At 47.4% G+C, this 70656-nt stretch overlaps 2 protein-coding genes and 2 non-coding genes across 4 annotated transcripts in view; 2 read left to right on the forward strand and 2 right to left on the reverse strand.

Moving 5' to 3' along the window:
- Window positions 1-3790: 3790 nt before the first annotated feature.
- Window positions 3791-10493, reverse strand: LOC123934733 (rhox homeobox family member 2B-like). Its single transcript, XM_045994818.1, has 5 exons — window positions 10482-10493; window positions 10216-10372; window positions 9546-10050; window positions 8107-8152; window positions 3791-4105 (listed from the first exon to the last, which is right to left on the reverse strand). Exons 1-5 carry the CDS (start codon window positions 10491-10493, stop codon window positions 3791-3793), a joined length of 1035 nt encoding a protein of 344 aa, XP_045850774.1.
- A 19773-nt stretch (window positions 10494-30266) lies between these two features.
- Window positions 30267-30397, reverse strand: LOC123935717. The gene has a single exon (XR_006816990.1). It is a non-coding gene; the product is annotated as a small nucleolar RNA SNORA3/SNORA45 family (small nucleolar RNA).
- Window positions 30398-32121: 1724 nt separating this feature from the next.
- Window positions 32122-32225, forward strand: LOC123935670. The gene has a single exon (XR_006816957.1). It is a non-coding gene; the product is annotated as a U6 spliceosomal RNA (small nuclear RNA).
- A 32689-nt stretch (window positions 32226-64914) lies between these two features.
- LOC123934734 (rhox homeobox family member 2B-like) overlaps window positions 64915-70656 on the forward strand; it is a 6751-nt gene continuing 1009 nt past the window's right edge. Inside the window, exons 1-4 of the mRNA XM_045994819.1 lie at window positions 64915-65003; window positions 65095-65267; window positions 65433-65937; window positions 67336-67381. Of these exons, the coding sequence (XP_045850775.1) occupies window positions 64915-65003; window positions 65095-65267; window positions 65433-65937; window positions 67336-67381 (813 nt within the window). The remainder of the gene's footprint in view (window positions 65004-65094; window positions 65268-65432; window positions 65938-67335; window positions 67382-70656) is intronic.

Below are 70656 nucleotides of genomic sequence, written 5' to 3' on the forward strand. Positions count from 1 at the left end.
CGGGGCTCGATCCCAGGACCCTGGGATCATGACCCGAGCCGAAGGCAGAGGCTTTAACCCACTGAGCCACCCATAAATAAAATCTTTTTTAAAAATGGGTATTCAAACAAATAATTGTACATAAATGTAAATGGAAGCACTATTCAAAACAGCCAAAAGATAGAAATAACCTAAATTTCCATCAGCTGAGAAATGGATCAACAAAATGTGGCATATTCACATAAGGGAATATCATTCAATTCAAAAAAGGAATGAAGTACTAATGGTTGTTACAAAGTGGATGAACCTGGAAAACATGGTGCTAAGTGAAAGAAGACAGACACCAAAGGCCACATGTTGTATGATTCCATAAATATGAAAAATCCAGAAGAGGCAAATCCATAGAGACAGAAAGCACATTAGTAGTTGCCAAGGGAGGGATGGGGAGTGACTGCTAAATGAATGAGGGGTTTCATTTTGAGGTGATGAATATGCTTTGAAAGTAGAGGGGGGTGATCATGGAGAACATTATGAATGTATTAAATGTCACTGAATTGTATACATTCAAATGGATAATTTTATGATGCTTGAATTTTACCACAATTTAAAAAAATGATATAAGGGAAAAACAATCAGTATGGAAAGACTGTGATAAAGGGCACAAGTGGAGTAAGAATCTGGACAACACATCAGTTTGAGTGTCCTCAGACTCTTATAGGTACTGTGTTCCGCCAATCCAATCCTACTGCCATTAAATCTAGATTGTTTCAGTTTTGGCACATATTGATGAAGTTGGCAATAACAGAATAAATATTGAGACGAGAAGCCTTAGGGTATAAAGGAGCTAAATCTAAAAATTGATAATTAGTCCTTTTATACTTTTCATTTTTCCTAAAATTTGTTTCAAATTTTGAATTGTGGAAGGCTTGTAGATATTTTTTTCCCTGTAGAAAATTAAGATCTAATACCCAGATTTCAAGATCAGGTAGAGCCTAAAACCATATGTTACGTTTGGCCTTAAGCTTTTTATACCGAAATTAATGCAGATGTTGTAAGTGAGGCTTTTAAAGATTTTTTTTTTATTTGACAGAGAGAGAGAGAGATGGCAAGTAGGCAGAGAAGCAGGGAGAGAGAGAGAGGGAAGCAGGCTCCCCGCTGAGCAGAGAGCCGGATGCAGGACTCAATCCCAGGACCCTGAGATCATGTCCTGAGCGGAAAGCAGAGGCTTAACCTACCAAGCCACCCAGGCGTCCCAAGATTTTTAATGAGCAATAAAAACATGACGTTATCAAGTCACCATTCCATCTGAGGTCATCTGGTAGTTAAATTTCTTAGGATAGTGATGACACAATCAAGGAAAGAGGACCCATGAATAGAGATATTACAATTAAAAACAGCCAATTTCTCTGCACAGTATCTATAATTACCCAATCTCTATATTGTGCACAGGAAACTAATATAACATTGTATATCAACTATATTTTGAGAATAATTTTTAAAATTAAATTAAATTTAAAATACCCAGTTCAGGGGTGCCTGGGTGGCTCAGTGGGTTGGGGCCTCTGCCTTTAGCTCAGGTCATGGTCCCGGGGTCCTGGGATCGAGCCCCACGTTGGGCTCTCTGCTCCGTGGAGAGCCTGCTTCCTCCTCTCTCTGCCTGTCTCTCTGCCTATTTGTGATCTCTGTCTGTCAAATAAATAAATAAAACCTTAAAAAAATAAATAAAATACCCAGTTTAACTCTAGCATCTGACACTATTAAAATACAGGAAGAAAAAGAATACGTTAATCTCCATCAACACACCAATAAATGGTTTCAAAATAGCTATTTGGGCTACAGATCTAGACAAAGCGTCTCCAATTTGAGGAGATGGCTAACCTTTGGCAGGAATGTAGGGATTATGCAGTAACCTTAGCAAGGCAGGCTGGAGAGCTGGTTCTTGAAGCTCTAAAAAATGAAATGAATGTTATGGTTAAAAATTTTCAATTGATTTGCTAACTGAAACTGACCAAAAAGAAAAAAAGTAATGCCTATCTGTTTCTTACCAAATTCCCTATTTAATTACATAGCCACTGGCTTATATTCAGTTTCTCATTAATCCTCGATAGACTTTGGCTTATCAACCTCAAAAAGGAAATTTTTCTGATTTGATATATTGAAAAATATTAATTTACAGCTTAGCCTTGTCCCTTGGCACATGACAGATTATTAAATCTAATTATACTCTCATGCTAACCTTGTATTTGATGACATGAAAAGTGAATCCAAATTTTTTCAAGTTAGGGTATTATTTTATTGTGTATATTATATATATGATACAGAGATTTGGCTATTGTAATTACTGATATGTACTACTAGTCAAGTGTGGTAAAAATATTTCATGCTGTTAAAAAATTTTGCTATTTACAGCAAAGGTCCTGGGAAAAGCGACACAAAGATGATCTTCACCAATGAGAAGATGGTGTCCGACTGCTCCTGAGAACACACCTTGAAAGGGAGATGAAGGATGGGGTCCCGGGCCCTCAGCTGAAAGCTGCGGCCACACAGGTCTCTGCAGGGAGGAAGGAGGTGAGTCACAGCGGCAGCTACGCAGAGCCCGCAGCGTCGCCCGCCGGGGGGAAGGGGGCTTCGAAGAAACGCTACGCTTTCCCCATCCCGAGGCAACACCCCGGAACCACAACTAGCCCGGGAGGGGGGCCACGCGGGAGATCGCGGACACCTCGGCTCACAGAAGCCGCTGCGGCGCCACAAGACAAAACTGGGGGACCGGGGGAGACATTTTGGGTGCACCGGCAAAACTCGTCCCCGGGCAGGGGTCGTACTGGCAACAAGGAGGGTGGTGTGTGCCAGGGTAAATAACCCGATCGGGCAACAGGTACACGCCCTCGGTTCCGCAGGAGCCCCTCTCCCTGCCCGAGTCCCAGGGGACAAAAAGCCCTGTCCTTGCATAGCCGTGGGCTTGCATCGCCCGCACCCAAGGACCGCGGGCCACGGGCAGCATCTCGCGGAAAGGGGCCGGACGGCTGGGAGCTGGCGACCGAGCGATGCCTGCCCTCGGCACTCTGGGGAGTGGGGGGAAAGGGAGGACAAAGAGCCCCTCGCTGGCCTTAGAGGGGGCCCCTCTCGTGTTACCCTTGCGGACGCAGGACGCAGGACCCTCCCGCCCAGTGCCTTCTCCGCGTCACCTTCACGCAGAGTGGGGGGCAGCGGATACCACTTGCGGAGCTCCAGTACCGCGCCCAGCTGCCCTTCCTCCGCAATCCCCGTGAGTAGCCCCTTAGAAGTGTCCCTTCCAGATCTCGGGTGGGCCTCAGCTCCTCACCGCGACTGGGGCTCAGCACAGCCTGGAAGCACACTCTTCTCTCCCTTAGAAGCTGACGCCACCCGGTCTTGCACCGCGGCGCGGTTCCGCTGGGGCGGGGGCAGGGGCGGTGTGGAGGGCGGGGGAAGACGGGGTGCTGGAGGACACGGTGGGTCCTTGTAAGCCGGCCGAGGGCACTTGGGGGAACTTGAGATGGCCATGGCCTCCCGATGGTGGCTCAGGCACGCGGGTGCGTGAAAGCAGCCCACCCCATGCACCGACCGCACGGCGCACACGAAACAAATACACAGAGAATGAATTCATAACTTTATTGAAAAGACAACAAGTGCCCCCAGATAGAGGGTCCGTGACTTTGCACTTCTCTCGAATACATTTAGCGGGCATTTAGTGAACTGCTCTTTCCGGTGAGCTCCACAGAACGGGAATCGGCTGCAAATGTTGCCCCGTGGGAAAAAAACGGTCACGGAGGCCATTCCCTGGGAAAAGAGCTTACAAGAAAACCATGGACGGGGGATGCCCGGGAGCGACCACGGGAGGGCAGCCGCAGGGCGGGTAAGGCGGAGGACGCCAGGGCGGAGGAGGCAAGAAGACAAGAGGAAAGGGTGGTATGGGCGGCGGGGGGGGGCCCAGCAGCACTGGCTCGCGAAGAACCCACATGTATTCCGGCTCCTGAATGAGGATGGAACGGCGGGGTCCACCCACGTTAACGACGACGGGGGGGACCATGGCCACGGGGGGCATGTTTCTGAGCCTCAGTGCCCTCTGATGTCTCCTCCACTTGGCCCTCCTATTCTTAAACCAAACCTTCAGAGAGAAAAAGGGATCGTTTTAGTACATTGAGCACTGAACGTCATCCATGAAAAAACAGCAGGCTACTCTCTCTGCCCTTAAGCTTTGCAACTGCATGGGGGAAGCTACTTCCTCCTTGCTAAAACAGCTTGGGAAAGGTAGGGCCAGGGACTCCCCTGCAGCTCCCCCCCACCCCCACAGGGCATCCAGCATGTGCCAGGCTCTGGCTCAGCTCCCTGCTTTGACTGGCCTCCCACCTTGCATGTGACTTCTCCCCATTCTCAGCAGCAGGTGCAGCTGAGGAACTGCTCTCCGTCCCTGCTGTGACTTTTACCCCTGGGATGCCTGTGTCCTCCCAGCTAACCGACAGCTGTGCAGTGGCCACTACTCCCTAGTCACTAGGCAGGTGTCACCCTGCTTCTGGGGGAAGCTCAGATCATTTAAAGGCCCTGCTGAGGAGAACAACCCCCATTTTGAAAAGCCCATCTTCAACACAGACTAAGCAAAAAATCCAGAGGAACGTGCTGGGTTTTGCAACAACAGCTTTCCTTTAAGGATGACAAAAGGGTCATTCCTCTTCTGAAACCTCTTCCCAGTGAGAAAGAGGGCATTGTGAGTGAGGCTTTGGGCATGGAGGGCCCAAGAGCCTGTGGATGGTCTTGCTGGGACAGAAGGAAGCTGGACACTATCTGAATATTATAGATGTTGGGGACAATGTCTGTTACATGAACTAGGACCAGACTGACAAAATTCTTATACCCTTGCCCAGCCAACAGCCTGGGGGCAGAGAGGCCTGCCGCCCTTACTGTGCCCCATTCGGCCTCATCCAACCTGCCCCTCCCTCCAGGCTTTCCTGGGCTCAGCAGCCTGCCAGCTCCCTCTGCTCTGGCTGCGCCTCCAGGACCCTGGACAGGACCCCTGCTCTCTTGCTCTAGCTCTCTCTCAATAAATAAATAAATAAAATCTTTAAAAAAAAAAAGGCAAATTCAAAGTGCTGTAGAGTTTGGAAACAGAGGAGAATATTATGTGTTTCTCCTCACTTGTGTCTTGTGACTCCTTTTCCCTTCAGACCCGACTGAGAGAGCAGGGTGCCAGCCCAAGCTGAGGAACATCAACTCACCCAAACTTAAGGGTACCTGTTCCTCTGAGCTTGCTTTGCCTGCTCTACAAAGCAGAGAGGCATGGGTCTCTCCAGGTCTGGGCACAGCTGACTGGGAGCCCAGCCCCTGGTCCTGGGGGCCTGCTTTGTAGGCTGCCTGTGTGGCCTCCCTACCTCTGGTCCGCAACACCTCTCCATCACAGATTACACTCTGTGCGGGCAGCGAAGCGAATACACCCACCCTGACTTTTCTATTCCATTTTCCCCTTCTACTTCTCTTTTTCCCCCCACATTATCCTTTGATTCCACTTAGGCGAGAGATGGCCTCGATCACCCCCTGATCCATGGACCCACAAATTAGCCATCACCCACTGAGCCAATGAAAAAGTCTTTCCAATCAGCACATGCCAGAATCCAGCCTAACTAAGAGCCAGTCCCCACTAGTGACAAATGCCACACAATCTCTTTGTAAAAGGGCCACAAAAGGAAGACCAAGATCTCAGGTGTCAGACATTCCTCTCCAGAAATTACTTTCAGGATTGGTGGCTTGGTGGTTTCAGAAATTAGAATGTGAGTCCTATCCCGAAGGCATCATCCTTGCCTGCCGCTCTCCCTGTGCTGCCATCCCACGACAGCCACCTGGCTGGACCGGCCTCCACCTTTGCTAGCTTGGTGGGACCTCACTGGAAAGTGTTGTTTCCGTCTATTTTCTCTATGAGACCGATTTCAAAGGTGGCACCTCCCCCCTCCCATCTCCACCATGATACACCATCTACTATTTAAGAAGGTTTTCAGGCTGACGGATCTTTCCTCGCTCAGGCTGAAGGAGTTCCAGAAAATGAAGACGTAGGCCCGCCACTCTCCACACCTGTTTGCCAAATACTTAAAAGCAACAGCTCTAAATATAAATTAATGAAATTTAAGATTTTTTAAGTAAAACAAAATATTTTCTTCAATTGAAAAGTGAAATTGCCTTCGTCTGAATCCTACAGCAAGAAATCGTATTATATTAGGGCGCCTGAGTGGTTCACTGGGTTCAACGTCTGCCTTCAGCTTGGGTCAAGATCCTAGAGTCCCAGGATGCAGCCCTATGAGGGGCAGCTCCCTGCTCAGCAGGAAGCCTGCTTCTCCCTCTGCCCCTCCAGGCTGGTGGGCTTGGGTTGGCTCTGTGGTGTGCTCACTCACTCTCTCAAACAAATAAAACCTTTAAACAACAACAAAAAAGTAATCATATAGATTTGAAAAAAAAAACCATCAACAGACCTAGACACTTCCACTAAAAACAGTTAAGAGTAAAATAACTGTTTGAACTTTTAAAATTAAAAAAAATTTTATACTGACAGAATAAAGTTGTTTCATCTGAATCCTAGAGAAATAAAATCATAATATTAAGAGGGAAAAGCATAGCAGGAGCCCCAGGCGGTTGTACTTGACGCCCTACCCTCCGCCTAAGTCTCAGCTTCACTGGACAGAAGGTTGTTGCTTATCTGCTGTGTCATATGTGTGAAATCTTCCCTCAAGCCTACGCCAAAATCTTTGTAAATTCGCTCCTTATGCAACGAGCTTATGCTTGTTTTCAAAAAATTAGTGTAATTCAGCTCCTTAGTGCATTAATTTGAATGATTTCCACTTCAGACTCCCTCCCGACGTGACCCGATGATGAAGAGGGGCCCGCATGATAACCCTCTCAGGAGTGGAGCTGTACGTGAGTCGGTGCGCTCGCGGCTATCCTTTCCCTTCTATGTGTATAAAATGTCTATGTTTCTGTCGCTACTATTATAAAATAACATTACATATTATATATATAAACATATATATATTACAAAATAAAACCCATTATAAAATGGGGTACAATTAAATGTATTATATATATAATATATACAAGTCACATGAGTAATTATACAGGAATGTATATGAATTACATAAATATATCCTTATACTATAATACTTAAATAATACATGATGATGCTGTTGTAGAAAAACATTACTACTATATAATGATATTGCTGTATCAACATATGACCATACCAATCAAGAACTAGTATCACTTAATAATAAATATTAATCTGTAATTGATACAATAAAGAACACACTACTGGCTCTAGTATATGGCAATTATATACTACATAAGACTATAATACTAGTTTCATGGATAATACTTATGTTAATTATCTGTGAATTATATAAGTATATTTTATATTAGCTATAACAATTAGATCACACTGATATATATAGAGTACTCATCTGATACTGAAAATACTTAAAAAAAGAATATACTTCTGATATACTGCATATTCCTTATATATACGTTCAACATATCAAATATATGTTCTGTCTTAGGTAAAGATATACGCATCTATTCTATGAATTAATGTACTTCATCCAGTATATAATTGATATGCATACTTAACTCCACTCGATGTATTTCTATCTTACATATTGGTATTAGATCTAAATACGTAGGTAGGTTCGTATATAGATAACTATTACTTATAAAAATAGTGCACATACTATATGTATGATTTGTAATTCTGCTTACATTTCTATTTACACTATATTTAAAAATTTCTATAAATACGAGTATTCTATGTCTAATTCAGTGACACCTAAAAGTATATATGCGTACAGTATATACAAACATATATGTGTATTTTATACAAGGGATACTATACTATACTGATTTTTCCATTCCTTTAGGAAATTGTGTTCCCTCTGGAAATGGGCAATTTCCCTAGCCTGGGCTTTCTTTCTCCCATTCCCCCCCCCACCGGGTCTCAGAAGTTCAACACTTATTTCCCGAAGCTAGCAAAGGCAACAAGACCCCGGAAGGTGAGAAGGTCTAGGACAGAGGTGTCCAAATCCTGAAGCCGGTTGTAGAACCGCTCCCAACCAAATGGTTTTTTTCTGGTTTACTAACCTGCACTCTGGCTTCAGGTACATCCATGAATCTTGCAAGCTCCTGGCTGAGGGGAGAAAATCCCAAGTACTCACGATTGGGAATTGGGGGTGAGTTAAAATAGAGGATTTTTCCTTCCTCTTCCTAAAATTTTTCCTCGGGGAGGCATCCGTGACATCTGAGGGACCAATCTCTACATTAGGAAAAGTCACACCATTTCGGGATTTACAGTGAGATTCAGGTGACCAAGAATGGAAGGAAAGCCAGGTCTCCCGGTGGAAGGAGGCAAAGTCCCCAAGAGCACAGGACATTCTAATTCAGTTTCTTCTCGTGTTAGCAATTTCAAAATGAAGAAAAGTCTCTGAGGATCTCTCTCTCTATAGACTTTCCCTCTTTTCTCTTACCCATTTTATGGATTAACTTAGAGCCCTCCCATAAGGTGCTGTCCATCCATCTCTCTCTCTCTCTCTCTCCGACTTTCCCCCCCTTCATCTCTCTGTGTGTGTGTGTGTGTGATGATCAAGTTTGAGTACATTCCCACTGGGTGCTAAGGGAGGGCACCAATTGCTGTTCATTCCTTGGTGGTGTTATTTTCAAGTTTTGGTCTCACTGACTTCCCTCCTCCTCCCCCGACACCCCCCCCCCAAAACACACACCGGCAGAAGCCACGCCCCCACCACTCTTCTGGACTCTCTAGGTTGAACTTTCCCCCAAGAAACATTTCCCCTCCACCGCAGGCAACATTTAATTGTACTTTTTTTACTTCAGATTTTCCTTTTAAATAATCTCTAGGACTGGCATGGGGCTCGAATTTAAGACCCCAAAGTCAAGAGTTGCTGGCTCTACCAAATGAGCCAGCTTTTTCTTCTGTTTTGTTTTTAACTTTTAAGGTTTTTCAAGACGTCTAGCAAAATCTAAGGGAAGGGAGAACATTCAGGAATCCAGATAGTTTCCGACTGTAGTCTTAAAAATGTAAAAACGGGTGCAGGGGCGTCACGGTGGGGGTAGAGATTCCTTAAAATGAACAATTTGTACAAAAGTGACGACGAGTAAGTTTCTGATGACGTTAAACAGAGGTAGGCTCCTAAGCCATTCGCTCCCGCGTCTCAGACCTGCGGCCCTTGTCCCCGCCAGCCTGCTTCCAGCAGGACCTTCCTCTACTCAGGGCGGCAACACTTTGCCGGCTGGACGCGTTCAAATGGGCGTGAACGTCCGCCTTCAGCCCCCGCCCCCGCCCGCGTGCCCGGCAGCCTGGAGGCCGCTGGCCTTTCCGTAGGCCGGCCGCGAGGACCCACACGCTGAGAGCCCGCCCCCGCCCCCCCCCAAGGCCGCCCCCGCCCCCCTCCCCGGGCCGCCCCGCCTGACCCGCCGCCCGCTCCCCCCTCCAGGGACCGCGCCCCCCCCGCCGCCCCTGGACCCGCGCCTCCCGGGGCCCGCGCCCTGCGCCGCAGGCCGCTTACCGCGTCAGCGCGTTGGGATACTGGTTGCGCTGGAACAAGCTCTCCAGCTCGCGCAGCTGCAGCCGGCTGAACAGGATGCGCTGGGCCGCCGGCTGCCCCGCCACCGGTGCCCGGCCTGGGGCGGCGGCCTGGGGCGGCGGGCCCTCCGGCAGCGGAGGCCCCTCGGCGCCCTGTGGCCCCTCCGGCTTGGGCTGGCCCTCCTGCCCCTCATGCTTCTCCTGCTCCGGCTGCCCTGGCGCAGGCGGTGGAAATTCTGCGGCCTTGCGGCCGTCCGCCTGCTTGTCGACGCCGTCGCCATCACTGTCGCTGACGCCATCGCTGTCGACGACGCCATCGGTGTCGCTGACGCCATCGCTGTCCGCCTCCTCCTGGCCTTCAGCGGCTCCAGGGCCCCGCTGAGGTGCGAACTCGGCCCGCGCTTCCGCCGCCGCTCCCTCTCCCGTGTCTCCGGGAGCCCCGGTGTCTCCGGGCTCTCCGGTTAGCGACATCGCCTCAGGCTGGGTTTCTACAAAGGACGAGATCCACACAGAAAGATCAGGGCGTCGGAGCCCGGGGCTGTGGGAAGCAGGGGGTGAGGGCCTGCCTCTGCGGGGTGACCGGACCGCTCCCCTGGCCCGGGGACCTTGGTCTCTGGGGCTTGACGCCGGCGCCTGTCCCAACGGGCACGGACCTTGCGGCTCTTTCCGCTCCTCGTCGACGCCCAAGCTGAGGAAGCCGGTTCCCCCGCCCTGGTCTGGGCCCGGAGACTCCATATCCCTGGTGCCGTCTGGCACAGATTCCCCGTCAGACCCTGCGGGATCCGCACAGAGCGGTGGCCTGCCAACGGGCTTCAGCCAAGCGCTTCTGGCGTTGTCAGGTTCCGGGAGAGTCTGAGTAGCCGCCCTCCCTATATATACTGCCCCCCCCCCCCCGCGCTGCGGCAGGGGGTGGGCCCACCGAGGTGCGCATGCGGTTCGGGCTAGGGCCCCAAGCCTGCGTGTGCACTTGCGAGGGTGCTCCGGGAGGGAGCACTTGGCCGAGGGCATCCGAGCCGTTGGGGCCTAGCTAGAGAGGCTGAGTCTTCCAGTCGGCGCTGGGCTCACGCGCCCCAGACTGGTGGCCTGTGCCCCCCAGGGGAAGGCGCCGCGCTGGATCGTGCCAGCCCGTGTGGGCAGGGGAAGACGCAGAGCCCACCCTAGCTCTGGAGACCCCGCCAATGGCTTGGGAGAAGGTCCCTGGCCAGCCCTGCGAATCCAGCCGCCACCACTAGGCAGGGAATAGTCATCCGAGGAATGTGATGGGCTCTGAGGTGGCGCCCTCTGAGGCTTTTCGGGGAGGCGGCCCAAGTCAGAGCCCGCCACACCCCCGGGTCCCCGGGAACAGGAGCTGGCGCTGGGGTCTTCTGAGCACGCCTGATGCCCAGATGCACTGTGCAGATGAAAGCACGCTTGCCCCTTCACAGGGGCCTGGGCCTCCGGGATTTAGTCCCGAAACCACACCTCAGGACAGGGCTGCGAACCTGCACGGGGCTTAGCGCGTTCCAAGTCGCCTCAAACTGGACAGCCCTCCCAGGGGTTGGGTTGGGGTTTTTTTGTTGTTGGTGGTTTTTTTTTTTTTTTTTTTTCCGTTTTCCTCATTCAAACTTTGCTCTTCTTCTTTTTTTTTTTTTAAATATTTTATTTATTTGACAGACAGAGATCACAAGCAAGCAGAGAGGCAGGCAGAGAGAGAGGGAGCAGGCTTCCTGCTGAGCAGAGAGCCCGATGCGGGGCTCGATCCCAGGACCCTGAGATCATGACCTGAGCCGAAGGCAGAGGCTTTAACCCACTGAGCCACCTAGGTGCCCCTCAAACTTTGCTCTTCTCATTGCCACCATGGATTCCGAAACCCCTTCGTGCTCAGCGTCTATACCTCCGCCTCGAGACTCTCTCTACAAGCATGCGTGTCCCTTATGGTGGGACCCTTTGGATCTGGGTCATTACCCTCTTTCTGGCCTTTGTTTCTCCCCCTACTCCCCACCCCCCCACACACAGACACCCTCCTCCCCTGGGTTTTCCAAGAAATATCTTCTTGAGCCCTTCCTGAGGAATAGATGAATTTTATTTCTTATTTGTTGTTTTTCTTTTCCTTTCTTGTTTTCGTTTCTTATAGGAGGATACATCCTTATTGGTTGGAGAGTTGAGTTGAGCACGTTTTTGCTTTCTCCAAGTGAGTCCAATAAAGGGACAGGGCCCAGAGGTTTGGGATAGTATAGAAGGAATCGACCATAGTGACTATACAGTTTGTCCCAATTCAGTGAATGCCAGGTGTCCTGCATTCCTTCAGAAGTGAATTTTACTTCCAAAGAAGCAAACCCTAAGCAAATACTGAGCTCAGCCTGATAGTAGGCATGATTTCTTTTTTTCAAATGAAAGAGAGCAGGCCCGATTGAGGGCTCTGTGGTTTTCCCTTCCGGAACTGTTTTATAGATGCTCCAACACCTGTTGGTATCCTAACTATTGGAAATAGCTCCTAGGCCCAGGTTCTGTGCTGGACAATGTCCCTGACGGACCCCGCGATCACCGCACAGCCGAGCTCACCACTCTAGTTGAACTCCGAAGCTACAGCATTCCCACGGGCTCCCGAGGTCATCGTGGGCCCAAGGTACCTCAGCCACCGTGCCTGAGGGGGCGAAGTGCCCCTGCCTCGTGGTCCTGGAGGATGGCTCAGACACCCACCACAGGTTTGGGGACCAGTTCCTTTTCACAGAGGTGGCAAGGGATGGAGACTGGATTACCCCCTCCTGACTCGAACCAAAGGTCTCCTCCTGGGCTTTGGTCTTGTTGAGTGCCTCCGGCCCCTGCCCGGCACCCCCTGGCCAGGTACCCTGGGCACAATTTTGACCCGTGGTTACTTACTGCGTGAGAGACCTCAAGGGCTTCCGTTCTATGCCTGTTGGCCTCCCTGCGGTCTCCGCGTGTCCTTTCCTGTCTCCGTCTCCACGGAGCGGTCCTGTTTGCTGCCCTTCAGTTTGGCGCGGGACCCTCGGCCTCTCTCGCCCTACCTGGGCATCAGATCTGCTGGCATTTACTTACACCGTTTCCTTCCATCACTTCACCCTTGGCACACCTTAGAAAGCAAATGAAACCTCGTCCTCAGCAAAAATAGCCCCGAGTCACGGTTCCTTGGGCCCCGCTCATCGGAGGGGGGCTCTGGAGCCAAAGGGATGCCGGCGGCCGGCGGCTCGCTCATCCCTTGCGAGCTGGCGGAGCAGCCGATCTGCTTGGTCTCACGCTGCCCTGGTTTCCTCGTCTCTAAGAGGAGAGCAACGACCTCGGCAGCGCGCTGCCAGAGTGACTGAGATGACACACAGGAACTATGGCCGATGGCCCTGCCCTGCCTTCCCCCATGTGGACTGCAGCCCGTCTTGTGTTTCCTTACTCCCAGTCGCCGTGAGAGCAGAGAGCCGCTGGTTCGTCTAAGGTCTCTAGCCTTACCTGTCCCGTGGGGCTCTCTTTCGGTTTTTTGTTTTCTTGTTTTATTTTTCTTAAGGAATCTCTCTACCCAGTGTGGGGCTGTGACCCCCGACTCCAAGATCCAGAGCCACGGGCTCCCCCACCTGAGCCAGCCAGGCTTCCCCCACCGTGTCCCCTGGTACCTACGACGGGCTTCGGGCAATAAACCTGTGTTGTCCGCTGTGTTTCCAGGGCCCTCGGCCAGGCAGTGCGGGGAAGGTGTCCGGCCCAGACCCAGCCGTCCTGGCGCCCTGGTTCTCCCAGCCCACGGGAGAGACAGAAGCTGGAAGTGATGGAGTCCCAGCCCCACTAAAGGGCTCCGTGACCCAGGTAAGTCAGCTGACCTGTCTGGGCCTCCCAGGCCCCCTCTGCGAGATGGGGATCACGATGGCCCCTGCTCTCCCGAAGGGAGCTGTGGCTCTTACTCGAGGTGATGCAAGTAAGGCCCAGGGGGAGGGCTCCGTCCGCTGGAGCCCACGCCGGGGTGAAGGGGTGAGGACTGAGTGGGGTCAGGCTGGACGTGGGCCCTCCCTGTGGTCAAAGGAGCCGGCCAGGGCGTCTCAGCCCTGCTCCCGAGCGGAGCGATCGGACCTGTGCTTGCTCGTGCTGGTGACCTCCCGGGAGTGCTCCCTGCACACTGCAGCCTGGCTGTGGACCTCACCGCTGTCCCTTGAGGAGGGTGGGCACTGGGTGCCGGGGGTGGTAGAAGCATCGCGGGTTTTTCCTTTTCGCCTTAACCAAGGCGATGCAGGCTGAGAGAGGTTTGGTGACTTTGGCAAGGTGACACAGCTTGGTGGAGGGGGCCCAGGAGCCAAACCTCTGCAGTGACTGGTCCCAGCAGCCCCTGGTCCAAGCCGATCTGGCTTCTGGGGAGTCGTGGGGCTTCCCTTCCACCTCAGAGGGCGTCAGAGTCCGGTCCGTGGCAAGCAGGCTGTGCCTTGAGCTTCGGGGCAAGGGGGTAGTGTGAGCGGCCCCAGCAGGGAGGGGAGAAGACGTCTGAAGTTGTCTCGGGGCACCCGGACATGGCCGACGGGCTCTGGAGTGTGAGCTGCAGAGGAAGCTAGGGAGAAGTCTGCAGGGAACTCTGTACTGAGGGGCCAAAACGTTGCAATGTCAGGTGGGGGCTTGAGTTCGAGGAGGGCGTTGAAATGTGTGCCTTTGGGTTGATGGAAGCTGACAGTGGTTGGGCATGAGGGTGCCCTCATGAAAGCGCGGTTGTAGGATGAGTTTCCGGGGCGGGGGGAGCCTCCGCTGGCCCCCGGTTCCGTTCACTGCAGTTAGTGGGGGTGGCGATCAAGGTCCGGAGCCAGAGCCCTTACTTGGAGGCCACCGGTGTCCTATGGGTACGTCGGGAGTCCCCTGGAATTGGAGTGGAAAATTCCGTGTGTGGTGGCATTGCAGTAATGTGTACCTTTCATCAGCTAGAGGGGGGACAGTGCCCCTAACCACCCCCTCCCACCTCAGGAAACATCCGAGGAAAGACCAGGGACTTGAGTAGAGTAAGCAGCTGTGGACTTGGGGCACACGCTTCTGGTTTCAGGGCACAGCCTCGTTCGTCTTCCTTCCTGCTCTCTCTCTGCTCGCTGCATGGCAGGGGCAAGGCTGACTGTCTCTCTGCCTCCGTTTCCCCAATGGGAAATGGGACAACGATCCCTGTCACTACCACTGCCACTGGAATAATGACAATCCTCCCACGGACTTCTTACGAAGTCAGAATGAAGTATGGAAAGATGGCTGCCTTTTCTCTCTCCTTCCTCCCTCTCCCTCTTTCTGCCCTCCCTCTCTCTTTTCCTCCCCCATCACTTCATCTTTTCTTCCCTTCTTTCTTCCTTCCCTCCCTGCCTCTCTCCCTCATCTCCCCTTCCGGTTCCCTCCTTCCTCCTCTCTCCCTCCTCCCTCCCTCTCTATGCCTCCTCCCTTCCTTTCCCTACCTCCTTCCTTCTTCCATCTTCTCACTCCCTCCTCTTTACTCCACTCCTCTTTGTCTCCTTCTTGCCCTCCCTGCCTTTCCTCCCTCCTCCTTCCCTCCTTCTCACCCTTCCTTCTGCATCTTCCCTTCTCTCCCTCTTCCCTCCATTCCTCTGTTTCTTTTTTCTTCCCTATCACGTGTGTTCGTGCACATGTGTATTTAATTGTGTCAGTCTGTGTCTTTGTACCATGAACAAGCTTCAAAGATATAAGCAAGTCATCAAAAAAAAGATAATACATGATTTGAAATCACATATCATCTAGAACAAGGGAAATGCCATACCTAAGTAACAAAGCAATATGTGGGAGTTCAGTAAAGGTAGAATTTATATTCAGTACAATTCTGGAAACACAGTCTAAAGAGGTAGACTTTAAGATGACTCTTGAAGCGTGGATAGAAGTTCTTACTGGACTTCCTCAGATAAACTCTTCCTCCTCAACAACAAAAGTAACATATCATGGAGTGCCTGGCTGGCTCAGTCAGTAGAATCTGGGGCTCTTTTTTTTTTCTTTAAGATTTTATTTATTTATTTAGAGAGCAAGAGGAAGAGAGTAGCACAAGAAGGGGGAGCTGGAGAGGGAGAGAGAGAAGAAGCAGTCTCCTTGCTGAGCAAGGGATTCTGGGATCGTGACCTGAGCCAAAGGCAGAGGCTTAACAGACTGAGCCACCCAGGCACCCCAGAGAGGGAAAGAATTTTTTATTATTTTTTTAAGATTTTATTTATTTATTTGGCAGAGAGATCACAAGCAGACAGAGAGGCAGAGCAGAGATAGAGGGGAAGCAGGCTCCCTGCCGAGCAGAGAGCCCGATGCGGGACTCGATCCCAGGACCCTGGGATCATGACCTGAGCCGAAGGCAGAGGCTTAACCCACTGAGGCGCCCAGGCGCCCAAGAGGGAAAGAATCTTAACCAGACTGTGCTCTGAGTGTCCCATGGGCAGATCCCACCCTCCCAGATCAGGATCTGAGCCTGAATCAACAATCAGCTGATTAACTGACTTAACCGCAGGGGTGCCCCATCATAATCTAATTCTAAATAAAAAGTTAAAATCACAATAATAACAATGAAATAAACCTACTAATTACTATCTATTCCCATGTGAAAGATACCCTCCCTGTACCAGGAGGTTAAAAAGTCCTGAGGACTCGGGGCGCCTGGGTGACTCAGGTCATGGTCTCAGGGTCCTGGGATCAAGCCCCACATCAGGCTCTCTGCTCGTTCCCAGGACCCTGAGATCATGACCTGAGCCGAAGGCAGAGGCTTAACCCCCTGAGCCACCCAGCTGTCCCTCATCACTTTTTCTACGAGTTTTGTTTTTTTTCTTTTAAGATTCCACATGTATAAGAGATCATACAATATTCGACCAAAGAAAATGTTAGTGGAGCCCTCCATCTACTTTGCAAACATGGTAAGAGTTGTTTTATGAAACCAGTATTGGAAATAGGCAACTAGCGTCAGCCTATACCTTAGTTGGCCCACTTTGTGCTTTGGCTGTATTGATGCAGATTTGACCTCCAGTAGACCTGGGTCTCCCCAAAATGAGCTCCAAGACACTGGCTTCTTTAGCCGACATGCTCATGCAGCGGAAGGAGCAAATGCTAAGATGGGGAGGGGAAATGAGGCAACAGACAGGGAGAGGCTTCCGCCAAGGCTCTCCATTGAGGCTGCCTGGGTCAGCATAAGGCCTGCTGTCTGTTGGGCCGCCCTGCACACCAGAACACCCCTGTCACCAAGGTCAGTAGGGACCAGGGTAAAGCCTCATCGGGGGAGAATTCCTTCTTCCCACGCTAACTGTGAGGGATCCCGCCAGTTGTCTCAGTTCGGCCCCCAGTAAGTGGAGATAACTCCCCATTCCATGGAGCCAGGCAGCCCCCTTTCCACTTGGCACCTGGATGAGGTCCTCAGGGACAACCTGGGCCTGGGTGTGTGTGTGTGTGCGCGCGCACGTGAGTGCATTGGGAGGGAATGGCCGGGCCATCCTCAGCACTGCCATTTCACCTTCTCTGCCTTTAGCATTGTGCGGGTGGTTACAGGCAAAACGGACCGGAGCTCATCCTCCTCACTGTCAGGGTCATTGTGCTGCCTTCCCCTGGAGCACAGCGGTCCTCCTCCTCCACGGATCTTCTCTGATTTGTCTCCCCCAGAGGTCGAAGCTTCTGCATTTCCAGGCAGTGTCCTTACCAGGTAGTCTGCCTGGAGAGAAGCGGCCAGGGGCCAAGCCCCGTGCGTCTGGTGGTTTGAAGCACCTGTTCGGGAGGACAGCAGCCTCATTCCTGGGAGGGACAGGAATGTCAACCTCCCTGCCTTTAGTCACTTCAAGTGACATTAGCCAGCTCGGCGTAAGGGCTGGGGACTCCATGGCCCTCTGGGATAAGGCTAGAATGACGTTGTCTTCCCCAGCGGATTCAAGCATGCCAGCAGCAGAGGCAAGCCTGCTATTGACTGAGGTGATGGCTCCAGGCACGCTTGGGTTTTGGCCTCAGCAGCCATCTCTGCCTTTGTGGCTCCTTTACCTGCCACGGGGGCCCACAGGGAAAAGGACATGCTCTTGACTCAAAGTACTGTAGTGAAGGAAAAAGAACTTTCCCTTCACCCTTCTAGGTTGGGCTGTGCAGGGGAGCAATATTTGCCCCCCTCCATATGTCTCCTTGGTATGTGAATTCGTTTTGGTAATTTTTAAAAAAATTTTATTTATTGGGACACCTGGGTGGCTCAGTCATTAAGTGTCTGCCTTCAGCTCAGGTCATGATCCCAGGACCCTGGGATCGAGCTCTGCATTGGGCGCTCTGCTCAGCGAGGGGCCTGCTTCTCTCTCTCCTGCTCCCACTGCTTATGTTCCGTCTCGCTGTCTGTGTGTGTGTGTGTGTGTGTGTGTGTGTCTCAAAAAAAATCTTTTTTAAAGATTTTATTTATTTATTTGAGAGGGAGAGAGAGAGCACAAGCAGGGAGCTGGGGCGAAGAGGGTGAGGGAGAAGCAGGCTCCTGGCTGAGCAGGAATGGGACATGGGGCTCTATCCCAGGACCCTGAGATCATGACCCCAGCCAAAAGCAGCCTTAACTGACTGAGCCACGTAGGGACCCCTTGGTAATTATTTTTGAAAAATAGAAGACTCAATTTTTTTTTTTTGGCCTCCCCTCTCATTGCCCAAAAGAATTTATTTTTTAAAGATTTTATTTTAGTCCCAAGATTTTATCTCTAGTCCCAACGTGGGGCTCGAACTCACAAAGCTGACATCTAGAGTCGCACACTCCATTGACAACCAGCCGAGCACCCCTAACTGCCTGAAAGAATTTAGATTGAGCACCTGTTCCAGAAAGAGAGCTATCAGCATAGGTAGTGACAGTATTGTATAAACTCGGTGAGGTTGTCCCTCTGGCAACCACCAGTGTGTGTTTCTGTTCCTGTTTTGGTTTGTTTGTCTTCTACAGCCCACCAGTCCCCTGGGATATCAGCCGGCTATGCTAGGGAGTCAAGCTGAGTGCCGGGAAGCTGGTCCTCAGGATCTGGAAAGGACTGAGAATGAGGACGCTATAAACCTCAGCCAGCAGCCCCGATCCCAGAGCACAGCCGATGGCTCCCGGTGTCACAGATTCCAGAGAAACTGAGTAACTGTCAAATCATGTCTTTATGTGAAGGGAGAAAGGCGGTGATGTTTGGTGAGCAAGAGGGCACACCAGGACTCCATGCCCTAAGTGAGGGATGGCTGCGTGCTGGGACGGAGGGAGAAACCTTGACTGAAGAGCCCTTTGAAGGAGAGCTCTGTGCGCAAAGGTGGGGTGAGTGCTGAAGCTTTCAACCTGGGTGAGCGCTGCTCCCTTCTGGGCAGCTCCGGGCCCATGGCAGGACATGGCTGCTTAGAGGCCGGACTTTAGTGGGATGAACTCTGCACGCTCTCTCTCACGGGTCACCCACTGCTCTGCGCTTGTGTTCCGTCCTCTGTCATATGAAGGGAATGGACTGGGATGCCGGCTCAAGTCCCTTACGGAACAGAGTGACGACGGTGATTTCTTCCTTTAACCCGGCTGTCCCCCGGAAGACACAGAGGTACTTTGTTTGGAAGAGCAGCACAAGATGGTGAGGCTGGTTCTCTGTTGTTGCTGACCTTTTCCTACAGGGCCTGTGAACATTTGTCTCACTTGCCCCATGCAAGTGAGCTCGTGTGAGAGTCGCACCAAGGAAAATGAGTACCCGTTTGCCAAGAGGAGGTGGCTGAGGCAAGGACTGTCTCTCTCTGGGACACTTTGCTGCCTTGGCTTAATGGGAGCAGACAGAAGTCTCAAAGGAATCCCCAAACAAAAGTAATGGCACGCGGCATTCCTAGGACCACATTCCTAGGACCAGGGGTGTGTTACCATAGCAACTGACTTCCGAGGTGTCCACTCAAGGTTTTGAGAACTCCAGTCCCCATCCTGGGCTACAGCAAGTCATATGAGACCAAGTCCGCCTTACCTACCAGGAAAGGCTGCGAAGGACTCTCTTTTCGCTCCATTATTCCACGTTCAGGACTCCAACCCTCCCTAGAGATGTCACATCGTCACCAATAACTACATCTGGGTCAGCCCATGCATAGGGTACTCAGAGCAAGCCCAGTGATAAGCACAGCGCCCCACGATCAGAACTCTGGCAAATGTATTTCTGTTCTTGTGAAGACAACTCGGAACAGATTTCATTCCTCTGTTTTGTATACATTTAGAGTAATATTTTTATTTAAAAAGTCACTTCTCATATCTGTTTGGAAGGACCACTTTTTCTTTTTTATCGAGAGTCACAGGCTCTACCAATTGAGCCAGCCCGGTGTCCCTGAGAGACCACACTCTTGTGCTGAATTTTTTTTTTAGGTAATTTTTATGCCCAACATGGGGCTTGAACTCAGGATCCAGAGAGGAAGAGTTGCATGCTCTACTGACTGAGTCAGTCAGGCACCCCCACACTCTTGTACTGATATACAAAGAACTGTTTCTGGTCCCTTCCTTTGCTCCTGGCCCTTTGTTGCTAAGTACTTATAGTTAAAATAGTTGTCTGGAATTTTGATCATCAGGTACTTCCAAGTGAAATCTCCAAGGTTCTGATCATAGTTGTTTAAATCAAGATCTAGGTTACGTAAATCTAATTTTAGTCAAAAAACATTTCCCCCCAAACAGTTCATGCCTTCTTCCGACTTAATTTGACCGTCAACTTTACCATTTGAAAGTCAGCTGGCATGTGTTGTTTATTATGGAAAACTGTAGAACGCAAGACTACATCGAGAACTATTAGATTACTGTAAAATGCTGAATCTGCTGAACTCCTTAAAGATTATACTTACAACTTTACAGCAAAAACCAACATCTATAGGAGCACCTGGCTGCCTCAGTTGGTAGGGCATGCAACTCTTGATCTTGGGGTTGTAAATTTGAACGCTTTGTTGGGTGTAGAGATTACTTTAAAAAAAAAAGTCTTTAAAAAAACTAACATCTACAAAGACAACCCATTTCAAGTCGATGAAGTTGTTGGTTGCTAGTTTCTTTTTCCTTTTTTTAAGAAAAAAGATTTTATTTTTGGGGTGCCTGGGTGGCTAAGTCTGTTACGCATCTGCCTTCAGCTTAGGTCACAATCCCATGGTCCTGGGATCCAGCCCCATGTCACTCCATCTCCCTCTGCCTGCAGCTCCCCCTGCTTGTGCTCTCGCGCTCTCTCTCTCTCTCTCTCTCTGTCAAAGGAATAAATAAAATATTAAAAAATATATTTTATTTTTAAGTGATCTCTACATCCAACAGGGGGCTCAAACTTATAACTCGAGATCAAGACTCAAATGCTCCACCAACTGAGCCAGCCATGCGCCCCACTGGTAACCAGTTTCTAAAGATTTTTTTAATAAATCAAAGTTATTTCCTTATATTAGAATAATTAATTCCTGAGCTATGCTTTCAGGATGTTTGAAATGTATGTTAAGAGAAATTTTCTTGGAGCTCCTGGGTGGCTCAGTCAGTTATGCGCCTGCCTTCAGCTCGGGTGGTGATCCTGGGCTCCTGGGATTGAGCCCCATGTGGGCTCCATGCCCAGTGGAGAGTCTGTTTCTCCCTCCCCCTTCACTCATGGTCTTGCTTTAGCTTGCTTTCTCTCTCAAGTACATAAATAAAATCTTTTAAAAAAGGAATTCCCTTTGGAGCATTCATTAATGTGGGGGATTAATGAAGACCTTTCTTTGTAAACCTAGACTAAGTGTAAATTTTTATCTGCAGCCCAATTCTGTGTATTGCTTATGCTTCAAGCCACCACTCTGCCTTAATACATCTGGGATCTGAAAGGAAAGACAAGTTTAAAAACACGTGTGACAAAAATGCCATGCACTTACAGGAAAGGTATCCTTTCTTGTCATTGTTTGTTTCTTCCTGACAGCCTGAGCTTCAAAAAAGAATGTTCTTTGCTAGCGTGAGTCAGACTGGATGTGAGGGTTAACTGAGGGATTTGTGCTGAATGGTCTCCAGCTTTCAGTCTCAGGGTAGGAAAGCTGCATGTGGTTTTTCCGGCTGTGACTAGAGCAGAGAAGGGATCAGGACTGGGTGTGACAGTACCTGGAGCATACTGGTACAGACCCCGTAGTTCTGAAGGTGCTTAAAGCATTGAGAAACTCGATATTAAAAAAAAAAAAAAAAGACATGGGGCATCTGGGTGGCTCACTGGGTTAAAGCCTTTGCCTTCGGCTCAGGTCATGGTCTCAGGGTCCTGGGATTGAGCCCCACATTGGGCTCTCTGCTCAGCGTGGAGCCTGCTTCTCTTCCTCTCTCTGTGCTTGCTTCTCTGTCTACTTGTGATCTCTGTCTGTCAAATAAATAAATAAAATCTTTAAAAAAAGAAAAAAGAAAGACAGTGGTCAATGATGAAGTTCTAGAACCTAGGTGAGGTTCGACGGGGTGAGATCCGGAGCCGATGGCTAAGAGAGAATTCTTAAGACGTCTCTGGTGCAAAAAGATGGTTTATTAAAGCACGGGAACAGGACCTGTGGGCAGGAGAGATGCTGCCCCGCTATCCTGAGGAGTGGCTGATTATGTACACAGGAGTTGGGTAGGTGAGGACAAAGGGGAGGGCTGTCCCTGTAAAGAAGACTGTCAGGATATTGGAGGCCTGATTATTATCAAGCCAAGGCTGTTTTTCTCTCTAATGAGGCACTAACATGAAGACAATTGGGAGTTTCCTGGTGGAATGTCACATTCCTCCTATCAAACATCCTTGTTAGTGAGATTTAGGTTTAGAAGAAATTTAACTTTATTTACATTTCCTTTTACCTCAGCCTCCTTCAGTTTTTATGGTGGGGAGGGCAACATTAGGGCTTGAGGAACTGAGTTATTTGCCTCTGGAAATTGGGCTATTGATAAGACAGCTTCTTTGTTGTAAATCACTAAGACATTTGTAGACGGAGGGAGACTCTTGTCTTGCAGGATTGTGATCTCTGCAAGTTAACTATTTGTTTTTCTTTTAGGGCAGTCAGGGGTGCCTGAGGATTGTCACACATATTACTGAGGGGAGTGGGTGGAGAGGGGTTGCAAGGTGCCAGCTTTTGCTTTGTCCTCAGCCAGCCTTCTGCTCCCTCATCATCCCCCCCTGAACAATTTTGACCCTTAAATCTTTAAGGTAGTTGAAGGTGGAAGGTCTCATCTTCTGTAACTTCTTCCTGCTGAATAGGGGCGTAGAGCTGTCCCTACGTACTCGGGTCAACATTGATCAGTGGAGGAACTTATAGGGGAGTTACAAAAGGCGGAGGCCGCTGAATCCAGCGCTGACAGTGAAGAAGTGTCTTTGTGCGTGATAAGGATCATCTGTCGTGGTGAAGTCATTGCAGCAATGGAGTCTCGGCACCAAGTAGAGAAACATTGAACAAGGCAACACATTAAGATTAATAAGGCTGTAAGAATGAGGAGTCCAGGGTGCCTGGGTAGCTCAGTGGGTTAAGCCTCTGCCTTCGGCTCAGGTCATGATCTCAGGGTCCTGGGATCGAGCCCCGCATCAGGCTCTCTGCTCAGCAGAGGGCCTTCTTCCCCCTCTCTCTCTGCCTGCCTCTCTGCCTACTTGTAATCTCTCTCTCTCTCTCTGTCAAATAAATAAATAAAATTAAAAAAAAAAAAGAATGAGGAGTCCAAAAAGGAGATTTTTAATTGTTGGCCATAGTCCTCCCTCAAACCAGGAAGCTAACCAATCACTGAGAGAGAGAGAAGGATCTTGTAGAGCCTTAATCTGGGTATTCATATCTTTTATTAGTCCTGTGACATTTCTGTGATAGTCTGGGATGTACACACAACATTCTGCTTTGATAATTGCACACGTGCCACCCTGTGCTGCTGTCAGGACATCTAAGGCCATCCTAAATTAGGGAGACTAGCTGGAGTGGTGATGGTTTTGGTAATGTGCCCATGAATCCAGGAAAATCCTAAAGTACAGCAACCTACCCACCCTGGAGGAAGGCAGGGCCACAGGTTAGTTCCACATATCCAGTGGGTTCCTTTTGGAGCTGGCCATCTAATGCCAGGTCGCCTTACCTAATCAGTAGCAAACCAATCAGTAGCCTGGAGTACTATTATTTGGGAACACATTTCTAATGATAGCCATCCTAGATGTCGTGTGTTATTTGTCCAAGTATCATACATATGATTTCTTTGTTCCCAGCATAAAACTGCCTTTTGACTGAGCTGTCCAATCGTGGGCGTGAGCCACAAATATGTATCGCAGATTTGATATAGGCCATCCTCAGTATAGTGATAAGGAGGGTTTTGTAACTTGGGCCCTAGTCGGTGGGTATTAATTTGTGGGCTTGTAAGGTCAATTAGGATTTTAATAGTTTGAGAATATGAAAAAGTTTGGTTATGTCCTGGTGAATTCCATGTTTTACTGATCATGGGCCAGGAAGAAACATCTTGATTAGTGATAGATTTATCCCAGTATGTACTGTCTCCATCTATTATATCTGAAATATAATCCTGCAGAGAATGCCAATCAGTACCCTGTAAAGGGGAAACCCACCAGGGTAACCCAAACGTACTTGAAATAGGCAAAATTCCACATATCCAACAATCTGTTTGATTTTGTGGTTCAGCATAATGCTGTGCCCACTGTAGAAAGGAATTGTCAGCTAAGATAGATGAAAGGAAGATAAAGAGAATATATACAACCTTTGTTTTTGTTTGAAGAGAAGTTTGAGGTCTTCTATGGGCTCACAGGAGTAAGAAGTCATGTTAGTTTGTTCACTGGGTTCCTGTGAAGGAGGTACAAGTTTTATTCTAGATATATGGACCCATGAAGAGTGTCCTTCTAGCTTTACCGCAGTGGGAGTACATAGTATGACCCGATATGGACCTTTCCATTTTGGATGTAGGTTTTTTGTTGTATCTGATTTCCAATTTTTTAAATAAACCATGTCTCCAGGATTTACATGGGGCAGGTTTTCAGTTATAGTTAAATCACGTTTGGGGAGTATACGATTAGTATACTCATAGAGTAATTTATGAATTAAACCAGCTTCCAGTGAATAATTTAGTAGGGCATTATAATCTTCATCTAATAGCAGATCTACAGAAAGAAATGGTTTTCCATATAATAACTCAAAAGGGCTGAGTCCTAGAGGTTGTTTTGGAGCAGTTCTCATCCTGAGAAGTTGTATTGGTAGGAGAGTAACCCAATTTTCCTGGGTTTCTAGACTAAGTTTAGTAAGATGACGTTTTAAAGTATGATTAGTTTTTTCTACCTTTCCAGAGGATTGTGGATGCCAGGCTGAATCTAAGAAATATTTAATTTTTAAGGCTTGGGCTATTTGTTGAGTTATTTGGGCAGTGAAAGAAGGACCATTGTCACTTTGAAGAGATCGAGGAAGAGATCGAGATCTAGGGATAATTTCTCGCAACAAAATCTTAGTTACTTCTACGGCTCTTTCGGTTTTACATGGAAAGGCCTCGACCCATCCAGTGAAGGTATCAACAAATACTAATAGATACTTATAGCCTTTGCAAGGTGGCATTTGTGTGAAATCAAGTTGCCAGTCCTCTCCTGGATAGGATCCATGCCTTTGGACTGGTTTTAAGGGATTGGGGGGCAAGCTGCACCTTCCGGATTTACTTGGGCACAGATAATACAGGATTGGCAAACCTGTTTTATTGTGGCTGTCAAATTTACTCCATCAAATATATTTTTGATTAAATGTTTTAAAGCGTCTTTACCCAAATGAGTAGCCTGGTGCAAGCCCTGTATTATTTTCCATTGACTACTTTTAGGCATAAAAAATTTTCCTCATTGTTAACAAGCCAGTCTTGTGTACTTTTAGTATATCCTCGCTCTTGAGCAATATGAGTTTCTTGGTCTGAATAGATTGGAGTTATGGACTCCACTGGAGTTAAGACTGGTATAAGGCTTAATATTTGTTTACCTTTTGCTGTTTCTTTAGCTGTATGGTCTGCTAAATTGTTTCCTTTAGATTCTAAGGTCATATCCTTTTGATGTCCTTTGATGTGAATCACCGCTCCTCCTTGGGCAGGTGTACAGCCTCAAGAAGGGTTATGATCTCAGGCCCTATCTGATTGGGGAGTTATGGCTTGATAGCAATCCCCTTTCCTTCCAAATAGCTCCATGGGCATGTAGTACCAGGAAGACATATTTGGAGTCAGTATTAATGTTAATTCTTAGGCCTTTTGCCAGTTGAAGAGCACGAGTAAGTGCTATTATTTCAGCTTTTGGGGCAGAAGTATTTATTGGAAGGGGTTTTGCCTCAATTGTTTTAATCAAATTAACTATAGCATATCCAGCCCTTTTTCCTCCCTTATCCCTGAAGCTGCTGCCCTCAGTAAACCAGTTATCATCCGCATTTTCAATAGGGGAGTCCTTTAAATCTGGCCTGCTAGAATAGACAAGATCAATGATCTCTGAGCAGTTATGTTCTATGGAGGTAGGATGGTCAGGTACAGGCATCAGAGATGCTGGGTTTAAAACTTTGACAGGTTTTAAGTATTACTTCAGGTGTATCTAAAAGCATAGCCTGGTATTTAGTAAGGTGGCCTCCCGTCATCCATTGGTGGCCCTTGGTTTCTAAGACACTCTGGACCTGATGAGGAGTCATCACTGTCAGGGACTGTCCCATTGTGAGCTTTGAGGCTTCTTCTACTAGGAGGGCTGTGGCAGCCACAGCTCGAAGACAAGCTGGCCACTCTTGGGCTACATTGTCAAGTGACTTTGAAAAATAGCCCACCGGCCTTAATTCATTCCCCAATTTTTGGGTGAGAACTCCCAAGGCTTGGCTTTGTTTTTCTGCCACATATAGAGTAAAAGGTTTTTCCAAATTTGGTAATGCCAAAGCTGGAGCTGACAGTTTAGTTTTTAATGTTTGGAAGGCTGTCTGTTGAGCTTTAGTCCAGAACAAAGGTTCCTCATCGGGGCCTTTAATTGAGTCATATAATGGTTTGGCCAAGAGTCCAAACCCAGGAATCCACAGGTGGCAAAAACCTGCCATACCTAGAAATGTGCGAAGTTTTTTTTTGTTTTTTTTTTTTTTTTGTAGTTGGAGGCTCGAGATCTAGTATGGCCCTTTTTCTATCAGTAGATAGAATACGGTGACCAGGTGTTAGTTCGTATCCTAAATAGTGTACCTTTTGTTGAGATATTTGTGCCTTTTTAGGGGATACACGATACCCTCTATCTGCCAAAAAATTAAGTAAAATTATAGAATTTTCATTAGATGTCTCCTTTGTGGGACTACAGATTAAAATGTCATCTACATATTGAATTATTGTCCCCTTAGATAAGGATACATCACGGAGATCTTTGCTAAGTACAGCTCCAAATAGATGAGGACTGTTTTTTTTTTTAAAGATTTTATTTATTTATTTGACAGAGAGAGATCACAAGTAGGCAGAGAGGCAAGCAGAGAGAGTGAGAGGGAAGCAGGCTCCCCGCCGAGCAGAGAGCCCGACGCGGGACTCGATCCCAGGACCCCGAGATCATGACCCGAGCCGAAGGCAGTGGCCCAAACCACTGAGCCCTTGTGGTAAGACTGTCCAGGTTAACTGAGCAGCCTGTGAGCTTGAGGGTGAAGTCCACTCGAAAGCAAAGAGCGGCTGCGTTTCTTCACTTAATGGGATGCAAAAAAAAAAAAGGCATCTTTTAAGTCAAGTACTGTGAACCAGTTAGCATCACCAGGGACGTGGGTGAGAATAGTGTACAGATTTGGCACTATGGGATGAATAGGCATTACTGCCTTATTTATAGCTCTTAAATCTTGTACGATCTGATATTCTCCATTTGGCTTTTTTACTGGTAAAATTGGGGTGTTATAAGGAGATTGACAAAGCTTTAATATACCATGTCTTAGAAACTTATCAATAAGCGGTTGTAACCCAGCTTTGGCCTCAGGTTTTAGAGGATATTGTTTCTTTTTTTTTTTTAAGATTTTATTTATTTATTTGACAGAGAGAGAGATCACAAGTAGGCAGAGAGAGAGGAGAAAGCCGGCTCTCTGCTCAGCAGGGATGCTGAGGCAGATGTGGGCCTCGATCCCAGGACCCTGAGATCATGACCTGAGCCGAAGGCAGCGGCTTAATCCACTGAGTCACCCAGGCACCCCTAGAGGATATTGTTTCTTATGAGGTATATTGGTTGGGTCCTTTAAGGTCATCTTGATGGGTTGGGCTGTAAGAGCCCGTCCTGGGATATCACAATCCCAGACCTGTGCGTTTACTTCCTTCCAGATATTGGACGGGATAGTATGGTATGGATCAAGCGCTCCAGACGTTAAAGAGAACAAGCCATCCCCCTCTATAATAAGAGCAAACCGGCCACCCAGTTTATACATTAAGTCTCGTCCGAGTAATGGGGTGGGACAAGACGGAAGGACTAGAAAAACATGAGTTACCAACTGACTCTTATATTTACAGGTTAAAGGCATTGTCTGATGGCATGTTTTAGTTTCCCCCTCTATGCCAACAATTTTAAGGTTAGAAAGACAAACAGGGCCGGAGTACTGAATAAGGACAGAGTAAGTGGCTCCAGTATCAATAAGAAAATTGATAAACTTACCTCCTACATCCAGGGTAACCTGGGGCTCAGTCATCTTGATGTCAGAGGGAGCCGGACCAGCCTCAGGGCCCCGTCATGCCAGTTCCTCCGGTGTTGACTCTCGGGCGGGGAAGTGAGTTCCTGTCTCCCTCTCTCTCTCTCGAGACGAGGACAGTCTCTCTTCCAACGTCCTGTTTCTTTACAGACAGGACATGCCCTGGTGGAGAGCAATTGTTCGGACATTTTTTGCTCTCGTGTCCAATCTGGCCACACGTATAGCATGGGGACTTACCTAGTTCTTTTCCCGCTGCCGGCCCCTTCTTTTGCCCCTGGTTAGTCTGGTGTTGTGGGGATCCGCAATAGCGGCAGCCATTACTTGAGCCTGTATCTTACCCTGCAATTTAGTCCTCCAGTCCTTTTCTTGCCTTAAGGCCATCTCTCTATTGTTAAAGACTTTGGTCGCTACCTCTAATAGGCGCTGGATGGGAGTTTGAGGACCTAAAGCCATCTTAGTTAATTTTCGGCGGATGTCAGGTGCCGATTGGTTTATAAAATACATATTTAGTATGGTTACTCCCTCAGGTGAGGCTGGGTCCAGATTCGTGTATTTCTGGATGGCCTCTACCAATCGCCCCTGAAATAGGGCTGGATTTTCGTCAGTTCCTTGTGTAACTTCCTGAAGTTTGCCAAAGTTTACAGGTTTAGAAAATCCTTTTTTCGTTCCTTCTATCAAACGAGTGATCATGTGGTCCCGTTTTTCTCCCTGAACTAAACTCCTGATAGTTCCAGTGCGGCTCAGCGTTAGGGACAGCAGTACGCCCAACTGGGTAATGATCCCTGTCTCGCATTGCCAGCTCATCAGCGAACTCCTGTGCACCCTCCCAGATTCGTCTCTTTTCTTCAGGGGTGCAACAGCGAGTTAAAATGATATATATATATCCTTCCAGGTCAAATCGAACATAATAGACACTTCTTGAAAGCCATCAATAAATTGAGAGGGATTTTCAGAATATCGTCCTAATTGTTGTTTTATCTGAACCAGGTCTGCCATGGAGAATGGGACATGGACCCTAATTGTTTCTGTTTCTCCATTAGCAACTTCCCTAAGAGGATGCATCCCATACTTAGATGGATCTCCTGGTAAATAGGGAGTCCTGCTCCTGGTATGTCTGGCAGGCCTGGGGGCAGAGGGTTCTTGGGGTTTATAAGGAGGAGGGATAGCATCAGAGCCAGTGTCCTCTTTTTTTGGGACTGTCTGGCAGTTCCTTCAACATCCCGGGTTTGTTGAGAGGAGTCGGCCTGTTTAGACAGTCATCATCCAATATATCCTGAGGGGGGAGGGTCCTGTTAACCTGGCTGACACATTCTACAAGAGGCCCGCAGGTTTGGATCCCGATTTAGGGCCATTAAGGCTTGGACATATGGAACTTCAGTCCATTTGCCCTTTTCCCTGCAGAAGAGGTCTAACTGATAGATTGACCTGAAATTTAGAGTCCCATGTACGGGCCACTTTTCTCCATCTCCTAAGGAGTACTGAGGCCATTCAGTATTACAGAAGAAGATCATCTTTTTCTTTCTTAAAACTTGCAGTTTGAATTGATTCCAGTGCGTTAAGAGGCATCCCAAGGGAGAATCTTTGGGCACAGAAGAGGAGGATCCCATGTTCCTAAAAGGTAAAGAAGGTCCATTAATCCCCCCCGACTCCTGGGTGGCGTCCCACGAAGGATATGTCAGAGGTTCCAGGTGTCAAAAGTGACTGGAGGCGTCCCTCAACAAAAATCGCTATTGATCACCATTCTACCTTCCTGTGAAGGTATTCCTGCAGTTAAAGGCCCTGGAGGGGTGCCGTCATCCCTCCTCTTCCCCATCGCATCCTAGGCTGCTGATGGGTGTCTGGTGAATGGTCTAGGATACTGTGCCATCCTACACTCTAAAGGTTGTGTTACTGCCCTGCCATTTTTAATCCATGGGAATACTAGAAAAGTTTGGCAAAGGGAAATTACCCAATTTTGTAGCTTTAAGTAGTTTGTAGAAGACAGTGACAAGAAACAGTAAAGACTGAACTCCATCATGGTCTATGTGACATTCCAGCACATGTGGTCCTTGCAGCCAACTTCCCCAGGAAACGGTCCCCGGTTGTGGTTTTTTTTTTTTTTTTTTTTTTTGGAATAGAAAAAAAACAACAAACTTTAATACACACCACAGCAGATGACAACTCCCTGGTATGAAGAAAGATGCCTGCCAATCTATGCCATCTAGGAGCTGGGAGAGCATGTTTCTGATCTGGGCACTACCGGGGGCACTGACTGCCCTCGCCAGTGAATCAAGACCAGCCGATTCTCTCTGAGGACTCTAGCACACCAGGACAAGAGATGTGTCAGGATGTGACTCTAGCCTCAAGCCCCGGTTGTGTTTTAATTCAATCGGGTACTGGTTTCAGCCGGCTCCCAGTGGAGATCTCTCAGCCAGAAGTGGCTAGACCAGGGATGTGGAGGGGATCACATTAGATCAATCAGGAGGAAACCTCACATGGGAGTCTTAAGATTGGCAGCTGTCCTGGTGACTTCGGTGGCTGTCCCGTGCCCAAGAGAGACAACTTTATATAAGAACAGAAATAAAGAGAGGGCATCAGGTTTCTGGGTCTTATTACCATTCCGGCCAGGGTACTAACTTACAGCCAAAAGGCAGACGCTTTCCTCCCCGCAGAGTAGCCACGGGCTAGAGGATTACAGCCTGAGCAGTTGACATGCAAGTGTTCCAATAGGACCATACTCCTTGAAAAGCCCTGAAATGAGACTAAAGGAAGAAGAGAGAAAGTACTCACCAATTTTGCACCGAAGCTCAGAGTCCAAATGTAAAGACTCACAGTCCCATCTGGGTCGCCAAATGATGAAGTTCTAGAACCTAGGTGAGGTTCGACAGGGTGAGGTTGGGAGCCGATGGCTAAGAGAGAATTCTTAAGACGTCTCTGGTGCAAAAAGGTGGTTTGTTAAAGCACGGGAACAGGACCTGTGGGCAGGAGAGATGCTGCCCCGCTATCCTGAGGAGTGGCTGATTATGTACACAGGAGTTGGGTAGGTGAGGACAAAGGGGAGGGCTGTCCCTGTAAAGAAGACTGTCAGGATATTGGAGGCCTGGTTATTATCAAGCCAAGGCTGTTTTTCTCTCTAATGAGGCACTAACATGAAGACAATTGGGAGTTTCCTGGTGGAATGTCACATTCTTCCTATCAAACATCCTTGTTAGTGAGATTTAGGTTTAGAAGAAATTTAACTTTATTTACATTTCCTTTTACGTCTGCCTCCTTCAGTTTTTATGGTGGGGAGGGCAACATTAGGGCTTGAGGAACTGAGTTATTTGCCTCTGGAAATTGGGCTATTGATAAGACAGCTTCTTTGTTGTAAATCACTAGGACATTTGTAGATGGAGGGAGACTCTTGTCTTGCAGGATTGTGATCTCTGCAAGTTAACTGTTTTTCTTTTAGGGCAGTCAGGGGTGCCTGAGGAATGTCACACATACTACAGAGGGGAGGGGAGCAGAGCCGGTGGAGAGGGGGTGCAAGGTGCCAGCTTTTGCTTTGTCCTCAGCCAGCCTTCTGCTCCCTCATCAGTCAACACTAGGAAATGATTTTTGGTTTCAAGATCATCTGGTGAGAATGGCAATGGGCATGTCTGCACAGGAACATTCTTGAATTTCCCTCACTCCCAGCAAGGCCTGGGGTCTCTGGGTAACAGTAACATCCCCTTTGTGGAAGCCTGACGTTGCAGCCACTTCTCTGACACCTGTCAGCCACGAGCAAGAAAGATAGGAAGAAGGAATAAAACATTCGTGGCCACCATGGCCAAGAGCATATGCTTTCCCAAGAAAACAGAGCCCCCCACACTGGGAACATACAAGCACTGTGAAACTGGTCTCTGATCAACTCCCGTGAGGGGAAACTCTGATGTGACCAGGATACCTGGTCTGCAGTTTCTGCAATCACTTCACAGGACCGTGGCGGCCACAACTGATCGCTTTCCACATAGAAGTCCATGAAACAAGCCTCGCATTGCTACAGATTCCTCAGAAACAAAGGTGGAACTGAGAAAAAAGTAATCCTTTAAAAAAAAAAAAGTGGGCCTGTTCTCCCTTCAGCGGCATGTACATTAAAATTGGAACAATACAGAGATGGTGAGCATGGCCCCTGCATAAGGGTGAGGTGCAAATTCATGAAGCATTCTGTATTTTAAAAAAAGAAAAAAAAAGGTAGGCCTGGCTTCTTCACTTCACCAACCTTTCCTTGTTTTTCTCTACACTGGCATTTGTACACAAAGAAGCCAGCAGGAACAAAGCAAAGGTATGCCTGCTTCTTCACAATGAGTGATTATTCTAGAACACTGCTCAGGAGACGTCTCCTTACTCTTGCTTTGAGCAGCACTAAACCAACTGGTCCCCTTTCAGTGTTTAACAACAGGAATTGGGTTCCTCTCAAGGATACTGAAGGTGACAAAATACTTTTAAAGGCGTGATGGTCAACCTCTGAGCTGGAGAAAGATCGATAAAATGCTGTCCTGGGCTGGTGGGGCAGGGAGGGGGGTGGTGGGGATGGAAGAAAAGGGAGAAGAGCCTTTTTCTGGCCTTGATGGAATCTCTTCTCATTTTTCTGCTGAAGCAACAGAACCTGTGTGCCAGAATGGCTTCTATTCCCCAGACTCCTCCACAAAAAGGGAGGGTCATGAAAAGAATTTGAAACCTACTGGTTCGATGTTTGGCAGCCGTCTTCCCCTGAATCCCTGTGAGGAGCTTCTTAAGAGGTTTCCCCAGAGTCCAGTGTTCAGTCTGAACATGTCAGCATGAGTGGAGCTAGTCTCCAGAAATGACACTGTCCTCTCACGAGGGACTCACCCCACCCCATCTTACACATATCTGAGGTCCCAAAGGGGCAAAGTGGGGATAAACATGGGCCGAGGGATAGAAGAGAATATATATGAGTCAGGGTAAGCTCATCATGGGCCCTTGGTGAGTTTCTGTGATGTGCAGGGCCCACACAGAGTAATTCCGGGATATAGCCTCGTGAAAGGAAACCTTTGTGGAGGCCAAGAAAAACAAGACTGTACCCACCTCGAGTCCAGCCCTGACGTAGGTCAGCCATCTTGACAAAGCAAAAGCTGGCACCTTGCACCCCCTCTCCACTCGCTCCCCTCCCCTCGGTAGTATGTGTGAACAAATAGTTAACTTGCAGAAATCACAATCCTGCAAGACAGGAGTCTCCCTTGGTTTACAAATGTCCCAGTGCTAAATCTCACGAGCAAGGATGCTTGATAGGAGGAATGTGACATTCCACCAGGAAACTCCCAACTGTCTTCATGTTAGTGCCTCATTAGAGGGAAAAACAGCCTTGGCTTGATAATAACTAGGCCTCCAATATCCTGACAGTCTTCTTTACCCTGATAGCCCTTCTGAAGATCCCCTTTGTCCTCACCCACCGCTGAGTCCACCTGTACTCTGCCTTTAAAAACTCTGACTATAATCTGGTTCAGGGTCCAAGTCCCTACTCCACTGCGTCGGGTATACTTGGGCCCAAGCTTAAGCTTGTCAAATAAACCTTCATGTGATTACATCGGTGTTGGCTCCTTTGTGGTCTTTCAGATGCAAAAACTCGGGCATAACACCTTGTCGTTCTTTTTCAAAGGCATTTCCTCATCAATTTGCGTACAGACCCTACCTGCCCCCATTTGGTTCACAAAGACAAATGCATGCAGAACTTGCCTCTTTATTGATAATGCAACTATAGGGGAGATAGAGTAGTAGGGTGTCAGTGACACAAGAAGGACCTATCTCCAATTTGGCTTCTGAACGAGGGTGGCATTCTACGGCCCATCCAGCATGACGATGAAAATGTGGTCCAGGTTAGCCGGTGGTGCATTTCTGAGCACTGATGCTCTCTCATCTCTCCTACACTTGGCTCTTCTGTTCTTAAACCACACCTACAATCAGAGGGGAAAAGGGATCGGTTTAATATACTGGACACTTAATGTCATTATAGAAAAAACCTTACATGCAACTGTATATGTCATGGAGATTTTACACGTCGCACCAAAGGAAGCTATTTACTCAGGAAAGTTAACACAAGACCCCCTCCCTTTAGCTCATCCTTAGTGAGCACCAGCTATGTGCCAAGTTCTGGAATAGGCTTATTGCTTTGTCTCTTTCCTCCCAATTTTAATATTCAAATGGTTTCTTTCAGGTATTGGACGCAGGTCTAGTTTATGACCTGGTCTAGCCCTGGGTCCTTGTTGTTGATCCAACACTTGGTAATAGGGTAAAAAAAAGGTCTGTATCCTGACAGCAGACCCTCAGCCATCCAGTTACCTCCTGCCCCTCCTCACTACAGAGAGAGTTTTGGGGTGTTTTGGGGTGCAACATAAGCATTGTAAATAGTGAGCCCTATTAAAAGTTATATTGACGGGAACGGCTCCCTATTTGAAAGGCTTATCTGCAGCACAAAGTCAATTACTAATAGGAGGAAAAGCGTTGGTTTTTTAGACAGATTTCCTTCAAGGATGTCTGAGGGATCATTAGTCCTCTGAAACCTCTTGACAGTTAAAAAGTAGTCTGGCAAAGGAAGGTCCTAGTCTTGGGGTCCCATGGAGTTCGTGGCATGTCTAGCTGGGACACGAGAGTTGCTGAAACCATGAACACTGCTTTGATTTTAGCCTGTAGTGTTAAGGAAAGTGTAGACCAACTTAACCGAAATTAACTAAAATGCTCACCAATCTCTGGCCACCCAGGAGTTGAGGGGAAAGAGGCAGACCACTGCAGCCACTGTCAGTTCCGCATACTCCAGCCTGGCCCACTCTACAAACCTTCCCCAGGCTCAGGACCAGGTCAGCGTGCTCTGCTCTGGCTACAGTTCCGGGATCCTGGACTGGAAGCATTGCTAGCCGGTGGGCAGCTTATCCTAGGTGCTGCTATTCAACCAGGAGTTCCCAATCCAACCCCTTATTCTTTTTTTTTTTAAAGATTTTATTTATTTATTTGACAGACAGAGATCTCAAGTAGGCAGAGAGGCAGGTAGAGAGAGAGAGGGAAGCAGGCTCCCCACTGAGCAGAGAGCCCGATGTGGGGTTTGATCCCAGGACCCTGGGATCATGACCAGAGCCGAAAGGCAACGGCTTTAACCCATTGAGTCACCCAAGGCTCCCCACCCTTATTCTTAAGGCAAGAAGGTGGAAAACGCATTTTAGGAGGACAGTTGACAACAATGAGGGTAAGGGGTCATAAAATGGTTCCTTCCTACATATCTGCCAACTATTTTTGCAAGCAAACACAGAAACAAAACTGTCAGACTTCACTGTCTTCTCAGTGTCCTAGTTGATGGGGTTAACATTGTATTTAAATCCTTTCAGAAGTTCCCAAACTGCACATAGGGTTTTTTTTCTCCTTGCCTGAGGCCTCATGTTTGCTCTTCTACTTTAAGATTGGTGGTATTTGGGGAGGCCTGGGTGACTCAGTTGGATAAGTGTCTGCTTTCGGCTCAGGTAATGATCCCAGGGTCCTAGGATCAAGTCCTGCATCAGGCTCTCTGCTCAGCAAGGAGCTTGGTTCTCCCTCTGCCTACTGCTCCCCCTGTTTATGGCTCTCTCCCTCTCTCTCCAACAAATAAATAAATAAAATATTTTTTAAAAATTGGTGGTATTTCTGCAGCAGAAATACATAATTTCAACAAGGCCAGTGTAATAGAGCTCATTTTGGGGGGGATCCAAGTGTACCAGTGGTCAGAGCTCCATAAACATAAAGTAAAGCCCCACAGCTAGCTGAACTCTCAATGTTGGTTTCACAAAAACAGTTCTATTTGCAAGACAAAGGAGGAAAACCATGTATTAAGTTTCTTAGGGGAAATTCATGCTGTAAGGTTTGGAAATACATGGGAATACTAAGTTTTTTCCCTGATTTGTTTCTTAGGGCTTATGTTCCCTTTAGAATGCCATGGAGAGAGCACTACATAAACCCAGGAAGGAGAAAATGCTAGTTCACCAAACCTTACATTTTCCTTTTCCTCTGCACATGCCTTGTCAGCTGAAAAAGTGCTCCCAACCTCTTCCCAACTTTTCCCATCTGAGCCAGGCCTGGGACCCCAGTCTCTGGGATTGGGATGTCATTACTCAATGGTCAGCTTTGTGGGGCTGATTTTCAGATACTCCCACCACCAGATCTGCAACTCCTTCTCTTTTAAAAAAAAATTTAAGTTTATTTATTTATTTTTTTAGTAATCTCTACACATAACGTGGGGCTCGAACCCACAACCCTGAGATCAAGAGTCACGCACTTCTCCAACCGAGCTAGCCAGCGCCCCTCCAGCTCCTCACATGCACTCTGCAGCAAAGCCAACACGCCCATCCTCATTTCCTTTCCTTTCTGTTTTGGGCAAATACCACTTTGAAATAACTCAAATGGGTTTGGGGGTTTGTTTGATTTTTTGGTCACCTTTTTATCCCATGATCTACAAATTAGTCAACACAGCCTGAGGGAATAAAAGTATTTAAAAATAACATTATTAAAAAAAAATAACATAGTGAATCTACCCCGAAATAAGGCCCACCCAAACCCCAAACAAATTCTACAAAACTCACCTCTTCAAAATACTATCGCCAAAATGAAAAAAAAAAAAATCCTTGAAGTTTAGAAGTCCTCAAGAGAATATTCTCTTACACATTTAGCAGATGCGTAACACTGAATTTGTGCCGTGTCTGTAAGGTCTATTTTGGCTGTATGTAATTCTTCTCTAACTTTTTGCCCTTCTTAGGTCAATTACTATTCATTCAATATTGGTTTTTTGGCTTGTTTCTTTCATTCTTTAGACAAATTTCCAAAGCTTGCAAACTCTGCCCCCCCAGTCTCACACATAACGTGTATTCACATTCTAGCCACGCTTTCAGGTTGGTACATCGAAGTATTCCAGAAAATTAAAACATAGAGCTGCCACTCTACACCACTTTACCAAACACTTAAAAACAATGGTAGGAGGCCCAGGTACTTGGACTTTGAAGCTGTCTCCCCCGATCAGTCTCAGCACCACTAAACAGACATTAGTAACTTATACAATGTGTTCTGAGGATGCCTTTCTCCCTCACCCCAATGTTTATAAGTTCACCTGCTTAGCTAAGAGTTTATGTTTGCCTTTAATTTAGTACAAGCGAACCCTTTCATAACTGGCTCCTCTCTGCATTAATTTGAACACTTCCACAGTCAGCCTGAGCCCCAGTATGACTCCACACAGAAGTACTCTCTGAAGGGTATCCGTTTGAAAGAGTTGAACTCTATCAAATATACATATATACATGTATATATGCACTATAGAGACACAAGGATATACCATCTATATGTTTGCAAAATGCACACATGTATATGTATTTAATTTTGCATAAAGAATAGGAGAAGCAATTCATTTCTTCTTTTCCTTTGAGAAGTCATGTTCCCTGGGGCGCCTGGGTGGCTCAGTAGGTTAAACATCTGCCTTCAGCTCAGGTCATGATCCCAGAGTCCTGGGATCGAGCCCCGCATCCGGCTCCCTGCTCAGTGGGGAGCCTGCTTCTCCCTCTCCGTCTCCCCCTGCTTGTGTGCTCTCTCTCACTGTGTCTCTCTCTATCAAATAAATAAATTAAATCTTAAAAAAAAAGAAATCATGTTCTTTCTGGTAATGGCAAATATCCATAAGCTGGAGTTCACACATCCCATTTTCTACCCACAAAGACTCCTAAAGTCAACTTATTTGCCAGTGTTAAAAAAAGACAACTGAAGTGCACCAACTTGAGAATGCTAGGACGAGAGGGTCTGAGTCCTTTTTTTTTTTTTTAAGATCTTATTTATTTATTTGACAGACAGAGATCACAAGTAGGCAGAGAGGCAGGCAGAGAGAGGAAGGAGCAGGCTCCCTATTAAGCAGAGAGCCCAATGTGGGGCTCGATCCCAGGACCCTGGGATCATGACCCGAGCCGAAGGCAGAGGCTTTAACCCACTGAGCCACCCAGGTGCCCCTAGAGTGTCTGAGTCTTAAAGCCGGTATTAAAATGGCTGCCTCGCCATCCAGGTTTACTGACCTGCACTCGGGTTTCAGTCACACCCATGCGTCTTGCAAGTTCCCGTCTGAGGAGAGAAAACCACACATGTTTAGTGTTTGGAGTTGTGGATAAAATAAAATGTATGAGATACATATTATGCTTGCTTTAAAATGTGTACCATCTCCCTCAAGACCCTCCCCAAGTAAACTTTTCTGTTATTCCCAGCTCCAGGCTTGCTTTATAGATGGTTTCCTCTCAAAATTTGAGGTGGCATCAAAAACTTGGAAGTCAAGATAAATAATTTTAATGCACTATTTAAAAAAATAAGAATTGATGCAAAAAAACCTATGGTGAACAAATTATCACAATTTTATTTTTTTTAATTATTTTTAAAGTAGGCTCTATGCCCAACATGGAGCTTAAACTCGCTACCTTGAAATCAAGAGTTGTATGCTCTACTGGACTTAGCCACCCAGGTACCCCTTCCTCTAAATTTTATTTATCTATTTTTAAAATAGGCTCTATGCCCTATGTGGGGCTCAAACTCATGACCTCGAGATCAGGAGTCACATGGTCTTCCCTCAAGATTTTATTTTATTATGTTTTAAAAATATTTTATTTATTTATTTGACAGAAAGAGCGCAAGCAGGGAGAACAGCAGGTAGAAGAAGACAGAATCCCCTCTGAGCAGGAAGCCTGATGCAGGACTCGATCCCAGGAACCTAGGATCATGACCCAAGCTGAAGGCAGACGATTAACTCACTAAGCCACCCAGGCGCCCTGTCCTCAAGATTTTAAATGAAAGGATCCAGCACTGCAGTTGCAGGAGACTACCTTATTTTCCTTACCCTATTCCAATAAAATCTTATTTACAAAAAGCCACCAACACAGATAAGAAAAGGAAAAAATGTATAAACTAGAGTACATCAAAATTAAAAACTTCTGGGGCACCTGGATGGCTCTGTTGACTAAATGTCTGCCTTCAGCTCAGGTCATGAACCCAGGGTCCTGGGATGGGGTCCCACATCAGGCTCCCTGTTCAGCAGGGAGCCTGCTTCTCCTTCTCCCTCTGCTCCTCTCCCCGCTTATGTTTCCGCTCCCTCTCTCTCTCTGTCAAATAAATAAATAAAATCTTTAAAAAAAAGGACAAATACTGCCTAATTCCTCTTGTATGAGGTGCTTAGTGAAATCAAAATCATAGACAGAAAGTAAAATGGTGGTTACCAGGGTTACCAGGTTATCAGGAACAGGGGAGGGGGTGCGCTCAATCAATCCCACCTGCTGAGACACCCAGGCACCTCGAGTATGCAAGTCTTGATCTCGGGGCTGTGAGTTCAAGCCCCACGTTGGGTGTAGAGATTACTTAAAAATAAAATCTTAAAAAAATGAAAATAACAAGTGTTGGGGCGCCTGGGTGGCTCAGTCGGTTTAGTATCCAACTCTTGATTTTGGCTCAGGTTATGATCTCAGGGTCGTAAAATCAAGCCCTGCATCAGGCTCCTGGTGAGTGTGGAGCCTGCTTAAGGTTCTCTGTCTCCCTCTGCCCCTCCCACTGCTTGCACACACACACACACACACACACACACACACACATTCTCTCTCTCTCTCACTGAAAAGAAAATAAAAAGAAAATAACAAATGCTAAAAAGAATAGGAAGAAATTGAAATCCTTGTGCATTGCTAGTGGGAATATAAAATGGTGCAGCCACTATAGAACACAGCAGAACAGCTGCTCAAGAAATTAAAAACAGGATTACCATATGATCTAGCAATTCATTTCTGGGTATATACCCAAACTAATCGAAAATGGTGACGCCAACTGCTAATTGCGCACCCATGTTCATAACAGCATTACTCATGATAGCTGAAAGGTAGAAGCAACTCAAGTGCCCATTAATAAATGAACAGATAAATAAAATATGGTATTTACAAACAATGGAATATTACTCAGCCCTAAAAAGGAAGAAAAGTCTGAGACATGCTACATCATGGACAAACCCTGAGGACATCACACTAGGTGAAATACACCAGTCATAAAATGAAAAGCACTGTGTAATTCCACTTAAAGGAGGCACCTACAATAGTCAAATTCATCAAAACACAAAATAAAAAGGTGATTGCCAGAGGCTGGGGGAGACAGGGGAATAGTGAGTTGTTCACTGTGTATTCTTTTAGTTTTGCAAGGTGAAAAGAGTTCTGGGGGTGCCTGGGTGGCTCAATCATTAAGTGTCTGCCTTCGGCTCAGGTCATGATCCCAGGGTCCTGGGATTAAGCCCCACATCAGACTCCCTGCTTCACGGGAAACTTGTTTCTCCCTCTCCCACTACCCCTGCTTGTGCTCCTTCTCTCACTGTTTCTCTGTGTCAAATAAATAAATACAAATCTTTTTAAATAAATAAATAAATAATCATTACAAAAATAGTTTTGGAGATTAGTTGTACAAAAATATAAATATAATTACTACTACTGAACTGTACACTTAAAAATGGTTAAGATAATAAATTTTATCTTTATGTGTATTTTACCACAATTTATTGTTTTTAAAGTTTGTTAAATTTTTTTTAGTAATCTCAACACCCAAGTGAGGCTCAAACTCAGGACCCCTGAGATCAAGAGCTGCACCATCCTCCAATTGAGACTGTCAGGAGCCCTATTTTACCACAAGTTTTTAAAGAAGATTTTATTTATTTATTTGACAAGAGCAAGAGAGGAAGAAAGAGAGAGCACTAGCAGAGGGAGCAGCAGGCAGAAGGAGAGGGAGAAGCAGACACCCCACAAAGCCAGGAGCTGGATCCGGGGTCGATCCCAGGACTCCAGGATCATGACCAAAGCCGAAAGCAGACACTTAACCGACTGAGCCACCCAGGTGCCCCGAGTCTTTTTTTTTCTTTTCTTTAAGTTTATTTAAGTACTCTGTACTCCCAATGTGGGACTCCTACTCACAAGCACTGGGGTCAAGAGTCGTGGACTCTCTCAACTGAGCCAGGCAGATGCCCTACCACAACTTAAAAAAACAAAACCAGGGGCGCCTGGGTGGGCCAGTGGGTTAAGCCTCTGCCTTTGGCTCAGGTCATGATCTCAGGGTCCTGGGATCAAGCCCCACATTGGGCTCTCTGCTCAGCCGGGAGCCTACTACCCCCCCCCACTTGTAATCTCTGTCTATCAAATAAATAAAATCTTTAAAAAGCAAAACCAGAAGCGCCTGGGTGGCTCAATCAGTTAAGCGCCTGCCCTCTGCTCAAGTCATGAGCCCAGGGTCCTGGGGTCCAGTCCCACAACAGGTTCCCCACTCCGCGGGAAGCTTGCTTTTTCCTCTCCGCCCCCACCGCCCCCCCCCCCACCACTTGTATTCCCTCTCTCGCTGTCTCTCTCTGTCAAATAAGTAAACAAAATCTTTAAAAAAAATAAAAAGCAAAACCAAAGACCACCCACTACATTTTCCAGATTTGTTTCACATAATTACCATATAAAAGTATTTCCCTTGATGCACCGAAGGCGTTCTCCTTCCCTCAACCCTTTACTTTTGTTTTAAGAGGGAAAGGAGGCTTGAGGGGTAGGGGTAAGGGTAGGAAACAAAGATTCCTGGAAATAAGCCCAAGTTCCCTGGAAAGCCAGACACCTCCCGGGCCAAGCTTCTCACCTTGCGGCCACATCTGGGTATTGGGTGTGCTGGAACACGCTTTCTAGCTCCCGAACCTGCATTGGCGTGAACTTATTGCGCTGGACTCCTCGCGGTCTGCTCCGGGGCTGTGGAGCCTCAGCAGTCGCTGCTTGTGGTAGCTCTTCAGACTGCTGCTCCTGGACGCCACCGCTGACCTCGTGGTTCCCTTCGCCCTCACAGCTCACGATCTCTTCATGGTTGATGTTTCCTTCATCGTTGATGTCGGCTTCAAGGTTGATGTTGCCTTGATAGTTGATATTGCCTTCAGAGTTAATGTAGCCTTCAGAGTTGAGGTAGCCTTGAAAGTTGAGGTCGCCTTGAAAGTTGAGGTCGCCTTGAAAGTTGAGATCACCTTGAAAGTTGGGGTCGCCGTGAAAGTTGAGGTCGCCTTGAAAGTTGAGGTCGCCTTGAAAGTTGGGGTCACCTTGAAAGTTGAGATCACCTTGAAAGTTGGGGTCGCTGTGAAAGTTGAGGTCGCCTTGAAAGTTGGGGTCGCCGTGAAAGTTGAGGTCGCCTTGAAAGTTGAGGTCGCCTTGAAAGTTGGGGTCGCCTTGAAAGTTGGGGTCGCCTTGAAAGTTGAGGTCGCCTTGAAAGTTGGGGTCGCCTTGAAAGTTGGGGTCGCCTTGCAAGTTGAGGTCGCCTTGAAAGTTGAGGTCGCCTTGAAAATTGAGGTCGCCTTGAAAGTTGAGGTCGCCTTGAAAGTTGGGGTTGCCTTGAAAGTTGAGGTCGCTTTCAAAGTTGAGATCGCCTTCATAGTTGACGCCACCTTGGTGGTTGATGTTGTCCACAAAGCCTGGATTTCCTTCAGGAATGTGGCCTCTTTCGGCTTCTGGTGCTGCGCCCTGCACAGATTCAGATCTTGTTTCCAATTCATACATTCCCAGCCAGTAGCTGGGGTCGTAGTAGTCCCCGGGGTCGTAGTAGTCCCCGGGGTCATAGTAGCTGCCTCTGGGCAGAGGCTCCATGACCGTGGTGAACTGGAAGTCCGGCGCTTCCACAAATCCTCTGGTCGTTGAGAACAGAGCTGCAGAGCTGCTGGTCCTCTTTTGGCGATTCCTCAGGGTTTGGGGCAGGTTCAATGCCCGGGCGCTCCCCCTTAAAGAATTGCTATTGGCTTTCCCTTTCCCGCCAATTGCGGTGGGTGGGATTTACTTAGGCACACAAGTGGTCGGGGCGTGGCCAAAATGTAGGCAGTATGGGAAAGTTGGGTGTTGGTAGGGGGCTGGGGTGTGTGGAGAATGGGGGCTCTAATTTACAGCTCAGTTTACCAGTCCCTGACTTGACCAGAGTGTCGGGTCTGAGGAAGGGGCTGTACTGGATGATGCAAACTGATTTGGGGGCAATGGCTGGGGGGGGGGGGGCGTTAGGGGGAGAGGTGGGGGCTTCGCACTACCTATAGGAATGTTGGTAGAAAAGTTTGGAAAAGTCTCGTGGTCGAACCCTCTCTCTTTGGCAGCTTGCACATACCACAGGCTAGAGGTTAAGCTAAAATGATTAACTGAGTTTCTGCAAGGACACGGAAAGCAGAGCCTGCCATGTTCCCGGGGGTGCGCGGAGTGGGATCTCGGGGCGGGGTTTGTGAAGCATTCTGGGTAAGATGCGCTCCACAAGAAATCCAATATGCCCCTTGAAAAAGTTCAAGTACTCCAGGTTTTTGGTGATGAATTCACATCAGAGTGCAAGTGTAGATCCCGCCCCCTCCGCCAGTGCTTAATGCACCCAAAAAACCTAGTACATTTTACTAGCTTTGGATACCACAATGGGGGCTGCATCTTCACTAGTGTTCCACGCCAGTCTGTGGTAGCAGGTCCCCAGCGCAAACTCTGCCGGTTCCTGGGCTGGGTTCCTCATCAACCCAGGTGATTTTCCACCTTTCCCCGCTGCTGGTCCCTCTTTCCTCGCCACCCCCGTCCTCTCCATCCCCTTTCTTAAAAATATCAACCTGGGGGCGTCTGCGTGGCTCAGTGGGTTAAGCCCTTGCCTTCGGCTCAGGTCATGATCTCAGGGTACTGGGATCGAGCTCTGCATCGGGCTCTCTGCTCAGCAGGGAGCCTGTTTCCCCTTCTCTTTCTCTGCCTACTTGTGATCTCTGTCTGTCAAATAAATAAATAAAATATTTTTAAAAAGATATCAACCTGATCTCTTGCTCAGCATTTTTTTTTCTCCCCACCGTGTCCTTCAGTGTCATCTAACTTCCCATCACTCATGTACCCTGGCTGAGTGTTGCTCTAACTCCATACCAACCATGCTAGTATTTACTTAAAAATTTTCAAGCTAAACTTAATTTGCTTCTTGTTTTTATTTTAAAATTCAAATGGAGCCCAGCCAGGAAACTGGGGCGCCTGGTCAGGCTCTTGATTAAGTGTCCGATTTTTTTTTTTTTTTTAGATTTTATTTATTTGTCAGAGAGAGAGAGAGAGCGCACACAAATTGGGGCAGCAGCAGGCAGAGGGCAGGCAGAGGGAGAAGCAGACTCCTGGCAGAGCAGGCAGCCCCATGTAAGACTGGTTCCCAGGACTCTGGGATCATGACTGGAGCAGAGGGCAAACACTTCACCGACTGAGTCGCCCCTAAGTGTCCAACTCTTGATCTCAGCTCAGGTCTTGATCTCAGAGCCGTGAGTTCAAGCCCCGTGTTGGGCTCCATGCCGAGCATGGAGCCTACTTTAAAAATTAAAATAAAAATAAAATAAAAACAGATGTAGCCAGGAATCATGGTCTGATGTGACAGGTTTCGGAGAGCAAAAGCTCTGGTGCCAGACCAGAGCTCTACACCCTGGTTTTGCTCGCCACGTGCCATCTGGCTAATTTGGGGAGCTGCTTATCCTAACTTTGCCTTGGTTCAATCATCTTAAAAATGGGTATAACAATTGTAACTACCGATTGTAATGGGGTATGGTGAGGGTTCCTCAAGGTGACAATAACAAAACTTCACAAATGACCATTCACTGAGCGGCCTCACATTTCTACTTCAGCCCTGTTCATCTCTTTTTTTCCGTATGAGCCCAAGAGGGGAGGGAGAGAGAGAGAGAGAGAGATCATGCCATGTGTGGGACGAAACGAGGACATTTTCTTGTGAAAATAATACCTGTATCATGTCTTTTTGCACATGTATGTGCTTCAGTCCATAAGCCTAAGCTGGCTGCTTCATGTTCATGTTCATTTCACTCAACAGATAGATTCTCTTTCTAGACCTAACGCATTTTCTTCCTAGAATCCAGAAAATAATAATGCAATAATAGTTGCCCTGTGTTAAATGCCTATTCTAGGCCCAACAGAGGGATAAACACTATAAGTTACAGTCACCAGCATGACAGGGTCTAATTCACATTTTTACCATGAGATTGTTCGGGCTTCTTAGGGTAGAATGGTCAGAGGAGGGAAAATGGGAAAGCACGGAGACAGAAAGGTAACACAACATTGCACTTTCAGGTAAGAGTAGTGAGGTAAGGCCTGTGGGAAAAGTGAAAGTTTTGGGGATGTGTTTTTGAGGTGGAGTTAAGAGAATTTGCTGATGGATCGGATGTTTGGAGTAGAAGAGGCTACATGTATTAACTCACAGAACCCTCCTGAAAGCCTAAGGATGCAGGCACTGTTATCATGCCCATTTTTCAGATGAGGAAGTTGAGAGACAAGTTCACGCAACTGACTCAGGACACACAATGTGTCAGGCTTTGGACCCACACACTCTTTTTTATTAAAGAATTTATTTATTCATTTGAGAGAGAGAGACAGAGAAAGCGCAAGCAGGGAGGGCAGAGGGAGAGGAAGAAGCAGATTCCCTGATGAGCTGGGAGCCTGAGGTGGAGCTGGATCCAGGACCTGGAGATTATAATCCGAGCTGAAGGCAGATGCTCAAAAATCTGGTCCACCCAGATGCCCCCGAACCCACACACTCTTAACTGCCTCTTCCTCATTTTTTAAATTTAAATTCAATTTGATTAAGCTATACTGTATTATTAGTTTCAGAGGTAGAATTTAGTAAAATCGTTTAAAAATTTAATAATTTGTTCATGAAAATTAATTTTGATATTTTAATTGTGCAAAAGGTATCATTTATCAGGAATCTTGAGGTTTTGATGCCCCTTAAATTTATTTTTTTAAAGATTTTATTTATTTATTTATTTATTTATTTGTCAGAGAGAGAGAGACAGAGAGCACAAGCAGGCAGAGAGGCAGGCAGAGGCAGAGAGAGAAGCAGGATCCTCACTGAGCAAGGAGCCTGATGCCAGACTCCATCCCAGGATCTTGGGATCATGACCTGAGCCGAAGGCAGCAGCTTAACCGACTGAGTCACACAGGCATCCCGCCCCTTAAATTTAGTGTGGAGGAAAAAACATCTCTACAGCAAGGCCTCAATCTGAGTATTACCTAGCAATGTACTGGGCGAGAGTGTGATGCAAGAGGAATTGATTGATTGATTGATTTGATTCGTTTTTTAAAAAATAAACTATACTCCCCAATGTGGGGCTCAAGCTCACGAACCCTAAGATCAAGAGTCACATGCTCTACCGACTGAGCCAGCCAGACACCCCTGGAGTATGTATTAATTAATTCACCCATTTATTTTAGAGAAAGAGAGAGCAAGGGGAGGGCCAGAAAGGAAGACTTTCAAGCAGAATCCATCCTGACCCTGACCCAGGCCTTGATGTCAAGACTGGGAGACCATGACCTGAGTTGAAATCAGGAGTGCGCCACGCAGACGCCCCGTCCCCTCCCAAGGATAGGTATTTAAAAGCACACAGGAATTGAAGGTATTTCATTTCCTCTACAGCTCCCAATGTGGAATATTTGTGGTTTGCGCCCCTCAGAAAAGAGCTTGCTGAGATGCATGCATATAACTGAAGGCAGCACCCAGGCTAGTATATCTGGAAAAAAACTATTTGGTGCGAAATAATTAGCCATGTTTGGAGAATAATTTTTTTTAAGATTTTATTTTTAAGGGGCGCCTGGGTAACTCAGTGAGTTAAGGTCTGACTCTTGATTTCGGCTCAGATCACGGGTCTCTGGGTCATGAGATCAAGCTTGAATCAGGCTCCACGCTCAGCAAGGAGTCTGCAGACATTCTCTCCCTCTACCCCGACTTGTGTGTGTACCCTCTCTTTCTCTCAAATAAATAAATGAAATCTTTTTTTTTAATTTTCTTTTTTTTTAAAGATTTTATTTATTTATTTGACAAAGAGATAGAGATCACAAGTAGGCAGAGAGGCAGGCAGAGGGAGAAGGGCAAGCAGGCTCCCCACCCAACAGAGAGCCCGATGTGGGGCTCGATCCCAGGATCCTGAGATCATGACCCTAGCAGGTCATGATCTTAAACCACTGAGCCACCCAGGTGCCCCAAATGAAATCTATTTAAAAAAAAGATTTGGGGCATCTGGGTGGCTCAGTGGGTTGAAGCCTCTGCCTTAGGCTCAGGTCATGATTTCAGGGTCCTGGGATTGAGCCCCACATCGTGCTCTCTGCTCAGCAGGGAGCCTGCTTCCTCCTCTCTCTCTCTGCCTGCCTCTCTGCCTACTTGTGATCTCTGTCAAGTAAATAAATTAAAAAAAAAAGAGTCTCAAAAAAAAAGATTTTAGGGATGCCTGGATGGCTCAGTCAGTTAAAGTGTCTGCCTTTGGCTCAGGTCATGATCCCAGTGTTCTGGGATCAAGTCCTGCATCAGGCTCCCTGCTCAGGGGAACCTGCTTCTCCCTCTGCTTGCCGCTCCCTCTGCTTATGCTCACTCTTTGTCTTTCTCTCTCTGACAAATAAATAAAATAAAATCTTTTTAAAAATGAAGAATAAAAAGAGATTTTATTTTTAAGTATTCTCTATAGCCATTGTGGGACTCCAAACCACAACCCTGAGATAAAGCGTTGCATGCGTCACTGACTGAGCCAGCCAGGCGCTCCTGGAAAATAAGTTTTGGACTTTGGGTTCACATATCCCATTTGATAATGGACCCTAACATGAGTGGAAAATGAGATATGTGAACCCCAATTTATGGGAATTTAATATTACCAGGGCGAATAAGACTTCCTTAAAACAAAAAACAATGAAACTACTTCTTTTAATTTCTGTATAAAATGTGTTATTTATATTTAATAAATAAATTTATTAAAAGTAAAATAAAAATTTATAAATAAATAAAATTAAATTATTTATATAAGTATTTAAATGCATAAATGTTATATTTATATAAAAGTATATATTCTCATATGTATAAGTATGTGTATCTATATTAAGGAGGACTTGTATGTGGAGACTCTCTAGAAGAGGGGGATAATAGCGAAGTATCTGCCATAGAATTGATGAGAGACGAAATGACATAACATATGGAAGTACCTGGCCCAATGTCTAGCCACAGAAGAAGCCCTCAGAAATGTTCCCTACTGGGGACCTGGGTGGCTCAGTGGGTTAAAGAAGCCTCTGCCTTCAGCTCGGGTCATGATCCCAGGATCCTGGGATCGAGCCCTGCATCGGCTTTTCTGCTCAGCAGGGAGCCTTCTTCCCCCCTCTCTCTGCTTGCCTCCCTGACTACTTGTGACCTCTGTCTGTCAAATAAATAAATAAAATCTTCAAAAAAAAAAAAAAAGAAATATTCCCTACTGGAGCGCATGGCTGGCTCAGTCCGTCAAGCAGCCGACTCTTTGTTTTCAGCTCAGGTCATGATCTCAGGTTCCTGGGAACGAGCCCTAAGTTGGGCTCCGCACTCGCTGAGAAGTCTGCTTGAGATTCTTTCCCTCAGCTCTTCCCCTGACTTGTGCGCTCGCTCTCGCTCTCTCTCTCTCAAATAAATCTTTTTTTTAAAAAAAAGATTTTATTTATTTATTTGACAGACAGAGATCACAAGTAGGCAGAGAGGCAGGCAGAGAGAGGGGGGAAGCGGACTCCCTGATGAACAGAGAGACCAACGTGGGGCTCGATCCCAGGACCCCGGAATCATGACCTGAGCTGAAGGCAGAGGCTTTAACCCACTGAGCCACCCAGGCACCCCTCAAATAAAAGAAATCTTTAAAAAATGTTCACTACTATTATCGCATAATATATCCTATCACCACAGTATAACTGTGGCATATGCGGCATAATGGAAAGAGGCGTGATTAGAATTACACACTGAAATATGTCCAGATGAAACTATCTGATGTCTTGGTTCGCATCAAAATAATCCAGGAGCTTACGCAAGTATATTGAATTTGCTAGGGTATGGATGAAACAAGGCTGGTAAGAATAGTTGTTGAAACTGAGAGATGACTGCATAAGATGGTGATTTTCTCTGCTTTTGTGTATGTCTGACATTTCACGTAATAAAAAATATGTTTTGGGTTTTTAAAAAAGTTTTATTTATTTAAGTAGTTTCTGCACCTAATGTGGGGCTTGAACCCACAACCTTGAGATCAAGAGTCACATGCTCTTCTGACTGAGGCAGCCAGGCGCCCCTAAAAAACATGTTATTAAATGATTTGGATTACCAACTCAAATGCTGATGAAGGCAGGTGACATAACAGCAAGGAGAGTAGAGACGGGCAAACTGAGGAAGAATGTATCTCTTTCAAGGGGGATGGCTGGCACTCAGCCCCAGCTCAGTGTGCCAGGGGCAAATGTTGGGCCAAGACTGCCAGATTTTCCAGATTTTTCAAGACTGGTCCCGAATCCAAATATTAATATGAAAACTTCCATTCTTTAAATGTTGACAACTGGGGGCGCCTGGGTGGCTCCGTGGGTTAAGCCTCTGCCTTCGGCTCAGGTCATGATCTCAGGGTCCTGGGATCGAGCCCCTCGTCGGGCTCTCTGCTCGGCAGGGGGCCTGCTTCCCCCCTCTCTCTCTGCCTGCCTCTCTGCCTACTTGTGATCTCTCTCTCTCTCTCTCTCTGTTAAATAAATAAATAAATAAAATGTTTTTAAAAAATGCTGAGGACTAACTGAAATATCTTTTTTTTTCCATTTTATTTATTTTTTCAGCGTAACAGTATTCATTCTTTTTGCACAACACCCAGTGCTCCATGCAAAACGTGCCCTCCCCATTACCCACCACCTGTTCCCCCAACCTCCCACCCCTGACCCTTCAAAACCCTCAGGTTGTTTTTCAGAGTCCATAGTCTCTTATGGTTCGCCTCCCCTCCCCAATGTCCATAGCCCGCTCCCCCTCTCCCAATCCCACCTCCCCCCAGCAACCCCCAGTTTGTTTTGTGAGATTAAGAGTCATTTATGGTTTGTCTCCCTCCCAATCCCATCTTGTTTCATTTATTCTTCTCCTATCCCCCTACCCCCCCATGTTGCTTCTCCATGTCCTCATATCAGGGAGATCATATGATAGTTGTCTTTCTCCGATTGACTTATTTCACTAAGCATGATACGCTCTAGTTCCATTCACGTCGTCGCAAATGGCAAGATTTCATTTCTTTTGATGGCTGCATAGTATTCCATTGTGTATATATACCACATCTTCTTGATCCATTCATCTGTTGATGGACATCTAGGTTCTTTCCATAGTCTGGCTATTGTAGACATTGCTGCTATAAACATTCGGGTACACGTGCCCCTTCGGATCACTACGTTTGTATCTTTAGGGTAAATACCCAGTAGTGCAATTGCTGGGTCATAGGGTAGTTCTATTTTCAACATTTTGAGGAACCTCCATGCTGTTTTCCAGAGTGGTTGGACCAGCTTGCATTCCCACCAACAGTGGAGGAGGGTTCCCCTTTCTCCACATCCTCTCCAGCATCTGTCATTTCCTGACTTGTTAATTTTAGCCATTCTGACTGGTGTGAGGTGATATCTCATTGTGGTTTGCACAGCAAAGGAAACAGTTAACAAAACCAAAAGACAGCTGACAGAATGGGAGAAGATATTTGCAAACGACATATCAGATAAAGGGCTAGTATCCAAAATCTATAAGGAACTTAGCAAACTCAACACCCAAAGAACAAACAATCCAATCAAGAAATGGGCAGAGGACATGAACAGACATTTCTGCAAAGAAGACATCCAGATGGCCAACAGACACATGAAAAAGTGCTCCACATCACTCGGCATCAGGGAAATACAAATCAAAACCACAATGAAATATCTTTTTTTTTAATATTTTTAAAAGATTTTATTTATTTATTTGATGGAGAGAGAGAGAGAGAGAAATCACAAGTAGGCAGAGAGGCAGGCAGAGAGAGAGGGGGGAAGCAGGCCCCCCGCCGAGCAGAGAGCCCGACGAGGGGCTCGATCCCAGGACCCTGAGATCATGACCCGAGCTGAAGGCAGACGCTCAACCAACTGAGCCACTCAGGCGCCCCTAAAAAAGATTTTATTTACTTATTTGATAAAGAGATAGAGCCAGAGAGCATAGGTGGGGAGAATGGAAAAGGGAGAAGGAGAGGCAAGGTCCCGGGTGAGCAGGGAGTCTCATGTGGGGCTTGATCCCAGGACCCTGGGATCATGACTCAGCTGAAGGCAGACGCTTAACTGACCGAGCCACCCAGCCGCCCCTAACTGAAATCTGTTTTCTCGAAAAGCGTGCTCACCATCTAAAATAAGTCTGCAGGGGCACCTGGGTGGCTCAGTGGGTTAAAGCCTCTGCCTCCAGCTCAGGTCATGATCCCAGGGTCCTGGGATCGAGCCCCGCATCGGGCTCTCCGCTCCGCGGGGAGCCTACTTCCTCCTCTCTCTGCCTGCCTCCCTGCCTACTTGTGATCTCTCTCTGTCAAATAAATAAATAAAATCTTTAAAAATAAAATAAAATAGGTCTGCAGGATAGATGCCAGCAGCAGCTGTCAATTTGCAACCTTTGCATGAGAAGCTAACATTAAAAAATTTTCATTCTCTGGAGAAGAATGTCACTGAAAGCACTGAAAAGAAAGAAAGTAAGAAAGTACAAACTCCTCAATTCACCGTCCTAGGATGCCATTGTTCTACCCTCTTCCTTCTGTTTATAAGTCCTGCTCTCATATAAGCTTTGTTCTCTCTCTTCTCTGTCCCTGGCTGTGAGTATCTTTAACTTCATTCTTCACTCTGCTTGTCTAGTTCTGATCTCAAATTTCTGACCACTGAGGACCAAGACATCTGAGTGTCCCAGACAGGAGGTCCTACATAATAAATCAGACCTCACGTGATCTGATCATACTTGCTGGAACATTTTGTAGCTCTTCTTAAGGATAAGTGGGCACCTTTGGGAGAGTCTTAAGAAATATTATGTCTCAGGGTGCCTGGGTGGCTCAGTTGGTTAAAGGTCTGCCTTCGGCTTGGGTCACAATCCCAGCGTCCTGGGATCGAGCCCGCTTCAGGCTCCCTGTTCCTCAAAGAGTCTGCTTCTCCCTCTGCCTCTGCCTGCTGCTCTGACTGCTTGTGCTTTCTCTCTATCTCTCTGTCAAATAAAAAAATAAAATCTTTTAAAAAAAGAAATATTATGCCTTAGAGACAAGGTAACAGACTGAGAAGTTCAGAGTACTCTGGAGAAAAAAAAAGGGGGATTTTGTGAAACTAATATCTCTTGTGGTGAAGAAACAACTTCCTGAAGTTCAGCAGTTCTTTTGATCTCCTATGTTTCTTTTTCTTCTATTAAATGAAGTAAAATTTGGGGTTCTAGAGTGGCTCAGTCAGTTAAGCATCTGCCTCAGGCTCAGGTCATGATCCCAGGGTCCTGTAATCGAGCCCTGCATCGCCCTCCCTGCTAGACAGGAAGACTGCTTCTCCCTCTCTCACTCCCCCTGCTCGTGTTCCCTCTCTCGCTGTGTCTCTCTCTGTCAAATAAATACACTTGATCTTAGCCAAAAGGCCGAGAAGTGATTGTCAAATAAATAAATAAATAAAGTGTTTTTAAAAATTTAAAAGTAAAACAAAATAAAATGAACTATAATTTGAATTTAATACTTTTTAAAAAGCATATGTAGTATGATTCCAGTCTGATTAGATTCTCTCTCTACATACATGCATCCACTCACCCTTTCTTCTTCATCCTTGTGTGCCTAGGGATATCCTTGAGAATATCAAGCAATATTGAATATCACCAATAGCAACCCTGATTTTTTTTTTCTTCCTGATATGTGAGTAGATTTGTTCTTTCTGCTTTGGACGTCTATGAATTCCTTGAATTTTCATAATGTCAGTTATCACTTATGATCAAAAGTATTATATAAAAGAGTGGAAGAACAGAAATTCAAAAATTTTTTAATGCATCAATATTTTAATCTTCTTGATTTTCTTTTTTTAAAAGATTTTTATTTATTTATTTGACAGACAGAGATCACAAGCAGACAGAGAGGCAGACAGAGTGGCAGGCAGAGAGAGAGGAGGAAGCAGGCTCCCCGCTGACCAGAGAGCCCGATGCGGAGCTCGATCCCAGGACCCTGGGATCATGACCCGAGCCGAAGGCAGAGGCTTTAACCCACTAAGCCACCCAGGTGCTCCTAAAGATTTTATTTATTTATTTATTTATTTATTTATTTATTTTTATTTATTTGACACAGAGAGAGAGATAGTGAGAGATAGACAGCACAAGTAGGCAGAGCAGCAGAGGGAGAGGGAGAAGCAGGCTCTCTGCTGAGCAGGGAGCCAGATATAGGGCTTGATCCCAGGACCCTGGGTGCCTAAAGGCAGACGCTGAACAATGGAGCCACCCAGGCACCCCTTAATCTTCTTGATTTTCAAGATTGGGAAATAAACTTGGATTGGCGGATAAAGCGTAAAACTTTCCCTTATATTTGAATTTCAAACAAATGACAAATAATGTTTTCATATAAGTATTTCCCAAATGTTGCATGGAACATTCTTATTGAAAATATATTTTTGTTTATCCATAATTAAAATGTAATTCAAAATCCTAAAAAAAGGGGGTTGTCTGGGTGGCTCAGTCATTTAAGCTGCTGCTTTTGGCTCAGGTCATGATCCCAGGGTCCTGGGGTTGAACCCCATGTCAAATTCCCAGCTCAGTGGAGAGTCTGCTTCTCCCTTTCCCTCTGCCTCTCCCCCTGCTCATTCTCTCTCTGTCTCTCAAATAAATAAATAAAATATATTTTTGAAGATTTTATTTCTTTATTTGACAGACAGAGATCACAAGTAGGCAGAGAGGCAGGCAGTGGCGGGGAGAAGCAGGCTCTCACTGAGCAGAGAGCCTGTTGTGGGGCTCGATTCCAGGACCCTGAGATCATGACCTGAGCTGAAGGCAGAGGCTTAACCCACTGAGCCACCCAGGTACCCCAATAAATAAAATATTTTTTAAAAGGAGCTCCTGGGTGGCTCAGCTGTTTGGGTGTCTGCCTTGGGCTCAGGTCATGATCTCTGGGTCCTGGGATGGAGCCCCACATTGGGATCCCTGCTCAGTGGGGAGTCTCCTTCTCCCTCTCCTTCTGTCCTTCCTCTCCCTCCCCAGCTTGTGCTCTCCACCCTCAATAAATAAATCAAATCTTTAAAAAATGTAATTCAGCCTCCTGTCTTTTTTATACTAAATAATGCAACTGTAATATAAACATACTGCCATTTCCATAGAAAATACTTTCAATACTTTGTACTTTTCCCCCATTCCATTCAGATTTTTCTTTTAATTCAGGAGAGATTAAAAAAAAAACCACAACATGTACTTTTGGGGCACCTGCGTGGCTCAGTAGGTTAAAGCCTCTGCCTTCGGCTCGGGTCATGATCTCACGGTCCTGGGATCAAGCCCCGCATCGGGATCTCTGCTCAGCGGGGAGCCTGCTTCCCCCTCTCTCTCTGCCTGCCTCTCTGCCTACTTGGGTTCTCTCTCTGTCAAGTAAATAAAATATTTTTTAAAAAAAGTACTTTGACTTGAGCCATTCCTTTTTTTTCAAGTTTTTATTTGTTTGTTTGTTTGTTTTAAAGAGAGCGCTAGTGGGGTAGGAGCAGAGGAGGAGGAAGAGGAAGAGAGAAAGAATCTCAAGCCAACTGCTCTGAGCTGGTGCCCAGCCTGATGCAGGAGCTCAACCTCATCAGGACCCTGAGATCATGACCTAAGCTAAAACCAAGTGTCCCATGCTTAAGGAACTGATTCCCCCAGGGGCCCAGAGCCATTTTTATAGGCACACACATATATACACATATGTACATGATACAGTACACATCCTATATTATATAATATGTGATACACACACACACCCTAATGCAAGCTGAATTGACTACTGTCCAAAGGGGAAATGACTGTGTCGGTGAAATGTCTTGCGGCCCATCACCCTAACCGTCAGTCATTTCAGGCACCTGACTGAGAAAAGACAGAGTCTCCTGTTCAACTTAGACTCCAAGAGGGTCCTGAGGAACCGGAAGGATGCAGGGGAACGTGTTGCCTCCGTGGCTCATTTCCCCAGACCAGCAAACAGCTGGTCCCGTCTCCGGCAGGAGCCCACTCTAGGCGCGGGAAGGGCTTTGTTGACTTCCCTGGCACTAGTTTCAAGTCTCTGCTTTGGGCAGATGCGTGGTGTTGCGTCCTGGAAGCCAAGGAACTGCTGGCAGCAACAGGGGCTCCCAAGGGAAGCATGGCACTAAGAGTCTCCAGCACAGCAAATCCGCCTTCTTGCCTTCGGTCTGGGAACTGGAATGGCCTGAGCCATCAGCGGGGTGGCCTCGATCAAGGATCCCCAAACCAGTCCTACTGATCCCGCTCCCGATCATGTAGCCAACTTTGGCCTTCTGTGCCACGGGGCACCCCCTTTCCTTCTGTCGCGGCCGCTCCCCACGCAGAGCCCTGGCCTCCTGGGCTAGGAGAGGGAGGAGGTGAGTGAGAAGGACGCGCCTTCGCCCTGAGAAGCCCGCCTGCTTTCAACGTCCCTTTCATAGTTCATCCAGTTCCGGAATGATCCCATTTAAGCGTTTTCTGCCTTCCTTGCACCCATTTTCATCCTTGTCTTCCATCCATCTGCATCAAGCCCTTATAAATCCTACTCCCTTACATCCTCACTCTTACCCTGATCCCTTCATAAGGCGACCTGGTCTCCCACTCAACCTTCCACCTCCCAGCTTGGAGAGGACACGGCCAAGCACCTCCTGCCCTCTGGAATTTACTTTTTTTTTTTTTTAAAGATTTTATTTATTTATTTGACACAGAGAGATCACAAGTAGGCAGAGAGGCAGGCAGAGAGAGAGAGAGGAGGAAACAGGCTCCCCGCGGAGCAGAGAGCCCAATGCGGGGCTCGATCCCAGGACCCCGAGATCATGACCTGAGCCGAAGGCAGCTGCTCAATCCACTGAGCCACCCAGGCGCCCCTGGAATTTACTTGTTTTAATTTAATTTTACTTTTTTTTTTCTCAGCCAGATCAGGTGATCAAGCCCTGGTTATCAGTGGGGTGACAGATGTCGCAAACAGCTCTCCCTCCCATCAGGAATTTGCTCGTTTTATATTCTCTTTCCAGAACACATTTTTTTTCCGCCACTCAATTAAGCTCTTGGAAGGAAGGAGCCCTATTTTTTCTTAAGTTTTTTTATTTTAATTCCAGTGTAGTTAACATACAGTGTTACATTAGTTTCAGGTGTACAATGTAGTGATTCAACAATTCTGTACATTTCTCGGTGTTTATCATGCTAAGTGTGCTCTAGGAGCCCTGCTTTTTTTTTTTTTTTAGATTTTATTTATTTATTTGACAGAGAGAGAGAGAGATCACAAGTAAGCAAGGGCAGGCAGGGGTGGGGGTAGCAGGCTCCCTGCTGAGCAGAGAGCCTGATTCGAGGCTCTATCCCAGGACCCTGAGACCACGACCGGAGCAGAAGGCAGACTAGGAGTCCTGCTTTATTCATCAAAGAATTCTGAGTGCCTGACACTAAGCAGGCAATCAACCACCGCTTCCACCGCTTCCTGGGTGTTGAACAAACATCTCCCACTTGAGATAATAACACGATTTATAAATGCAAATTCTTTGTTGGGAGCTGGGGAGGGTGGAGAATAAGGGTTAAGGTAGCAGAGGAGAACCAAAAGGCCTTCCTAAGTGCTCTATAAGCCTAGCTATTGTTCCTAAATGATGGTTAGTTATTGTTCCTCTTATTATTGTTGTAGATATTCCTTTAAATGTCCTCACGTGGCGTTATCACCTTTATCATCTCCTTCCTCTACTTCTGTATCATTTTATCTGAATTCTTTCAGCTTTAAGGAGGCGTAACAAGTACAAATTGCAAATATTGAAGATGTACAACTTGGTATTTTGATATGTGTATACACTGAGGAATGACTGTCCAAATCAAGGTGATTAACACACCTACCTTTCACCTCACTAGTTTGCTTTTTATTTCTGGTAAGAACAATTAAGATCCACTCTCTTAGCAAATTTCAAATATCAAGCTGGTATTGTTAACCTAATCACCATGGTGTACAAACTCCAGAACATATTTATCTTGCATATATGAAATTCTGTCCTCTTGCTCCAGCATCTCCTGTTTCCCCTAAACCCTGGGTCCTGAAAACCAGTCTTCTGCTCTCTGCTTCTATGAGTTGAATTCTTTTAGATTCCACATGTAAGTGAGATCATGCACTATTTGTCTTTTCTGTGTCTGGCTTATTTCTTTCAACGTAATGTCCTCCAGGTTCACCCAAGTTTTTGTAAACAGCATTTTCTAATTTTTTAAGGCCAAATGATATTCCATTATGTTTAAATATATTTAATTTAAATATAAATAAACTTATATTTTTGTTATATAAATGTTTATATATATAATTATAAATAATATAGAACATAAAATATATATAAATATGTTTTCTGTGAAATATATAATAAATAATAAAATATAAATATAATATATTATTATATAAATATACTTAATATCTAAACACATGCTTTATATTTAAATATATTTCACCACATGGAGCCATGAACAGCGGTGATTTTACAAGTTTCCTGGTCCTAATGGTCTAGTATATCAGACACGATTTAAAGAAAAATCATGGAATTTTACCCTTAACACCAGATTACAGGAGAGGAACCTGCTGTCCCAGGCTTCAGACTGGGGGTCAGTATGGAAAATGATACAGCTTCCTGGAACAACCTGAAGAGTCCACGGTGTGCTGAGATGGGGCAGAGAACACAAAATCCATGCCGTTTTATTACCACTTGTAACCATCAGCAGTGACAGTTAACTTGTGGCTGCCTTTGACTTTCTCCTTCCCCTCCTAAGGCTAGAATTCTATATGCAAATGACTCTCAAGAGTTCTCCCGTATTTTATCAGTATGGACACAATAAAGCTTAGGTTCTAACATTTTTTTAAAAGATTTTATTTATTTATGTGACAGAGAGAGATAGCAAGCTAGCACAAGCAGGGGGAGCGGCAGAGGGAGGAGAAGCAGGCTCCCTGATGAGCAGGGAGCCTGACCAGGGGCTCCTAAGCGCTGCCTCTCCCACTCTATTTGCACCTCCCCCGACTCATGCTCACTCACATGTAGACTCTCTCTAAAATAAATTTAAAAATAAAACAATTTCAATGTGTCAGTTTAACACCTGGATCTTCTGCCATCTGTTTCACATAGAGCCTGACATTCTGTTAGCTGAATGCACTCTATATAGTTTCAAAACTCCCTGTAACCTTTAGCTAAAAAGAGAATAAATCTTCATTCTAAGCAAGAAACAAGAAAGCTGGCCACCATCCTGGCTGAGATGAGGGTGCAAAAAAATGAAGAAAGAGCTCACGGTTATGAGGTAGCGTCCAAGAGTAGCAATCAAATTCAAGGTCACAGATTGAGGTCCATTAGTCTCACCCTGCTTCTTCTCACCATTCCTTCCCCTGAGAACCAGGAAAAGAACTTAACCCATGGGCAACAGACAAATTATACACACACACACACACACACACACACACACACACACACACGTGTGTGTGTATATATATATATATATTTACATTTATTCATTTGAGAGAGAGAGAGGAAGACAGCGTACAAGCAGGGGGAGGGACGGAGGGAGAGAGAGAATTCCAAGCAGACTCTGCACTGAGTGCAGAGCCTGATGTGGAGCTTGATCCCAAGACCCTAAGAACATCACCTGAGCTGAAACCAAGAGTTGGTCGCTCAACCAACTGAGTCCCCCAGATGCCCCGACAAATGATATTTTGAATAACTCTTAATGCTTATTTGGCATTCTAGGGTCCTTTGCACAAGACTGAGTCTTCCACATTGTTTCCCCCAACACAGCTGGGTGGTGTTTCACATGTAACATGAATGGACAGTAATAAGAGCCACAGCTTTCCAAGGGCTCACTGTGAACCACTACCTCGCCAAGCAACATGCACGAATCACCCTGAACCTCTTCTGCAGGTGGAGAAACTAGCACAGACAGAGGTTGAATAGCATGCCCAAGATCACACAACTCACAAGGGGCCATAATGAAACTCATTGACTTAAATATTCAATTCACATCAATAAATTTTTTAATTTGAGAGAAAAACGTACTGTGCATGTTTTCACATTTCTCGTCAATGGAAAGGATGGAAAGAAAAAAAAAACATAAGTTGTGTGTTCATTCTCAGTTCATCATTACATTTTTTAAAAGTTTATTTACTTGAGAGAGATAGAGCACAAGTAGGCAGAGCAGCAGGCAGAGGGAGGGGAAGAAGCAGGCTCCCCGCTGAGCAGGGAGCCGGATGTGAGGCTCTATCCCAGGACTTGAGATCATGACCTGAGTCGAAGGCAGACGCTTAAATGACTGAGCCACCCAGATGTCCCCATCATAAGATTTCATTAGCCAAAATAACCCTATACCGTGGACATTCTGCTGAATTAAGGATTCACATTAATGTATCTTTATGCAATATTTCTGGATTCAGATTAAGCAGATTAAATCACTAGGTACAAGCCAGGTGTTTCTCATTTCTTCTTGTACCTGAACCACTTAAAAGGATTCTCTTTTCTGTGCTTTAACTACCTTTTTTGTTATTCATTCGTTTATCCACTTATTCTCTACCTTATGATTTAAGGCAATATATATAAGATGCATACAATACAATGAGGAAAGAAAAGGAAAAGCTGTTTTTAAAAAAGTGCATTAAAAAAAAGTGAATTAAGCTGTTATGTTTCAAAGAAAACACAATGTCCCTTTCCCTACATGAATGATAAGCGGTGTATGAACACACAGTATTATGGAAATACAGAGCTCTCACATGTTATTTATAATTTATTGCTAAGATTTCGTTTATTCATTTGAGAGAGAGCACGTGCACACAAGCAGGGGGAGGGGCAGAAGGGGGAGGGAGTGACAGACTTCCCACTGAGCGCGGAGCCAGAGAGGGCTCAGTCCCAGAACCCCAAGATCATGACCTGAGCTGAAGGCAGATGCTTCACCAACTGGGCCACCGGGTGCCCCTTAAGTTCTAAAATTAACAACTATAAAAAGTTATTGTTGAGGCAATCAGGGAAGTCAAGATGTAGCTGCCTGGGCCTGATTTCAACAGAATATTTTTGCTATTTAGGTGCCTGGATGACGCTGTGGTAATGTCGATGAAATGGCTATCTTTTGTGGAAATGCCACACACATAAATATGTAGAAATGAAAAGACATATTGTCTTGAGTTTCTTTCATTTTTTAAAAAGATTTTAAAAACATTTTTTTAAGTAACCTCTACACCCAACAGGGGGCTCAAACTCAAAACACCATGATCAAGAGTCACAGGCTCTGCCGACAGAGCCAACTAGGTGCCTCAGCCTTGAGTTGCCTCAGCCTTGAGTTTCCTTTAAATTTTCACAGCCATGGGGCGCCTGGGTGGCTCTGTCGGTTAAGTATCTGCCTTCAGTTCAGGTCACGATTCCAGGGTCCTGCGATCAGGCACCACATGGTCATCAGGCTCTCTGCTCAGCAGGGACCCTGCTTTTCCCTATCCAGCTCCCCACTGCTTGATCGCCTGCCCCAGCTCTCTCTGTGAAATAATTTTTAAAAATCTTAAAAAAATATCACAGCTAGAAGAGAAGAATGGATAGAGAGCAGAGAATAAAAGGAAAGAATGGAGAGAGGGAGGGAGGAAGGGAGAAGATGAGGGAGGAAAGGGAAGAGGAGAGGTAGGGAGAGAATGAAGAAAGGAGGGAGGGAGAGAGGAAAGGAGAGTGAAAGGAGAGAGGGAAGGATAGAAGGAAGGAGAGAGAAAAGGCAGCCATCTTTCTATACTTCATTCTGACCTCATAAGAAGTCCGTGGGAGGATTGTCATTATTCCAGTGGCAGTGGTAGTGACAGGGATCGTTGTCCCATTTCCCATTGGGGAAACGGAGGCACAGAGACAGTCAGCCTTGCCCCTGCCATGCAGCGAGCAGAGAGAGAGCAGGAAGGAAGACGAACGAGGCTGTGCCCTGAAACCAGAAGCGTGTGCCCCAAGTCCACAGCTGCTTACTCTACTCAAGTCCCTGGTCTTTCCTCGGATGTTTCCTGAGGTGGGAGGGGGTAGTTAGGGGCACTGTCCCCCCTCTAGCTGATGAAAGGTACACATTACTGCAATGCCACCACACACGGAATTTTCCACTCCAATTCCAGGGGACTCCCGACGTACCCGTAGGACACCGGTGGCCTCCAAGTAAGGGCTCTGGCTCCGGACCTTGATCGCCACCCCCACTAACTGCAGTGAACGGAACCGGGGGCCAGCGGAGGCTCCCCCCGCCCCGGAAACTCATCCTACAACCGCGCTTTCATGAGGGCACCCCCATGCCCAACCACTGTCAGCTTCCATCAACCCAAAGGCACACATTTCAACGCCCTCCTCGAACTCAAGCCCCCACCTGACGTTGCAACGTTTTGGCCCCTCAGTACAGAGTTCCCTGCAGACTTCTCCCTAGCTTCCTCTGCAGCTCACACTCCAGAGCCCGTCGGCCATGTCCGGGGTGCCCCGAGACAACTTCAGACGTCTTCTCCCCTCCCTGCTGGGGCCGCTCACACTACCGCCTTGCCCCGAAGCTCAAGGCACAGCCTGCTTGCCACGGACCGGACTCTGACGCCCTCTGAGGTGGAAGGGAAGCCCCACGACTCCCCAGAAGCCAGATCGGCTTGGACCAGGGGCTGCTGGGACCAGTCACTGCAGAGGTTTGGCTCCTGGGCCCCCTCCACCAAGCTGTGTCACCTTGCCAAAGTCACCAAACCTCTCTCAGCCTGCATCGCCTTGGTTAAGGCGAAAAGGAAAAACCCGCGATGCTTCTACCACCCCCGGCACCCAGTGCCCACCCTCCTCAAGGGACAGCGGTGAGGTCCACAGCCAGGCTGCAGTGCGCAGGGAGCACTCCCGGGAGGTCACCAGCACGAGCAAGCACAGGTCCGATCGCTCCGCTCGGGAGCAGGGCTGAGACGCCCTGGCCGGCTCCTTTGACCACAGGGAGGGCCCACGTCCAGCCTGACCCCACTCAGTCCTCACCCCTTCACCCCGGCGTGGGCTCCAGCGGACGGAGCCCTCCCCCTGGGCCTTACTTGCATCACCTCGAGTAAGAGCCACAGCTCCCCTCGGGAGAGCAGGGGCCATCGTGATCCCCATCTCGCAGAGGGGGCCTGGGAGGCCCAGACAGGTCAGCTGACTTACCTGGGTCACGGAGCCCTTTAGTGGGGCTGGGACTCCATCACTTCCAGCTTCTGTCTCTCCCGTGGGCTGGGAGAACCAGGGCGCCAGGACGGCTGGGTCTGGGCCGGACACCTTCCCCGCACTGCCTGGCCGAGGGCCCTGGAAACACAGTGGACAACACAGGTTTATTGCCCGAAGCCCGTCGTAGGTACCAGGGGACACGGTGGGGGAAGCCTGGCTGGCTCAGGTGGGGGAGCCCGTGGCTCTGGATCTTGGAGTCAGGGGTCACAGCCCCACACTGGGTAGAGAGATTCCTTAAGAAAAATAAAACAAGAAAACAAAAAACCGAAAGAGAGCCCCACGGGACAGGTAAGGCTAGAGACCTTAGACGAACCAGCGGCTCTCTGCTCTCACGGCGACTGGGAGTAAGGAAACACAAGACGGGCTGCAGTCCACATGGGGGAGGGCAGGGCCGGGCCATGGGCCATAGTTCCTGTGTGTCATCTCAGTCACTCTGGCAGCGCGCTGCCGAGGTCGTTGCTCTCCTCTTAGAGACGAGGAAACCAGGGCAGCGTGAGACCAAGCAGATCGGAAGCTCCGCCAGCTCGCAAGGGATGAGCGAGCCGCCGGCCGCCGGCATCCCTTTGGCTCCAGAGCCCCCCTCTGATGAGCGGGGCCCAAGGAACCGTGACTCGGGGCTATTTTTGCTGAGGACGAGGTTTCATTTGCTTTCTAAGGTGTGCCAAGGGTGAAGTGATGGAAGGAAACGGTGTAAGTAAATGCTAGCACACCTGATGCCCAGGTAGGGCGAGAGAGGCCGAGGGTCCAGCGCCAGACTGAAGGGCAGCAGACAGGACCGCTCCGTGGAGACGGAGACAGGAAAGGACACGCGGAGACCGCAGGGAGGCCAACAGGCATAGGACAGAAGCCCTTGAAGTCTCTCACGCAATAAGTAGCCACGGGTCAAAATTGTGCCCAGGGTACTTGGCCAGGGGATGCCGGGTGGGGGCCGGCGGCACTCAACAAGACCAAAGCCCAGGAGGAGACCTTTGGTTCGAGTCAGGAGGGGGTAATCCGGTCTCCATCCCTTGCCACCTCTGTGAAAAGGAACTGGTCCCCAAACCTGTGGTGGGTGTCTGAGCCATCCTCCAGGACCACGAGGCAGGGGCACTTCGCCCCCTCAGGCACGGTGGCTGAGGTACCTTGGGCCCACGATGACCTCGGGAGCCCGTGGGAATGCTGTAGCTTCGGAGTTCAACTAGAGTGGTGAGCTCGGCTGTGCGGTGATCGCGGGGTCCGTCAGGGACATTGTCCAGCACAGAACCTGGGCCTAGGAGCTATTTCCAATAGTTAGGATACCAACAGGTGTTGGAGCATCTATAAAACAGTTCCGGAAGGGAAAACCACAGAGCCCTCAATCGGGCCTGCTCTCTTTCATTTGAAAAAAAGAAATCATGCCTACTATCAGGCTGAGCTCAGTATTTGCTTAGGGTTTGCTTCTTTGGAAGTAAAATTCACTTCTGAAGGAATGCAGGACACCTGGCATTCACTGAATTGGGACAAACTGTATAGTCACTATGGTCGATTCCTTCTATACTATCCCAAACCTCTGGGCCCTGTCCCTTTATTGGACTCACCTGGAGAAAGCAAAAACGTGCTCAACTCAACTCTCCAACCAATAAGGATGTATCCTCCTATAAGAAACGAAAACAAGAAAGGAAAAGAAAAACAACAAATAAGAAATAAAATTCATTTATTCCTCAGGAAGGGCTCAAGAAGATATTTCTTAGAAAACCCAGGGGAGGAGGGTGTCTGTGTGTGGGAGGGGGGGGGTGGGGAGTAGGGGGAGAAACAAAGGCCAGAAAGAGGGTAATGACCCAGATCCAAAGGGTCCCACCATAAGGGACACGCATGCTTGTAGAGAGAGTCTCGAGGCGGAGGTATAGACGCTGAGCACGAAGGGGTTTCGGAATCCATGGTGGCGATGAGAAGAGCAAAGTTTGAGGGGCACCTGGGTGGCTCAGTGGGTTAAAGCCTCTGCCTTCGGCTCAGGTCATGATCTCAGGGTCCTGGGATCGAGCCCCGCATCGGGCTCTCTGCTCAGCAGGAAGCCTGCTCCCTCTCTCTCTGCCTGCCTCTCTGCTTGCTTGTGATCTCTGTCTGTCAAATAAATAAAATATTTAAAAAAAAAAAAGAAGAAGAGCAAAGTTTGAATGAGGAAAACGGAAAAAAAAAAAAAACAACAAAACAACAAAAAAACCCCAACCCAACCCCTAGGAGGGCTGTCCAGTTTGAGGCGACTTGGAACGCGCTAAGCCCCGTGCAGGTTCGCAGCCCTGTCCTGAGGTGTGGTTTCGGGACTAAATCCCGGAGGCCCAGGCCCCTGTGAAGGGGCAAGCGTCCTTTCATCTGCACGGTGCATCTGGGCACCAGGCGCGCTCAGAAGACCCCAGCGCCAGCTCCTGTTCCCGGGGACCCGGGGGTGTGGCGGGCTCTGACTTGGGCCGCCTCCCCGAAAAGCCTCAGAGGGCGCCACCTCAGAGCCCATCACATTCCTCGGATGACTATTCCCTGCCTAGTGGTGGCGGCTGGATTCGCAGGGCTGGCCAGGGACCTTCTCCCAAGCCATTGGCGGGGTCTCCAGAGCTAGGGTGGGCTCTGCGTCTTCCCCTGCCCACACGGGCTGGCACGATCCAGCGCGGCGCCTTCCCCTGGGGGGCACAGGCCACCAGTCTGGGGCGCGTGAGCCCAGCGCCGACTGGAAGACTCAGCCTCTCTAGCTAGGCCCCAACGGCTCGGATGCCCTCGGCCAAGTGCTCCCTCCCGGAGCACCCTCGCAAGTGCACACGCAGGCTTGGGGCCCTAGCCCGAGCCGCATGCGCACCTCGGTGGGCCCACCCCCTGCCGCAGCGGGGGGGGGGGGGCAGTATATATAGGGAGGGCGGCTACTCAGACTCTCCCGGAACCTGACAACGCCAGAAGCGCTTGGCTGAAGCCCGTTGGCAGGCCACCGCTCTGTGCGGATCCCGCAGGGTCTGACGGGGAATCTGTGCCAGACGGCACCAGGGATATGGAGTCTCCGGGCCCAGACCAGGGCGGGGGAACCGGCTTCCTCAGCTTGGGCGTCGACGAGGAGCGGAAAGAGCCGCAAGGTCCGTGCCCGTTGGGACAGGCGCCGGCGTCAAGCCCCAGAGACCAAGGTCCCCGGGCCAGGGGAGCGGTCCGGTCACCCCGCAGAGGCAGGCCCTCACCCCCTGCTTCCCACAGCCCCGGGCTCCGACGCCCTGATCTTTCTGTGTGGATCTCGTCCTTTGTAGAAACCCAGCCTGAGGCGATGTCGCTAACCGGAGAGCCCGGAGACACCGGGGCTCCCGGAGACACGGGAGAGGGAGCGGCGGCGGAAGCGCGGGCCGAGTTCGCACCTCAGCGGGGCCCTGGAGCCGCTGAAGGCCAGGAGGAGGCGGACAGCGATGGCGTCAGCGACACCGATGGCGTCGTCGACAGCGATGGCGTCAGCGACAGTGATGGCGACGGCGTCGACAAGCAGGCGGACGGCCGCAAGGCCGCAGAATTTCCACCGCCTGCGCCAGGGCAGCCGGAGCAGGAGAAGCATGAGGGGCAGGAGGGCCAGCCCAAGCCGGAGGGGCCACAGGGCGCCGAGGGGCCTCCGCTGCCGGAGGGCCCGCCGCCCCAGGCCGCCGCCCCAGGCCGGGCACCGGTGGCGGGGCAGCCGGCGGCCCAGCGCATCCTGTTCAGCCGGCTGCAGCTGCGCGAGCTGGAGAGCTTGTTCCAGCGCAACCAGTATCCCAACGCGCTGACGCGGTAAGCGGCCTGCGGCGCAGGGCGCGGGCCCCGGGAGGCGCGGGTCCAGGGGCGGCGGGGGGGGCGCGGTCCCTGGAGGGGGGGAGCGGGCGGCGGGTCAGGCGGGGCGGCCCGCGGAGGGGGGCGGGGGCGGCCTTGGGGGGGGGCGGGGGCGGGCTCTCAGCGTGTGAGTCCTCGCGGCCGGCCTACGGAAAGGCCAGCGGCCTCCAGGCTGCCGGGCACGCGGGCGGGGGCGGGGGCTGAAGGCGGACGTTCACGCCCATTTGAACGCGTCCAGCCGGCAAAGTGTTGCCGCCCTGAGTAGAGGAAGGTCCTGCTGGAAGCAGGCTGGCGGGGACAAGGGCCGCAGGTCTGAGACGCGGGAGCGAATGGCTTAGGAGCCTACCTCTGTTTAACGTCATCAGAAACTTACTCGTCGTCACTTTTGTACAAATTGTTCATTTTAAGGAATCTCTACCCCCACCGTGACGCCCCTGCACCCGTTTTTACATTTTTAAGACTACAGTCGGAAACTATCTGGATTCCTGAATGTTCTCCCTTCCCTTAGATTTTGCTAGACGTCTTGAAAAACCTTAAAAGTTAAAAACAAAACAAAAGAAAAAGCTGGCTCATTTGGTAGAGCCAGCAACTCTTGACTTTGGGGTCTTAAATTCGAGCCCCACGCCAGTCCTAGAGATTATTTAAGAGGAAAATCTGAAGTAAAAAAAGTACAATTAAATGTTGCCTGCGGTGGAGGGGAAATGTTTCTTGGGGGAAAGTTCAACCTAGAGAGTCCAGAAGAGTGGTGGGGGCGTGGCTTCTGCCGGTGTGAAGAGGGGGGTGCTGAGGGAGGAGGAGGGAAGTCAGTGAGACCAAAACTTGAAAATAACACCACCAAGGAATGAACAGCAATTGGTGCCCTCCCTTAGCACCCAGTGGGAATGTACTCGAACTTGATCATCTCACACACACACACACACACACACACACACACACACAGATGAAGGGGGGGAAAGTCGGGGAGAGAGAGAGATGGATGGACAGCACCTTATGGGAGGGCTCTAAGTTAATCCATAAAATGGGTAAGAGAAAAGAGGGAAAGTCTATAGAGAGAGAGATCCTCAGAGACTTTTCTTCATTTTGAAATTGCTAACACGAGAAGAAACTGAATTAGAATGTCCTGTGCTCTTGGGGACTTTGCCTCCTTCCACTGGGAGACCTGGCTTTCCTTCCATTCTTGGTCACCTGAATCTCACTGTAAATCCCGAAATGGTGTGACTTTTCCTAATGTAGAGATTGGTCCCTCAGATGTCACGGATGCCTCCCCGAGGAAAAATTTTAGGAAGAGGAAGGAAAAATCCTCTATTTTAACTCACCCCCAATTCCCAATCGTGAGTACTTGGGATTTTCTCTCCTCAGCCAGGAGCTTGCAAGAGTAATGAATGTGCCTGAAGCCAGAGTGCAGGTTAGTAAACCAGAAAAAAACCATTTGGTTGGGAGCGGTTCTACAACCGGCTTCAGGATTTGGACACCTCTGTCCTAGACCTTCTCACCTTCCCGGGTCTTGTTGCCTTTGCTAGCTTTGGGAAATAAGTGTTGAACTTCTGAGACCCGGTGGGGGTGGGGGGAAATGGGAGAAAGAAAGCCCAGGCTAGGGAAATTGCCCATTTCCAGAGGGAACGCGATTTCCTAAAGGAATGGAAAAATCAGTATAGTACAATATCCCTTGTATAAAATATACATATATGTTTGTATAAACTGTACATATATATACTTTTAGGTGTCACTGAATTAGACATAGAATACTCGTATTTGTATAAATTTTTAAATATAGTGTAAATAGAAATGTAAGCAGAATCACAGAGCATATATATATAGTATATGTACTATTTTTTAGATAATAGTTATCTATATACAAACCTACCTATGTATTTAGATGTAATACCAATATGTAAGTAGAAATACATTGAATGGAGTAAGTATGCATATCAATATATACTGGATGAAGTACATTAATTCATAGAATAGATGCGTATATCTTTACCTAAGACAGAACATATATTTGATATGTTGAATGTATATACAAGGAATATGCAGTATATCAGAAGTATATTCTTTTTTTAAGTATTTTCAGTATCAGATGAGTACTCTATATATATCAGTGTGACCTAATTGTTATAGGTAATATAAAATATATTTATATAATTCACAGATAATTAACATAAGTATTATCCATGAAACTGGTATTATAGTCATGTAGTATGTAATTGCAATATACTAGAGCCAGTAGTGTGTCTTTATTGTATCAATTACAGATTAATATTTATTATTAAGTGATACTATTCTTGATTGGTATGGTCATATGTTGATACAGCAATATCATTATATAGTAGTAATGTTTTTCTACAACAGCATCATCATGTATTATTTAAGTATTATAGTATAAGGATATATTTATGTAATTCATATACATTCCTGTATAATTACTCATGTGACTTGTATATATTATATATATAATACATTTAATTGTACCCCATTTTATAATGGGTTTTATTTTGTAATATATATATGTTTATATATATAATATGTAATGTTATTTTATAATAGTAGCGACAGAAACATAGACATTTTATACACATAGAAGGGAAAGGATAGCCGCGAGCGCACCGACTCACGTACAGCTCCACTCCTGAGAGCGTTATCATGCGGGCCCCTCTTCATCATCGGGTCACGTCGGGAGGGAGTCTGAAGTGGAAATCATTCAAATTAATGCACTAAGGAGCTGAATTACACTAATTTTTTGAAAACAAGCATAAGCTCGTTGCATAAGGAGCGAATTTACAAAGATTTTGGCGTAGGCTTGAGGGAAGATTTCACACATATGACACAGCAGATAAGCAACAACCTTCTGTCCAGTGAAGCTGAGACTTAGGCGGAGGGTAGGGCGTCAAGTACAACCGCCTGGGGCTCCTGCTATGATTTTCCCTCTTAATATTATGATTTTATTTCTCTAGGATTCAGATGAAACAACTTTATTCTGTCAGTATAAAATTTTTTTTTAATTTTAAAAGTTCAAACAGTTATTTTTACTCTTAACTCTTTTTAGTGGAAGTGTCTAGGTCTGTTGCTGGTTTTTTTTTTCAAATCTATATGATTACTTTTTTGTTGTTGTTTAAAGGTTTTATTTGTTTGAGAGAGTGAGTGAGCACACCACAGAGCCAACCCAAGCCCACCAGCCTGGAGGGGCAGAGGGAGAAGCAGGCTTCCTGCTGAGCAGGGAGCTGCCCCTCATAGGGCTGCATCCTGGGACTCTAGGATCTTGACCCAAGCTGAAGGCAGACGTTGAACCCAGTGAACCACTCAGGCGCCCTAATATAATATGATTTCTTGCTGTAGGATTCAGACGAAGGCAATTTCACTTTTCAATTGAAGAAAATATTTTGTTTTACTTAAAAAATCTTAAATTTCATTAATTTATATTTAGAGCTGTTGCTTTTAAGTATTTGGCAAACAGGTGTGGAGAGTGGCGGGCCTACGTCTTCATTTTCTGGAACTCCTTCAGCCTGAGCGAGGAAAGATCCGTCAGCCTGAAAACCTTCTTAAATAGTAGATGGTGTATCATGGTGGAGATGGGAGGGGGGAGGTGCCACCTTTGAAATCGGTCTCATAGAGAAAATAGACGGAAACAACACTTTCCAGTGAGGTCCCACCAAGCTAGCAAAGGTGGAGGCCGGTCCAGCCAGGTGGCTGTCGTGGGATGGCAGCACAGGGGGAGCGGCAGGCGAGGATGATGCCTTCGGGATAGGACTCACATTCTAATTTCTGAAACCACCAAGCAGGTTAGTGGACATTCCGGAGAGGAATGTCTGACACCTGAGATCTTGGTCTTCCTTTTGTGGTCCTTTTACAAAGAGATTGTGTGGCATTTGTCACTAGTGGGGACTGGCTCTTAGTTAGGCTGGATTCTGGCATGTGCTGATTGGAAAGACTTTTTCATTGGCTCAGATGGTTAATTTGTGGGTCCATGGATCAGGGGGTGATCGAGGCCATTTCTCGCCTAAGTGAAATCAAAGGATAATGTGGGGGGAAAAAGAGAAGTAGAAGGGGAAAATGGAATAGAAAAGTCAGGGTGGGTGTATTCGCTTTGCTGCCTGCACAGAGTGTAATCTGTGATGGAGAGGGGCTGCGGACCAGAGGTAGGGAGGCCACACAGGCAGCCTACAAAGCAGGCCCCTGGGACCAGGGGCTGGGCTCCCAGTCAGCTGTGCCCAGACCTGGAGAGACCCAGGCCTCTCTGCTTTGTGGAGCAGGCAAAGCAAGCTCAGAGGAACAGGTACCCTTAAGTTTGGGTGAGTTGATGTTCCTCAGCTTGGGCTGGCACCCTGCTCTCTCAGTCGGGTCTGAAGGGAAAAGGAGTCACAAGACACAAGTGAGGAGAAACACATAATGTTCTCCTCTGTTTCCAAACTCTACAGCACTTTGAATTTGCCTTTTTTTTTTAAAGATTTTATTTATTTATTTATTGAGAGAGAGCTAGAGCAAGAGAGCAGGGGTCCTGTCCAGGGTGCTGGAGGCGCAGCCAGAGCAGAGGGAGCTGGCAGGCTGCTGAGCCCAGGAAAGCCTGGAGGGAGGGGCAGGTTGGATGAGGCCAAATGGGGCACAGTAAGGGCGGCATGCCTCTCTGCCCCCAGGCTGTTGGCTGGGCAAGGGTATAAGAATTTTGTCAGTCTGGTCCTAGTT

Source organism: Meles meles, chromosome X, assembly GCF_922984935.1.
Source record: "Meles meles chromosome X, mMelMel3.1 paternal haplotype, whole genome shotgun sequence".
In the NCBI taxonomy this organism is placed as follows: Eukaryota; Metazoa; Chordata; class Mammalia; order Carnivora; family Mustelidae; genus Meles; species Meles meles.

Coding starts and splice junctions, on each gene's coding strand:
- LOC123934733 (XM_045994818.1), bottom strand. Junction 10,051..10,215: donor GGAGCGGAAAGAGCCGCAAG/GTCCGTGCCCGT, acceptor CGTCCTTTGTAG/AAACCCAGCCTGAGGCGATG. Junction 4,106..8,106: donor TACCTGAAGCCAGAGTGCAG/GTTAGTAAACCA, acceptor TTCTCTCTGAAG/GTTTGGTTTAAGAATAGGAG.